Source organism: Papaver somniferum, chromosome 11 (genome assembly GCF_003573695.1).
Source record: "Papaver somniferum cultivar HN1 chromosome 11, ASM357369v1, whole genome shotgun sequence".
Taxonomy (NCBI): Eukaryota; Viridiplantae; Streptophyta; class Magnoliopsida; order Ranunculales; family Papaveraceae; genus Papaver; species Papaver somniferum.
Window position 1 is genome coordinate 26,786,026 of NC_039368.1, and position 72,089 is coordinate 26,858,114.

The following is a 72,089-nucleotide window of genomic DNA, read 5'->3' on the forward strand; positions in this document are numbered from 1 at the left end:
GTATCCGCAAGAATTTTCCCAGAAGCTAATGCAACCTCTCCATTCAACTCTTGGGGATTATAAAATTCAGGTCCATCATCAAGAGTAGGCACATCTGTTACATATGCCGATTGTCTACGGCTCCATCTAGGACATACTGAAGACAAGTGCCCGAAACCACGACAGTTATAACCTTGTACATCATCCTTTGGAGATGTTACACTTTTAGAAAAATTCTTTTTCCTGTCTATCAAGAATTTTCTAAATTGTCATGGAGTAACATCCTTAGTATCTGGTGAACCAGATTTATCCTTAGAGGATTCAGAATTGTTTGCAGCTTTAAGAAAAATCACCTCTTTTCTTGTGTGTTCATTATCAAAGATCTTTAACTTTCCAGCAAGAGTATTTCTGGAGAGTGTAGAAAGATCGTTTCCTTATTAAATGGCATGTTTCTTAGACTCGTATCTTGATGGTAGAGACCTGAGAATTTTGCGCACAATATTTTTCTCTGGAATAGTTCTTCCTAACGCAAATGAGTAGTTAACTATTTGAGAAAGTCTTTGGTTAAACTCATCAAAGGTTTCATCATCAGACATGCGAAGGTTTTCCCAGACAGAAGCTAGATTTTGAAGCCTTGCTTCTTTCTCTGCGGCATTCCCTTCTAATACGGTTTCTAAGATATCCCAAGCATCTTTATACTTATTACACGTAGTAACGTGGTGTTGAAGATCTGGGGTAATGGCGTGGATGATCGCATTTAATCCTTCGGAATTTTGCTTTGCAACAAGAATATCAAGATCATTATAATCACCAATATTATTTTCAACAGTTACACCGTCTACTGTAACTGATGGAGGATCATAGCCATTAACAATGCGAACCCATGATTGAAAATCTCGCGCTTGAATGAAAGAACGCATAACAATTTTCCACCATAAATAGTTCGTGCCATCGAAGACTGGCGGTAAGTTTATAGAGATAGCACCTCTGTCCATAGAATCAGATTGCTACAAACACAGACTTATGAGGTCTTAGTGTGTTTGCCTGCTCTGATACTAATTGAAAAAGTGGGGGTCTAACAACCACACCCAATATTTCGTTTGGCAATATGAATAGACAAACTCCAATATATTTTCAAGAGAATCAACTAGACAGTTAAACTCAATCTATAAAAAGTATATCATAGAGTTTTATATCTCTATCTGTTGATTCAATCCTCGATCAGCAAATAGGGATTTGCGAGCCCGATTGAATATAAGAGGATTAACTTAAACGGTACAAAAGACCAATGTCCAAGTGTCAATCAATTCACTCAACAACCCTAAGGCCCGATACAAGAACTAATTGATTTTAACGTACAAACTGTGATATTTCTATGATATAAATACAATATAATGCGGAAAAGAAATAACACAGACACCAGAATTTTGTTAACGAGGAAACCGCAAATGCAGAAAAACCCCAAGACCTAGTCCAGAATAAACATACACTGATTATAAGTTGTTGGTAAGCATGTAAATGCTACATTTTATACCCATATTTATAATAGCTAGGATACAATATTTTAGTTACCAATACTATTTTAGTGCTTTTGTAGAAAGTACAAGTAAATTCGATCATCCAGCAAATAAACAACAAAATGTGAGACTTAATGGTGTTTGCGACGAAAATTGCAAAATTTGGTTGGCATGGTATTTCCATATATCAGCAACCACAATGATGAAATGTGGTTGGCCTGGTATTTCCATATATCAGCAATCACAATGATGAAACGTGGTTGGCATGGTATTTCCATGTATCAGCAACCACAATGATGAAATGGGGTTGGCCTGGTATTTCCATGTATCAGCAACCACAATGATCAAATATGTTGGCCTGGTATTTCTATATATCAGCAGCACTTATTATGCTGGCCTGGTATTTCTATATATCAGCAACACTTATTATGCTGGCCTGGTATTTCTATATATCAGCAGCACTTATTATGTTGGCCTGGTATCTCCATATATATCAGCAACATGGAATTATTTCACAGCCGAGGTCACAATAAGCAGACAAGTTTTAATTTGCTTTTCAATTGATGCATGGTGAAGCGAGTCGATGTCAGCACACTAATGCTACCTAAGATTGGTCAAGAGTGACTTTATTATTGTTAACATAAGAATGGAAGAATATCACCTCCATGACCACGTGCAAATGAAGTGCAAATGAAGAAAAAGGAAAGATTAACATATCTTGTCCTTACCTAAGTTCTCTTGCTATATATATATATATATATAAAGAATCTGAAGGAATGTTTGAGACCAAATGACGTCATTTGTGAAAATACAGGTGGGCCCAGCACATGCAAGAAAATATCATACTTTTTAAATGAAATTAATTCATTTCCTTGGTGGTTTCATATACTATGGAAAGTGGAGATTTGCTGATACTTTACAATGTTTCGTCATATTATGACACGAGGCACAATATTATTGCGCGGATTGGATGTATTCATGACATGTGGCAGACTTCTATTGGGAGGTGTGACGTGGCGACGGTGAATTTCATCTGTGGGCTATATTTATGTTGTAGTTTCAAAGAAAAGCCATGGGGGGGGGGGGGGGGGGGGGTCGTAGTGCCACAACTAGAGAAGGGTTTTGAAGTTTTGTTTTCTATTCTTCATTTTTATTAGCTAGAGTTTGATTTTTTTATATTGATTTATGTTTTTTTGACAAAACCATGTCTAGCTAATCTATGTTAGGGTGAACGGATGAAGTTGTAGGTGATTTATTTTATGTTCGTGAATAAAGTTTCTACCAATTGAACTTTGTTTGTGATTATCTTTCAATGTTTCACCTTCTAGCTATATTTTTCATGTTCTATGCCATGTATAGTCCATAGTTAGATTAATATAAGAACTTATTGAACCTTTGGAATAATTTAATTATGAATTTCATTTGACTATTTATGCCATGTATATCTAGTGCTTAAGAATTCTACATTAAGGTGACAACAAACTACCATTTTGAAAATGATAATTCTTGTCAACGATTCTTAATGAAATATCTTCCGTGTACTAGTAGCTAGTTTTCTATTTTACATGAGTAAATTAGATATTTTTGTGATTGAATATAAATAAATTTCCTACAACGGATTCCCGAAACCTTAACACTTTCACAACTTTGGTTACATTTTTATTATTTTGCTATCATTTTGGCCGAATTTCTGAAAACTCTCAAAAGCATCATATTTGATTAGTTAGTTTTTTTTGGTATTGGTTCGTAGAGTATTTCACACTCCTCGTGGGAACAACCTGTACTTGCCATTGTCTACTAGTTAGACGTTGTGCACTTGCAGTATATTATTGTAGGTTTCCGAGCCTACCAAGTTTTTGGCGCCGCTGCGGGAAGTGGTTGCATAATGCACTCTGATTCATATCAATTTTTGTATATTTTTTATTTTTTGCATATAATTTTTTTTCTTTTTCTTTTAGTTCTTTTTACGCAGTTTGTTTGGATATTTTCCAGGTACCTTAGTCTGAAGTGCTACAGGCGAAAAGATGCAGTCACAAAGATTTTGCAAGTGCCACTTGGAAGATCCACTAGAGGTTTGCTTAGCTCATTTTGGGTATGATTTTGATGATGATAGTGTTATTTGTGAAGTCAATGCCTTATTAAACTCCACACCATTGCTAGACATTAATAAATGGAACCCCAAACTAGAACCTCTAGTTTTGTCCGAGTCTCGACTAGTTCCATCAGTAGAGAAAGATCCGACCTTGACCCTTGAGCCATTAAGTTCTGAATTTTTTTTCTTGATGATATTAATAATGAAACCGTTTTAGATGATAATGGGTCTATGAGTCGTGATATTATTGCTCCATCGAACTCTCGTTCCGCGGAAATTATTTCAGCTGATTTAGAACCTGATTTAGAGCGTGTTCCGCCAATAAAAACTGTCAAACAATCTAAATTTGTTGCATATGGGAATGATTTACTTATCCCATATGTGCATTATTTGAATATCACTTACAGTTTTCGATCGAGAATGAATTTACATACCGTTTTGGAGGTTTATAGTGTTCACAGGGACATATCTTCAGCTGACCGGATTAGTTGGGATGATCCTCAACTTTTCAGACTCTATATATATGATTTGATGTCTACTATGGGGTACCTACCTCACCTTGTTTGAGACTACATGCTATTGTAAAGTAGGGAAACAAATACATTTCGCTTCATGGGAGTCAACCCATCAGATTTGATCCCTCTACTCTATCTCTTATTTTTTTATTTATTTTTTATTTTTGTATTTCCCATCTTAATTTCTACGTTGGATGACTCAATTACATTGAGGACAATGTAATGTTTAAGTGTGGGGGAGTGGGTAATTATTCACATTTTTGAAGGTTTTCACTTTTCTTAAGAATAAAATAAAAAATAAAATAAAAATCAATTGCATAATATCTCTGTTTTGCTCGAGGACTAGCAAAAAAATAAGTGTGGGGGTGTTGATAATCATGTAAATGCTACATTTTATACCCATATTAATAATAGCTAGGATACAATATTTTAGTTACTAATACTATTTTAGTGCTTTTATACAAAGTACAAGTGAATTCTATCATCCAGCGAATAAACAGCAAAATGTGAGACTTAATGTTGTTTGCGACGAAAATTACAAAATGTGGTTGGCCTGGTATTTCCATATATCAGCAACCACAATGATGAAATGTGGTTGGCCTGGTATTTCCATATATCAGCATCACAATGATGAAACGTGGTTGGCCTGGTATTTCCATGTATCGGCAACCACAATGATGAAATGGGGTTGGCCTGGTATTTCAATGTATCAGGAACCACAATGATCAAATATGTTGGCATGGTATTTCTATATATCATCAACACTTATTATGTTGGCCTGGTATTTATATATATCAGCAACACTTATTATGTTGGCCTGGTATCTCCATATATATCAGCAGCATGGAATTATTTCACAGCCGAGGTCACAATGGGCAGACAAGTTTTAATTTTCTCTTCAGTTAATGCATGGTGAAGCGAGTCGACGTCAGCACACTAATGCCACCTAAGATTGGTCAAAAGTGACTTTATTATTGTTAACATAAGAATGGAAGAATATCACCTCCATGACCACGTGCAAATGAAGTGCAAATAAAGAAAAAAGAAAGATTAACATATCTTGTCCTTACATAAGTTATCTTGCTATATATATATAAAGAATCTGAAGGAATGTTTGAGACCAAATGACGTAATTTGTGCAAATACAGGTAGGCCCAAAACATGCAAGAAAATATCTTGCTTTTTAAATGAAATTAATTCATTTCCTTGGTGGTTTCATATACTATGGAAAGTGGAGATTTGTTGATACTTTACAATGTTTCGTCATATTATGACACGCGGCACAATATTATTGCGCGGATTGTATTTCATGATATGTGGCAGACTTCTACTGGGAGGTGATGTAGCGACGACGTGAATTCATCTGTGGGCTATATTTAAGTGTTATTTCAAAATGAAAATGGGGGGGGGGGGGTCGTCCATAGTGCCGCAACTAGAGAAGGGTTTTGAAGTTTTGTTTTCTATTCTTCGTTTTTATTAGCTAGAGTTTGATTTATTTATATTGATTTATGGGTTTTTTGAGAAAACCATGTCTAGATAATCCATGTTAGGGTGAACGGATGAAGTTGTAGGTGATTTATTTTATTTTCTTGAATAAAGTTTCTACTAATTGAACTTTGTTTGTGATTCTCTTTCAATGTTTCACCTTCTAGCTATATTTTTCATGTTCTATGCCACGTATAGTCCATAGTTAGATTAGTAGAAGAACTCATTGAACCTTTGGAATAATTGAATTATGAATTTCATTTGACTATTTATGCCATGTACATCTAGTGCTTAAGAATTCTACATTAAGGTGACAACAAACTACCATTTTAAAAATGATAATTCTTGTCAACGATTCTTAATGAAATATCTTCCGTGTACTAGTAGTTAGTTTGCTATTTTACATGAGTAAATTAGAGATTTTTGTGATTGAATATAAATAACTTTCCTACAATGGATTCCCGAAACCTTAACACTTTCACAACTTTGGTTACATTTTTATTATTTTGCTATCATTTTGTCCGAATTTCTGAAAACTCTAAAGCATCATATTTGATTACTTAGTTTTTTTTGGTATTAGTTCGTAGAGTATTTCACACTCCTCGTGGGAACGACCTGTACTTGCCATTGTCTACTAGTTAGACGCTGTGCACTTCCAGTATATTATTGTAGGTTTCCGAGCCTACCAAGTTTTTGGCGCCGCTGCGGGAAGTGGTTGCATAATGCACTCTGATTCGTATCAATTTTTGTATATATTTTATTTTTATTTTTTGCATATAATTTCTTTTTCTTTTTCTTTTAGTTCTTTTTACGTAGTTTGTTTGGATATTTTCCAGGTACCTTAATCTGAAGTGCTACAGGCGAAAAGATGTAGTCGCAAAGATTTTGCAAGAGCCACTTGGAAGATCCACTAGAGGTTTGCTTAGCTCGTTTTGGGTATGATTTTGATGATGATAGTGTTATTTGTGAAGTCAATGCCTTATTAGACTTCACACCATTGCTAGACATTAATAAATGGAACCCCAAACTAGAACCTCTAGTTTTGTCTGAGTCTCGACTAGTTCCATCAGTCGAGAAAGATCCGACCTTGACCCTTAAGCCATTAAGTTCTGAAATTTTTTGTCTTGATGATATTAATAATGAAACCGTTTTAGATGATAATGGGTCTATGAGTCGTGATATTATAGCTCCATCGAACTCTCGTTCCGCGGAAATTATTTCAGCTGATTTAGAACCTGATTTAGAGCGTGTTCCGCCAATAAAAACTGTCAAACAATTTGAATTTTTTGCATATGGGAATGATTTACTTATCCCATCTATGCATTATTTTATTATCACTTACAGTTTTCTATCGAGAATGAATTTACATACAGTTTTGGAAGTTTATAGTGTTTACAGGGGCATATCATCAGCTGACTAGATTAGTTGGCATGATCCTCAACTTTTCAGTCTCTATATATATGATTGGATGTCTACTATGGGGTACCAACCTCACCTTGTTTGAGACTACATGCTATTGGAAAGTAGGGAAACAAATACATTTCGCTTCATGGGATGCAACCCATCAGATTTGTTCCCTTTACCCTATCTCTTTTTTTTTTTGTATTTCCCATCTTAATTTCTATGTTGGATGACTCAATTACATTGAGGACAATGTAATGTTTAAGTGTGGGGGAGTGGGTAATTATTCATATTTTTGCAGGTTTTCACTTTTCTTAAGAATAAAATAAAATAAATAAATAAAAAATCAATTGCATAATATCTCTGTTTTGTTCGAGATCTAGCAAAAAAATAAGTGTGGGGGTGTTGATAGGCATGTAAATGCTACACTTTATACCCATATTTATAATAGTTAGGATACAGTATTTTAGTTACTAATACTATTTTAGTGCTTTTATAGAAAGTACAAGTGAATTTGATCATCCAGCGAATAAACAGCAAAATGTGAGACTTAATGGTGTTTGCGACAAAAATTACAAAATGTGGTTGGCCTGGTATTTCCATATATCAGCAACCACAATGATGAAATGTGGTTGGCCTGGTATTTCCATATATCGGTATCACAATGATGAAACGTGGTTGGCCTGATATTTCCATGTATCAGCAACCACAATGATGAAATGGGGTTGGCCTGGTATTTCAATGTATCAGCAACCACAATGATCAAATATGTTGGCCTAGTATTTCTATATATCAGCAGCACTTATTATGCTAGCCTGGTATTTCTATATATCAGCAACACTTATTATGTTGGCCTGGTATCTCCATATATATCAGCAGCATAGAATTATTGCACAGCCGAGGTCGTAATGGGCAGACAAGTTTTAATTTGCTCTTCAATTAATGCATGGTGAAGCGAGTCGACGTCAGCACTCTAATGCCACCTAAGATTGGTCAAGAGTGACTTTATTATTGTTAGCATAAGAATGGAAGGATATCACCTCCATGACCACGTGCAAATGAAGTGCAAATGAAAAAAAAGGAAAGATTAACATATCTTGTCCTTACATAAGTTCTCTTGCTATATATATATAAAGAATCTGAAGGAATGTTTGAGACCAAATGACGTCATTTGTGCAAATACAGGTGGGCCCAGCACATGCAAGAAAATGTTATGCTTTTAAATGAAATTAATTAATTTCCTTGGTGGTTTCATATACTATGGAAAGTGGAGATTTGCTGATACTTTACAATGTTTCGTCATATTATGACACGCGGCACAATATTATTGCGCGGATTGTATTTCATGATATGTAGTAGACTTCTACTGAGAGGTAGTGTGGCGACGACGTGAATTCATCTGTGGGCTATATTTATGTGTTGTTTCAAAATGAAAATGGGGGGGTCGGCCATAGTGCCGCAACTGGATAAGGGTTTTGAAGTTTTGTTTTCTATTCTTCGTTTTTATTAGCTAGAATTTGATTTATTTATATTGATTTATGGTTTTTTTGAGAAAACCATGTCTAGATAATCCATGTTAGGGTGAACGGATGAAGTTGTAGGTGATTTATTTTATGTTCTTGAATAAAGTTTCTACCAATTGAACTTTGTTTGTGATTCTCTTTCAATGTTTCACCTTCTAGCTATATTTTTCATGTTCTATGCCATGTATAGTCCATAGTTAGATTATTAGAAGAACTCATTGAACCTTTGGAATAATTGAATTATGAATTTCACTTGACTATTTATGCCATGTATATCTAGTGCTTAAGAATTCTACATTAAGGTGACAACAAACTACCATTTTGAAAATGATAATTCTTGTCAACGATTCTTAATATTGCTAGTTTGCTATTTTACATGAGTAAATTAGAGATTTTTGTGATTGAATATAAATAACTTTCCTATAACGGATTCCCGAAACCTTAACACTTTCACATCTTTGGTTACATTTTTATTATTTTCTATCATTTTGTCCGAATTTCTGAAAACTCTCTAAAGCATCATATTTGAGTAGTTAGTTTTTTTTGGTATTAATTCGTAGAGTATTTTACACTCCTAATGGAAACGACCTGTACTTGCCATTGTCTACTAGTTAGACGATGTGCACTTGCAGTATATTATTGTAGGTTTTCGAACCTACCAAGTTTTTGGCGCCGCTGCCGGGGAGTGGTTGCATAATACACTCTGATTGATATCAATTTTTGCATATATATTTTATTTTTTGCATATAATTTTATTTCTTTTTCTTTTAGTTCTTTTTACGCAGTTTGTTTGGATATTTTCCAGGTACCTTAGTCTGAAGTGCTACAGGCGAAAAGATGCAGTCACAAAGATTTTGCAAAAGCCACTTGGAAGATCCACTAGAGGTTTGCTTAGCTCATTTTGGGTATGATTTTGATGATAATAGTGTTATTTGTGAAGTCAATGCCTTATTAGACTGCACACCATTGCTAGACATTAATAAATGGAACCCCAAACTAGAACCTCTACTTTTGTCCGAGTCTTGACTAGTTCCATCAGTCGAGAAAGATCCGACCTTGACCCTTAAGCCATTAAGTTCTGAATTTTTTTGTCTTGATGATATTAATAATGAAACCGTTTTAGATGATAATGGGTCTATGAGTCGTGATATTATTGCTCCGTCGAACTCTCGTTCCGTGAAAATTATTTCAGCTGATTTAGAACCTGATTTAGAACGTGTTCCGCCAATAAAAACTGTCAAACAATCTGAATTTGTTGCGTATGGGAATGATTTACTTATCCCATCTATGCATTATTTGAATATCACTTACAGTTTTCGATCGAGAATGAATTTACATACCGTTTTGGAGGTTTATAGTGTTTACAGGGGCATATCTTCAGCTGACCGGATTAGTTGGGATGATCCTCAACTTTTCAGACTCTATATATATGATTGGATGTCTACTATGGGGTACCAACCTCACCTTGTTCGAGACTACATGCTATTGGAAAGTAGGGAAACAAATACATTTCCCTTCATGGGAGTCAACCCATCAGATTTGTTCCCTCTACTCTGTCTCTTATTTTTTTTATTTTTTTTTATTTCCCATCTTAATTTCTACGTTGGATGACTCAATTACATTGAGGACAATGTAATGTTTAAGTGTGGGGGAGTGGGTAATTATTCATATTTTTGCAGGTTTTCACTTTTCTTAAGAATAAAAAAAATAAAAAAATAAAAAAATCAATTGCCTAATATCTCTGTTTTGCTCGAGGACTAGCAAAAAAATAAGTGTGGGGGTGTTGATAAGCATTTAAATGCTACATTTTATACCCATATTTATAATAGCTAGGATACAGTATTTGAGTTACTAATACTATTTTAGTGCTTTTATAGAAAATACAAGCGAATTCGATCATCCAGCGAATAAACAGCAAAATGTGAGACTTAATTGTGTTTGCGACGAAAATTGCAAAATGTGGTTGGCCTGGTATTTCCATATATCAGCAACCACAATGATGAAATGTGGTTGGCCTGGTATTTCCATATATCGACATCACAATGATGAAACGTGGTTGGCCTGGTATTTCCATGTATCAGCAACCACAATGATGAAATGGGGTTGGCCTGGTATTTCCATGTATCAGCAACCACAATGATCAAATATGTTGGCCTGGTATTTCTATATATCAACAGCACTTATTATGCTATCCTGGTATTTCTATATATCAGCAGCAGTTATTATGTTGGCCTGGTATCTCCATATATATCAGCAGCATAGAATTATTTCACAGGCCAGGTCACAATGGTCAGACAAGTTTTAATTTGATCTTCAATTAATGCATGGTGAAGCGAGTCGACGTCAGCACACTAATGCCGCCTAAGATTGGTCAAGAGTGACTTTATTATTGTTAGCATAAGAATGGAAGAATATCACCTCCATGACCACGTGAAAATGAAGTGCAAATGAAAAAAAAGGAAAGATTAACATATCTTGTCCTTACATAAGTTATCTTTCTATATATATATAAAGGATCTGAAGGAATGTTTGAGACCAAATGACGTCATTTATGCAAATACAGGTGGGCCCAGCACATGCAAGAAAATATCATGCTTTTTAAATGAAATTAATTCATTTCCTTGGTGGTTTCATATACTATGGAAAGTGGAGATTTGCTGATACTTTACAATGTTTCGTCATATTATAACATGCGGCACAATATGATTGCGCGGATTGTATTTCATGACATGTGGCAGATTTTTACTGGGAGGTGATGTGGCGACGACGTGAATTCATCTATGGGCTATATTTATGTGTTGTTTCAAAATGAAAATGGGGGGGTCGGCCATAGTGCCGCAACTAGAGAAGGTTTTTGAAGTTTTGTTTTCTATTCTTCGTTTTTATTAGCTAGAGTTTGATTTATTTATATTGATTTATGGTTTTTTTGAGAAAACCATTTCTAGCTAATCCATGTTAGGGTGAACGGATGAAGTTGTAGGTGATTTATTTTATGTTCTTGAATAAAGTTTCTACCAATTGAACTTAATGATAATGTTTGTGATTCTCTTTCAATGTTTCACCTTCTAGCTCTATTTTTCATGTTCTATGCCATGTGTAGTCCATAATTAGATTAGTAGAAGAACTCATTGAACCTTTGGAATAATTTAATTATGAATTTCATTTGACTATTTATGCCATGTATATCTAGTGCTTAAGAATTCTACATTAAGGTGACAACAAACTACCATTGTGAAAATGATAATTCTTGTCAACGATTCTTAATGAAATATCTTCCGTGTACTAGTAGCTAGGTTTGCTATTTTACATGAGTAAATTAGAGATTTTTGTGATTGAATATAAATAGCTTTCCTACAACGGATTCCCGAAACCTTAACACTTTCACATCTTTGGTTACATTTTTATTATTTTGCTATCATTTTGTCCGAATTTCTGAAAACTCTCTAAAGCATCATATTTGAGTAGTTAGTTTTTTTTGGTATTAATTCGTAGAGTATTTTACACTCCTAATGGAAACGACAGTATATTATTGTAGGTTTTCGAACCTACCAAGTTTTTGGCGCCGCTGCCGGGGAGTGGTTGCATAATACACTCTGATTGATATCAATTTTTGCATATATATTTTATTTTTTTCATATAATTTTATTTCTTTTTCTTTTAGTTCTTTTTACGCAGTTTGTTTGGATATTTTCCAGGTACCTTAGTCTGAAGTGCTACAGGCGAAAAGATGCAGTCGCAAAGATTTTGCAAAAGCCACTTGGAAGATCCACTAGAGGTTTGCTTAGCTCATTTTGGGTATGATTTTGATGATAATAGTGTTATTTGTGAAGTCAATGCCTTATTAGACTGCACACCATTGCTAGACATTAATAAATGGAACCCCAAACTAGAACCTCTAGTTTTGTCCGAGTCTTGACTAGTTCCATCAGTCGAGAAAGATCCGACCTTGACCCTTAAGCCATTAAGTTCTGAAATTTTTTTTCTTGATGATATTAATAATGAAACCGTTTTAGATGATAATGGGTCTATGAGTCGTGATATTATTGCTCAGTTGAACTCTCGTTCCGTGGAAATTATTTCAGCTGATTTAGAACCTGATTTAGAACGTGTTCCGCCAATAAAAACTGTCAAACAATCTGAATTTGTTGCGTATGGGAATGATTTACTTATCCCATCTATGCATTATTTGAATATCACTTACAGTTTTCGATCGAGAATGAATTTACATACCGTTTTGGAGGTTTATAGTGTTTACAGGGGCATATCTTCAGCTGACCGGATTAGTTGGGATGATCCTCAAATTTTCAGACTCTATATATATGATTGGATGTCTATTATGGGGTACCAACCTCACCTTGTTCGAGACTACATGCTATTGGAAAGTAGGGAAACAAATACATTTCGCTTCATGGGAGTCAACCCATCAGATTTGTTCCCTCTACTCTGTCTCTTATTTTTTTTATTTTTTTTTTATTTCCCATCTTAATTTCTACGTTGGATGACTCAATTACATTGAGGACAATGTAATGTTTAAGTGTGGGGGAGTGGGTAATTATTCATATTTTTGCAGGTTTTCACTTTTCTTAAGAATAAAAAAAATAAAAAAATAAAAAAATCAATTGCCTAATATCTCTGTTTTGCTCGAGGACTAGCAAAAAAATAAGTGTGGGGGTGTTGATAAGCATTTAAATGCTACATTTTATACCCATATTTATAATAGCTAGGATATAGTATTTGAGTTACTAATACTATTTTAGTGATTTTATAGAAAATACAAGCGAATTCGATCATCCAGCGAATAAACAGCAAAATGTGAGACTTAATTGTGTTTGCGACAAAAATTGCAAAATGTGGTTGGCCTGGTATTTCCATATATCAGCAACCACAATGATGAAATGTGGTTGGCCTGGTATTTCCATATATCGGCATCACAATGATGAAACGTGGTTGGCCTGGTATTTCCATGTATCAGCAACCACAATGATGAAATGGGGTTGGCCTGGTATTTCAATGTATCAGCAACCACAATGATCAAATATGTTGGCCTGGTATTTCTATATATCAATAACACTTATTATGCTATCCTGGTATTTCTATATATCAGCAGCAGTTATTATGTTGGCCTGGTATCTCCATATATATCAGCAGCATAGAATTATTTCACAGCCGAGGTCACAATGGTCAGAAAAGTTTTAATTTGATCTTCAATTAATGCATGGTGAAGCGAGTCGACGTCAGCACACTAATGCCGCCTAAGATTGGTCAAGAGTGACTTTATTATTGTTAGCATAAGAATGGAAGAATATCACCTCCATGACCACGTGAAAATGAAGTGCAAATGAAAAAAAAGGAAAGATTAACATATCTTGTCCTTACATAAGTTCTCTTGCTATATATATATAAATGATCTGAAGGAATGTTTGAGACCAAATGACGTCATTTGTGCAAATACAGGTGGGCCCAGCATATGCAAGAAAATATCATGCTTTTTAAATGAAATTAATTCATTTCCTTGGTGGTTTCATATACTATGGAAAGTGGAGATTTGCTGATACTTTACAATGTTTCGTCATATTATGACACGCGGCACAATATGATTGCGCGGATTGTATTTCATGACATGTGGCAGATTTTTACTGGGAGGTGATGTGGCGACGACGTGAACTCATCTATGGGCTATATTTATGTGTTGTTTCAAAATGAAAATGGGGGGGTCGGCCATAGTGCCGCAACTAGAGAAGGGTTTTGAAGTTTGGTTTTCTATTCTTCGTTTTTATTAGCTAGAGTTTGATTTATTTATATTGATTTATGGTTTTTTTGAGAAAACCATTTCTAGCTAATCCATGTTAGGGTGAACGGATGAAGTTGTAGGTGATTTATTTTATGTTCTTGAATAAAGTTTCTACCAATTGAACTTAATGATAATGTTTGTGATTCTCTTTCAATGTTTCACCTTCTAGCTATATTTTTCATGTTCTATGCCATGTGTAGTCCATAATTAGATTAGTAGAAGAACTCATTGAACCTTTGGAATAATTTAATTATGAATTTCATTTGACTATTTATGCCATGTATATCTAGTGCTTAAGAATTCTATATTAAGGTGACAACAAACTACCATTGTGAAAATGATAATTCTTGTCAACGATTCTTAATGAAATATCTTCCGTGTACTAGTAGCTAGGTTTGCTATTTTACATGAGTAAATTAGAGATTTTTGTGATTGAATATAAATAACTTTCCTACAACGGATTCCCGAAACCTTAACACTTTCACATCTTTGGTTACATTTTTATTATTTTGCTATCATTTTTTCCGAATTTCTTAAAACTCTCAAAAGCATCATATTTGATTACTTAGTTTTTTTTGGTATTAGTTCGTAGAGTATTTCACACTCCTAGTGGGAACGACCTGTACTTGCCATTGTCTACTAGTTAGACGTTGTGCACTTGCAGTATACTATTGTAGGTTTCCGAGCCTACCAGCTGTTACGCCAATTTCCTACTACCTATTCGGACTAGATATAATACCTTCTTCAGCACTTGTAGAACTCCTAGTAGAATACCGATTCTCTTTAAAAATTCTTCACACAAATCTTCTAGCAGAACCCGAAGCTCTCTTTAGAAGATACCACAACAGGATTGATACGATTGGATATTTTGTTTTCACAAAATACCAGTTTGATTTCTCTTTAGATATGAATCAAGGATTTGGAAATCTTGTGTTTATTTTATAAAAACAATTACTAGGTAAAAGTAATATCAAAACAAACTTGTAGATTAGGGATTATTATACTCTTCAAAAATAGGAAGAGAAACCTAATAACTCTACAACAAGAACAACTAGAATAAATCTAAAGATATCTTGTTTAAAACTTCTCAAGGATTTTACGAGATGCCTTTATAGAATTTTTTCTTTCTAGTCTCCGATTTCGACTAACAAGTGTTGGTATACGATCGGAAACTGAAATCTATCAAAACCCAGGGTTTATGATCAACAACTCTTGAATGGTTTTATATCAGAAGAGAAAACCTTAGAATAGACAAGAGGTGAAAAACCTGGATTACAAGTTGTATTATCAATCACGAAGATTTAATTCAACTTGTCTTTGTGATCCCCAATACAAAGACCTTATCTCACTCTTGTTCACGAAGAACATAAGACATGGAAACAACCTGCAAAGCTTACGCTTATTTTCCAAAATGGATGAAAAACGTGTAAACTCACGAACCCTTTATTTATAATGAACAATAGCTTTGAAGCTAAGAAAAACTATTTTCCTTTTTCAAGACTCTCATAAATATGGGAGTCTTTCCTAAGTTACAAATATTATGCATAAATAAATAATTAATTAATTAACAAATATTTATTAATGTGAATAAATCACATTCTAACTTAGGCAGGAATTAAAAGTTATCACAAACACTTTAATATGGTAATCAAATATGTTTGGAATAATAGTCATCTTGCCTAGACAAGGAAACATAACCAACTTGACCAAAAATAGCTTTTAGGCACGAATTGGGCCCAAGTCCATGAACTACTACAAACAGCCCATGGATTGTTTCCTACTAACGAACTTTAATAAATCACTCACAACTTCATCGTTATAACTCGGAATTGAGTGATTCTTGGCTCGTTGGATTCGCAATCTCATTCACTATAACATTAGATTATTTATAAGGATAAAGGTTATTATCTCCAAGTTCATGAATCAAATAACCTCAAGTATATATACATAAATGTACGTTTACTGTCATCAGAATTGTTCCATAGAGTGAGCATATAAAGGTAGAATTGAACAAGAATCAAATGAAATCAATCACATACCTTTGTTGATGAAGTACTTGTTGATGTCTTCTTGTAGTCTTCAATCTTCATCCTTTAAGGATGACTTCGATTCAACTTCTTAGACCTAATCTAGTTCGAAACCATCTTTAGTACGCTAAATCAAGAATGCATTTTGGAAAATAAAATTGACAACTAAATTGATATACCAACGCTGGTGGGTTCAAGCGAGCAGTGATCTAACACCATCAATCATGAAGACAGTCACTTTGAAATGGGAGAAAACTTGTTCTCCTTTAGCTAAAGGTGGTTTGGGTATCAAGCAGTTAGAAGTCATAAATAAGTCAGTTTTAATGAAGCTGTGTTGGAAAATACAAAATGGAAATGATGAATGGGTTAAATTCTTTCAAGGAAATTTAAAGACAAAAATGGGAATTGGATTCAGTATTACAAAAAATCCTCAATTTGGCCAAGAATTAAGTGGGTTGTTGCTGATGTTTTTGAGCACACTAGGTGGCTAGTAGGATATGGAACTAATATTTCAGTTTGGAATAATATTTGGATAAAAGATAAACCTTTAAAAGATATCTTTCCTGAGAATAGTACTATGTTACAAAACCCAACAATGATGGTGGCAGATTTGATCAGAGATGGAGAGTGGCAGATACCAGCAAATTTTCTTGAATTTTTCACAACTTCAGAATTACCAGTTATAGACAACAAATGAGATATGAGGATATGGAGTGGAACATCTTCTGGTAAGTTAACTGTAGCTTCTGCTTCTGATTGTATAAGGAAAAAATTTCATCTTGTGCATTGGGAAAAAACTGTATGGCACAAGAGCATTCACCCAAATGTGTCTAGCAATGTATGGAAGATAATGAGAGGAGTTTTTCCATATGATGAAAAATGAAGAAGAAAACATTCCAATTAGCATCAAGATGTTCATTCTGTAAGAAGAATGAGGAAAATTTGGAGCACATTCTTTGGTATTGTGACTTTAGTGAAATAATTTGGAGCTGGCTTGGAGGAATTTTTCAGTTCACTAGTCCCAAATCTTTTGAAGATATTCTCAAATTTATAAAACACAAGAGTCCAGTTGTAAAAGATCTGTGGAGAGTAATAGCTCTTGTTGACTTGAAAGAGATTTGGTTTTTGAGAAACAGAATTTTTTATGGAGAGGAGCAACCAAATCTGAGTGCTCTTAAACAGAGAATTATTCACTTTACAATGTGATGTTAAAATGACTGGTAATATGTGGAATTCTTCTTATGACATGCAACTTTTGAAGTTCTTTGATTTGAACTGTAGAAGAGTGAAGACAACAAGGATTACTGAAATCTACTTCTACCTTCCTAATCCTCTATATATTATAATATGTTGTGATGGAGCTTCAAGGGGAAATCCAGGTGAAGCAGGTTATAGGTTTATATGCAGACAGGGGACTGGAGAATATATGTTTGCTATGTTAGGAGGACTGGGTCTTGCTACAAATTTAATGGCAGAAATTTTTGTAATCTTATGTGCTGGAGAATGGGAAATCAACAACAACTTCCTTAAAGTTTGTTTTCAAACAAATTCTAAAGCATCAATAGCAGCATTCCAGTCAGGAGAAGTACCTTGGTGGGATTGTACTAGATGGAACAAGATTAAAAGCTCTCTTCAAGACTGGTACTTTTCTCATAGCTACAGGGAGATTAACTTCTCAGCTGACTTAATGGCAAAAAAAGGTACATGATTGGCCAAAGGAGAAAAGAGAAGTTACAATACAAGACCTGACTTTATAAGAACAATGAAAGTACCAGATAAACCTTACTACATATTTGACTAAAACACAAGAATTCTAGTTTACTTTTAGCTTATTCATGGACCATATTTTAAAACGGGTTTTTTCTGTATTGTTTTGACATTCGTTTTTGGTTAATAAAATTTGAATATTACCAAGCAAAATATATATATATATCAAACCAGGTTTATATATAAATTTCCGAAACAAAATATTTTTTATTTTTTAAGGAAACAACATGATTTCGGAAATTAGAAAACTTAATATCTCAAGAAGTTATTGACCCACATATGAGATTTTGGGAACCAATTAGGTCCACAAAATATGAATAGAGTATCCGCAGTGATACCAATCCATTTGACAAAAACATAACATAAGGGTCATAGGCTATGTTCAGAATTTTAGTAATAAAAGTATGAACACTTTGAATTGTGTCATACTACAAAGGACAGTGAGGATAATAAGGTCAATAATGTTGTGGATTTTGAATGAAGTGACACGTAGGACAATGAGGGTGATGATGAAAATGACAAAGACTATAGAGATGGAGATAATAAAATCCACTTTGTTTCCCTAATGTTCCTTTCTTTTTACCTCTACCGCGGAAGAGAATGAAACCCAATTTGTTTATAATCAAAGGTGAACATCCAAAGAGATCAACCCCGAGATATTATCCTACTATCAAACTTAAGCTGCCAATCCTCTATTTTTCAAAACAACATTAAAAGTCAACATAACTATTCTTTCCTCTAATTTTTATAAGAAATCCACGTAAGCACCACCTAATACTGATTGCAAATGGGTACAAAAAAGTGTGCATAATATATCATTTTTGTATAGATTAACAATAAGTATATACTTGTTATGACTCTTGACGATCAGCAACATGTTACCTATACCTTGTGATGGTGATGTTTTTGAACAACAATGAATTTTAGTGTTTTAAGATTAGCGAAGAGAAGAAAAATAATTGTATTTTCCAAAAAATTATCAGCGAATAAGGTAAAAAAGACGCTTTTACCATCCCAAAAATATTAAAAAAGGAAGTCAACACAAAAACAAACATAATATTGTACCATTTTAGGATGATAATTTATTATGGGCCCGTAATATCATCCTAATGATGAGCCTTGAAGGGAGTGAAGTCTCACAATTTTTCGCTTTTCTAACTCGGGGTACCCCATGGCTAAAACTAGTAGCCGCGTGGGTTAACAGTTCAATACAAAGTTGGTGAGTAAAAAGGAAACCAGTTCCCAAAGGGATTTTTCTTCGTCTTCCTCCGATGCTTCCCCTTCGGACCTATACTCTCTTTCTTCATTTCCGAAGGAGGAGCAGGTCCTTTCCTAATTCTTCAAATTGCTGAGCTTTAAAAAATTATTTATTCCTTCATCTCTTTCTCATCTCAGATTTCTTTTTCTAATTACATATATATCTCCTGCTGTCTAACAACTTCTCCTTCTCTGTTCAAAACTAGGTTCTTAGAAACCCTAATATTTGCAATGAATAGACGGACCAATAAGCCTAATGATTTCCCTTTCGATTCACGAAACAAGTTCATGAATGTACTTACTTAAACAAATGTAAAAGATTGTTTCTTAGGATGAAACCTTTACCATAACCCATACACATAATGATAACAATATATACAAGATTATGTCGATGTCATATCTACGAAGTTCAAAAGATATATAAGCGTTATACTTCGTCGTCTAATTCCCTAATACTATGATCATACTATTATGATCATGTCACATCACCAGAGTATCATACAATATGTATATTATATACAGCTTCACAGTTATGTTTTCAATATCCACGACTTAAAAGATATGTTAGGAATGAAACAAGCTCAAGTCAGTATTACTAACCTCAAGTGGAAGGATGATGTAGTTGTTGTAGTTCGTTACTTCTTCGCATTCTTCAGGTCTTCAGAGTAATACTTGTATGTCTCAACATTCCTAGACTTTATAGTCTAACCTAAACAAAGTTGACTATAGTATTAAATCAAGCGACTCTAGATGAGTTTTGATACTAAAATATGACAACCAAACTTGACATACCAATGCTTAGTGAGTTCAACCGAGCTATTCTCTAATACATAGTTTCCTAGGATCAAATCACACCTAATCCCACACATAGTCAAATAACAAAATACATAAATTATCTTGATGTTATATTTACGAAGTTCAAAATATAAGCGTTATACTTCGTAATTCGATATAATTCCATGATACTTTCATCATAATGCCATGACCAAGTCTAATCACTATAATGTTATAAATATCGCTTCGTATGTTATGTTTTCAATATAAAGCGACTTGAAAGATACGTTAGGAATGGAAATAATTCAAGTCAGTATAACTAACCTCAATTGGAAGGATGATGTCTCTGTTGTAGTCGTTATGTCATCACATTCTCCGGGTCTCTAGAATAGTACTTGCAAGTCTCAACATTTCTAAACTTTCTAGTCTAACCTAAACGAAGTTGAATCTAGTAATTAATCAAGCGACTCTATATGGGTTTTAATACTAAAATATGACAACCAAACTTGACCTAACAACGCTTGGTGGGTCAACCAAGCAATGCTCTAATTAACCAAATAAGTAGCTCTTGGTCACATAATATTCATGGATTTGCTGCTTTTAAATTAAAGAAAAAACTAGATACTACTATAAGAGATCTATTCAAGTGTAATGGAGAAACTTTTGACAATATTTATGATAATATTATTTGTCTTCAAAATAAACTAACCTTGTTGCTGCAGTCAAATACCAATGAAGACATTACTCCTCAAGTTCAACAAATTGATCAGGAAATTAATGAATGGCATGCACGTGAATAAGAATTTTACATACAACATTCAAGAGATACAATATTTCATTAAGTTGATCAAAACACCAAATATTTTCATCAACAAACCAACAGGAGCAAAACAAGAAATCATATTGAATCTCTACTCAAACCAAATGGTAGTTGGTGTTCTGGAAGGAAAGATCTTGAAGATTTGCTCACGTCACACTTCACCTACATAATGAGTACATCTGATCCAGTACACAATGGATATTTCTTTAGCATGACACCGAACTGCATCACTGAAGCTAAAAATGCTATTCCCACTCGTATTCCAAATGAAGCTGAAATTTTTGCTGCTTTCCAAAGCAGGCAACCATGGAAAGCACCTAGACATGTTAGATTTCCACCAGGATTTTTTCAAACACAATGGAGTACCATAAAAACTGATGTTATCCAGATGTTTCAAAGTTTCTTTGCAAGTGGAAGAATTCTCCGGAAAACGAACAACACCAATTTATGTTTGATTACAAATATCCAACTGCCACAAGCTTCTGGTGATTATAAACCAATAGATATGTGTAATACCACATACAAGATCATCACAAAGATTATGCCATTGCGTCTCAAACCATTAATAGACAAGTTAATATCACTAATGCATGCAGCCTACCTTCCAGAGAGGTAAATAGGCGATAACATCATTCTTGCTCATGAATTGATCTATTGCATGAAGAGAAAAGAATAAGAAGAAGTTTTATGGCTTTGAAGTTGGACATGTCAAAGACGTTTGATCGTGTATAGTGGTTTTTTTTAAACAACATCATGAAGAGATTTGGATTTGCAGATCATTTTTGTAATCTTATACATGAATACATCAGCAATTCTGAGATACATGTTATGTTAAATGGGTCTCCATATAAGGAATTCAAAACAACATGAGGAATACGACAGGGTGATCCAATTTTACCCTATTTATTCTTACTCACCATGGAAGTGTTCACTACAACTTTAGCTAAAGTTGAGATGGAAAATAATATACAAGGAATAAAAATAACAAAGAATGCTCCCCAAGTATCACATCTTTTATTCGCAGATGATTTCTTGTTGTTTGTGAAAGCTGATCTCCACAATGTCAATAATCTTCTGTAAATCATCAACGACTTCATCGCAGTCTCAGGTCAACAAATTAATTTATAGAAATCTGCAGTTTTCTTCTCGAAGAACCTGCACTCAAGGCACTGCAAAATCTTATTAAGAAGGCTGAAGATGAAAAAAATCTCTTCATGAGAAATATCTTGGCATTCCCTTGTTTTTTAACAAAGGAAGAAAAACATTTTCTCGTCACTTGCTGAAGGGATGAAAACAAGACCGTTGAAATGGAATGACAAGTTCTTGACACAGTCTGGAAGATCAATAATGGTTAAGCATGTCCTAAATGCTATGCCTTCACATCAAATGAGAGTCCTCGAGGTTCCTAAATCAACTATAAAAGAAATGGACAGAGTGCAGAGAAGATTCTGGTGAGAAAAAAAGGATGAAAAAGGTATTTGTTTGATTTCTTGGACCAAAGTTAATAGTCATAAGCCTTTGGAAGGTATGGGTTTTAGAACTTAAAATGTTTTAATTGGGCGTTGCTGGCTAAATCAGTATGAAGGATTTTCCACAATTCTCACCAGTTATCGGCTAAAGCTCGGAAGGAAAAATATTTTCCATTTTATATGCTTAAAAAAGGAAAACCTCAACATGGGCATGGAGAAGCATTTACAATGAAGTAGACTTCGTGCAAAAAGACAGTTTCATACTTCTAGGTGATGACAAAAAGATACTTACCTGGAAAGATAACTGGACTATATGAAAAAAAAAGCACCACCAGTTTCAACTGCAGACTTTAAAATGGATATAAAATATAGTAATATGTATGATCTTATTGATCATAAGCATGGAAAGTAACTATAATTCAGAAGATTTTCTCACCTGAGGATGTCACTAATGTACTCAATATGAGGATAATTGGAAACCCTCAATATAAAATAATATGGACACTCACTCGAGGATGATTGTTTACAGTCAAGTCTGCATATAACAAATTAGTGGATATCAAAAATATACATGAACTATTTATGATGCTGAAATGGCTAAGATATGGAAGCAACTGTGAGGGTGAAACACTTTACCAAGAATCAAGACTTTCCTAGTGGAAGTGCATCAATAATAATATTCCTTTAAGTGAGTTTTTAGGAAGAGTTATGCATTATGGTGAAGAGAATTGTTGTCCTTGTCATCGGGTGGCTGAAACCACTAGACATATTTTATGGGATTTCCCTTTTGCCCAAGTTTTCTGGATGTCTATGACTGGATCTAAGAGAAGCATGGATGCTACTTACACTAGTGTGGATAAGTGGATAATGAGTTGGTTTACAAGTGAATTTAATAAACTCGATGAGGACAGGATAGTTTAAACAACAAATGCGAGTTGGGAAATATGGAACGCACGTTGCAGATGTGTTTTTCAGGGCCAAAAACCAAACCTAGTTGAATTAATTCGTAGCATACACTATCTTAACAGTATGACATGGCCAGTGATGACAAAAACACATAGTAGTGGCAACAACAGTAGTGTAGCCATTGTTACTCAGACCACATGGACATCTCCTAACGTATTAACTTATTCTATATGTTGTGATGCTTTTTTTAAAACTATCAAAAAATCATACAGGTCTGGGACTAATCTTGCATAATTCTGCAGGTGAATTTGAACAAGGACGATGCATCTATGAGCATGGACACTTAGACGCGGAGCATGCACATATAAAGGGGATGTTGCAGACGATACTGTGGGCAGAAGAACTCAATGTGCAGAGAGTACGATTTGAGCTTGATGCACAAAATATAGCAACAACAACAAATGGAGATTACCAAAAAACCAGATGGGAATAAGAACCTCTTACATTAGACATGTTAGAGCATTTTAGCAAACACCCATTATGAATTCACAAGCTTACAAATAGGAAATTTAATAAACCAGTTGACCTAGTTTTAAGATTACCAGAAGTTGGATTCTACATCTGCCAAACTTCAAGCTGATAGTTTCTAATAAATTTCTTCTTTGCATTAGAAGAAAAAAAGGAGAAAAAAAAAAGAAAAGAGAAAGGTGATTTAGCCATTAAAATAGATGTAGTCAAAACAAAATCAACCTAATGTACCATTTTAGGGTGATAATTTTTATGATGGACCTGTAATATCATCCTAAATTCCTAACGATGAGCCTTGAAGGGAGAGAGGGCTCACAAATTTTCGCTTTTCTAACTCGGGATACCCCATGGCTAAAACCAGTAGCCGCGTGGGTCGACGGTTCAATACAGAGTTAGTGAGTAAAAAGGAAACCAGTTCCCAAAGGGATTTTTCTTCATCTTCCTCCGCCGCTTCCCCTTCGGACCTACACTCTTCTTCTTCTTTTCCGAAGGAGGAGCAGGTCCTTTCCTGGTTCTTCGAACTGCTGAGCTTTAAAAGCTTATTTATTCCTTCATCTCTTTCTCATCTCAGGTTTCTTTTTCTAATTACATATATATCTCCTGCTGTCAACAACTTCTCTTTCTCTGTTCAAAACTAGTTTCCTAGAAACCCTAAAAGTTTCAATAAGATTTATTTTCATATTTCATTGGAAAAAGCTCAGATTTTGTTCTTTCAATGTCAGATTCTAAGGTAATGTGTTTTTTTTTATATATAAATTTGATGATTAACTCTCTATTGTTAAACTGCTTAGAAGAATTGGATTATATATATATATATTTTAATGATTTTTCAAGTTAAACTGAAAGGTTAAAGCCTTAAAGGTTGCTCCTTTTAACTTAGGTTGACGGATGATTCTTGTGTTATAGCCGGCATAAATGTTCTTTCTCCGGTAGTATTGTATGATTGGGTTAAGTTGAGTTTGCTTAGGAATGGTGGACTAAGTTCACATCACCCGCATACCCAAATTTCCTTCTAGTGAGACATTTCTATACCAGTTAGGGTGAATAGTTAGATCTTCAACTGCAGACTTGGTTTTATTGCCTGTGTTTTGTATTTTATGTATGCTTGGATCCTGCACAATTTGAAAATTCATGGAATAATGTGGTAAAGTTACCTTACAGAAATAAAGTTTAAGTGTATTCGAATAAAGTAAGCCAACATTCTGAAGTTCTTCAGACTATTAAATACTAAAGGTTGACACAATTAAATGAATTGTTATCTTCATGGAGGTTGCTCAATGATGTTGGTTACGCCACTCTATATGATAGAGTAACCCATTGATTTTAGTTTGGATCTGGATCCAATTGCCTTGCCCTATTACTGTTATCATAGCTTCAGCTGTGAGGCAGTTGCCATTTTCAATTGCTGTATCATAATTTGGTCAGTGCATGAGTTGGATATTCGCAAGAGGCGCAATCTCTTCAACGTGTTGGTGCTACTTTTCTTTTGCCCATCCATTAATTTTCTTCTTAGTTTGAATTTTGATAAAGGTTATAGCTTACAGAGTTGCCTCTTAAACTTTCCTTATTTTCTAACTACAAAAGCAATCTCACTTAGAAAATCAGGTATCCAATCCGAATAAGATTGTTGTCTAAACTACTTATTGGTAACTGCACTGCTGATTTGTTGAGTTTGTATTGAAAAGTAATTTAAACATTGTTGCTATGTATTGGATCTAGCAGGATCCTGTCATTGTATATATGTATATGGTTTTGTTTTGCCTACTAATATTTTGATTATTTCGTTATGATTAAAGGAGGTATTTGTTTTTGGGTCATTCACCAAAGAGGATGTCAGTTTGTTCAAAACCCAACCATCCACTAGTCAGCCTATGGAAAAGAAAGAACTTCAGTTTGTCTCTTTAGATGCAGCAACTATAAGCTCCGTGGGTTGCTTTAAGGTTGAACACAAGCAGGATGATATTCCTAAAGAGGTAAAAAATGTCAATTCACCAAACCCTACGAGAAAGGAAAATCCACTCAAGACTGTAAATACAACAAACAAGCAGCGTAGAGTGTCCGCAAGTATTGCTGAGAATGGGAATGTTACATCTTCGTCCAGTTGTTCTCCACTTGTCAACGGGGTAGTAGAGAGAACTAGTGCAGACATAAGTTCATTATGTATATCCCAAACTACAGAATGTGCGCAGGAGCAATTAATTTCAGACCTTGAGTATGGAATAGAAACTGTTACCTCTTTCCCAGAGGGGATAAGTGCCGTCGACTCATCAGAAGGTTTGTCATCAAAAGAGCATACTTTTAAGGTGGTATCGAATGGGCCAGGTGCATCTTTTAAAGCGTTATTACCTCGAGGTTTAGTCAACTCAGGGAACCTATGCTTTCTCAATGCATCACTTCAGGCTCTTCTCTCCTGTTCTCCATTTGTTCAGCTTCTGCAGGAACTAAGAGCTTACGATATTCCAAAGGTTTGTATCCTCTATTTTATTATTTTTATTTATTTATCATATTGAGCATAGTACTAAGCATCCTTGTATTGAGAATTTTTTTCGGTATCTATCGATAGGTGGAATGCTGTATAAGTTTCTTTAGATTTATAATCTCATTTATGTGATCCTTATTATAATTTTCTTTTTTTGCCAGATTGGATATCCTACATTACATGCGTTTATTGAGTTTATCTCCCATTTTGATACTGCTGATACAAGCTCAAAGAAATCCCAAATGGTGGTAACTCAGACTGAAATGCCTTTCGTCCCCGCTATGTTTGAGCCGGTTTTGAAAAATTTCACTCCCGATGTACCAAATAGTGCGTCAGGAAGGCCAAGGTTGGTATTAATTTGCATTGTCTCGTCTCTTCCATTCTTGTATTCTTCTGTTGCCTCTCCTTATAATTGGTCGCGTACAAGAGATTGTGTTGTTCATAATTATTTATATTCGAGCTCGATCCATCCATTGCATTTGTGTTTTTTGTGGCTTTGATTAATTTTGCCTTCATATACTATGAGCATGTGAAATTAATCTAGGGGCCTCTTGTAAGTACACATCAGGCATTTAGACATAACTGATGTAGACAATCATGACTATCTTAATTTTTGGACCTTTGATTTGTGAGTTAAAATCAAGCTAGCTGTCGAGTCCTTGGCAAGGGGCAAGACCACTTTGCTGACTTGAATTGCTGGACTATACCCATGCCTAGGTATGGCAAGATTTTCAGAGACATCTCCGTAGAGTCTCCGTAGCTGACTTTAGGTGGGCAGAATGATAGTAAGAATGGTGATAAACATTGTGTTTTTCCAACAAGAATGAATCCCCTGGATCTAGTAGGTTTGGTTTCCAGTCTAAGCATAGAGGAGAATGGTGTTCAAAAATATAAATCAGAGTAATGAAGATTGTGGTCTATTATAGATGTCCTGCCAAACCCATGTCAGTTTTTGTGCGAGTTATTCAGGTGTACTACTGGAAGGAAATTCTTTAATTTCTCCTTGAGAAGCGAAAGAAGAAGTTGAGAAAATCTTTTACTATTATGTATAAGGAGAGTTCATGTAATGCGACATGCAATTTTGAATTTCATGATTCTATATTTAACGACATTTTGTTAGTAAATATTGGTACTGAAACTCCTTTTCTTTTACAGACAAGAAGATGCTCAGGAGTTTCTCTGTTTTGTGATGGATCAAATGCATGATGAAGTGCTCAAGCGTTTTGGTCAGGTTTCAAATACAGGTGGGGGAAATTTCTCTACCACTTCTCCTTCAGAAGATGAAGGGTGGGAGACTGTGGGTCCAAAGAACAAATCTGCAGTTACAAGAACACAAAGTTTAGTTCCATCTAAAATAAGTGAAATATTTGGGGGACAGCTGAGAAGCGTTGTGAAATCTAAAGGTAAGGGATTTCTTACTAGTTTAGTTGCACCTATATAAGAAACATATTTCAATGTTAGGCACAATGAGTTGGCGAAGGCCAAAACACAGACATGGTCCATACATCATTATATGTTTAATTTTTTAATTATGAACAAATGAACTGATAGTTGTTGTAGGTTTTAAATTCTTGCATAGAGATTGAAAGAAATGATCTTATACTCGTAGCTATGTTCGAAACACCATTATGTTCAACTGCACACAAGGTATACCTGCACTATCTAACGATATCATGTGCAAGTACCTGTTAGTTTGTCTGTGAGGTTGGACATGGTAAGAAAACTAGAAAGTGGGTGGTGTCCTTGTTAGAGAGCTGTATCTCATATGCATACAACATGTAACCTATCCGAGATGCTTTAATTAGTTATTAGTGTATCTTTGATTAGTGTTCGATTATTTCTTAAATTATCTCTACGTCGGCCGTTCTTGTCTTCGTATTTCATAGTAAATTGTCATTCCCTTTAGTCTTGTTCAGCTGTTTTTTCTTTTTCATGCATGTGTGTTCCTTTTTTTTTGTTTAACTATTGTTAATTGGTTAAATTATTGTCTGAATAGTTCTGACTGATTCGGCAATTGAATAAAATGATTTTTTTTTTAATTATCAAGTGTTATGTTGTTTGGTAAATACTTGCATTTCTGTTTTGCTGGAACCATGAAATTCCTTGTTTACCTCTCTTCGGTCAAATGCAGGCAACAAGGACTCTGCTACGATTCAGCCTTTCCTCTTGCTTCACCTTGATATTTTTTCGGGATCTGTTCGTACTGTTGAGGATGCACTTCGGCTGTTTTCTTCTCCTGAAACATTGGAAGGGTACAAAACATCTGCAGCTGGCAAGGTAATCTCCATTGACCTAATTGGAGTACTTCAAATGCAGTCACAATTAGACTAACAATTTCTTGCAGCAAGTGTATGGGCTTGGTTGGTAGAATTTATTTTGAATTTCCAATTCTTGTGTATTCTTTTTTGTTTCTCTATTATTTTGTCAGTTCAATTCTTCTTATGTATCAAACATTAATGGTCCGTGAACCCTAATAAGGTCTTGGTCATCAAAAGACAGATCCAACATATCTTACGAGGTCATGTCGTAACATATACTGATAATCTGGGAGTGTACACTTGCAGGCTGCGTCCGTGAGTGCGAGCAAGTCAATAAAGATACAAGCAACTTCCAAGATAATGATATTACATCTTATGCGGTTTAGTTATGGAAGCCGCGGAAGCACCAAACTCCATAAGCCTGTGCGTTTTCCACTGGAACTAGTCCTGGGCCGTGAGTTGCTTGCTTCTTCGTCATCCGAGGTCAGCTTCTGGTGTATTACCTGTCATTACTCTTTCACGTTTTGTAACATTTGATAAACGTCGAAGTATCAGTAATTTGGTGCGAGTCTGTTTGGTTATTCAATCTAATTTCCTTACGTCTATTCAAATCCAAACATCAGTAAAACCAATGGACTATATTTCGCAAAGAAAGTTCCATATTAGGGAATCTTGCTATAAAACTCTATACCTCTTCTGGTTTGAATTCAATAATGAACAGAAGAATAGGCATACAGATCATCCAGTCACCTGACCTTTCAGCTACTTTCATAATGTCAATACCAGTCTACACATGGGTTGATTGTTTTCTAATTCTGGTGACCCAAGTTCTCAGGTTCCTGGTCCAACTAATGAGGAGTATATGAAGGCATAACAAGATTTTTACTCTTACACAATTGACATTTAATTTTCCTAGAAAATACAACCCCAACATTGGATTCACAGTGTTGCCCTTAGTGGTATGCAGCTGAAATGAGGTGTAGCGATATCTTGAGCATGACTAGAGTTTGAGCTACCACATTATTTTGATTAATGTTTCAGTCCTTTTGAGTGGTTGACCCTTGGGTGCGTGTATTGAAATATTTGGTTTAAATGTTCCATCAAAATACTCTTAGGATTGGTTTGCATGTCATTAGGCTGCTGAAACTTGATGTGTCACTAAATGCAGAAGTTGCCTATCATTGGACATCTGTTTTAATATACTAACTGTTACAGGGTCGAAGGTATGAGCTCTTTGCAACAATAACTCATCATGGAAAGGAGCCGTCGAAGGGCCATTACACTGCCGATACTCGCTGTTCAGATGGAAAATGGTTGAGGTACGATGATGCTTCTGTAACTGCGGTGGCTGTAAACAAAGTGTTGCATGATCAGGCCTATCTCCTATTCTACAAACAAGTATAGGTAATTCAATTATTATCCTCTACCACCATTGTGTAAAAAGATCAGCGACAATATGTGTGAGAGCCTACGCATTGTAACAATCAGAAGTCTTCTGCATCAGAACAATCAGAAGTCTTCTTGGTCTTCATCTCCTACATAGAAGAGTGCTATTACATGGAGTTCTCTCCCTGTGAGAGTTTTATTATTTCAAGGGGTTCCTGAAGGAGATGAAGAATCTTAAGTTTCTGAACCAAGACTGTCGTTTTATAGTTGACCCCCCCCCCCCCCCCCCCCCCCCTTCTCTTTGTTGGTAAAAATGGAATGTACGAGTTTAGTTTGACAAGGGCAGAAGCTGGTTCCGTTGGTGTGTTAAACCAGTGTGCGCATATTTCGACCAAGCTCAGAGGGTTACGATGCTTGTTAACATGACATCGACGAAGTTGTTTGCAAGGGGCCTATGAAGGGGTTAACTGAGGCTCTCGTCCATTTTGTACTGATTTAGATATTAGCCCAATTTTGCTCGTTATTAGCCCATGTACTATGTAACATCGCCTTATTTTCAGCCCATTTGGTTCCCTTAAAAACAAGAATCCTGTTTCAAGGTATACTTTTTTTTTTTTTGGGTGCAAAAATTAATGGTGCAAAATCAGGACCATAGGCAAAAAGTCCCATCACCCTTTATCCACCCTTGTCATTGCTACCCTTACATATTTAGTATTAATGATTATAATTAATTAGTAATGTACCAAGCTAAGTTGTATATTAGTTGAAAAATAAGTTTTTTGTGAGAGAGTTGGGTTTTTTCAGAGAGGAGGGATTTTTGTGATTCAAAATGAAAATGGATGATATACATCACTGAACTCCTCCTCTCTTCTCTCCCACTCCTTCTCCAACAAAACCATCAAAAACAACCCTTCTTTGCTAAGATCTAGTCCTCCATTTTTGGACTAGATCTGAGCAGATTTCTTCTTTATCTTTCTAGATTAGTTTAGTTTTTATTATGTTTTCTACTTATCTACACCATTTTGGGGGTTTTACCTACCCTTTTGAAGTTTATCTTCGTTTTAATGGCGATTTTGGGTTATTGGGTTAGGTTCTAAGATCAATAGTGATGCTCTCCAACGACGAAATCTCCATCTTCGTTGTCTCCGGCGACGAACTCTTCATCGGAATCTGCATCATCAACTTATCTGGCGACGAAATCTTCATCGGTGGTCTTTTTGACGACGGAAGCTTCATCACTATTTACAAGAGATTTGAGCAAATCACTCCTACTTTGGGAGCATTTCTTTCTAAAGAAGAAAATCAAACTAAATGGTTGGAATTTAATTTCGTGAAAAACCATCCTTCTTCCGATCTAATTGGATCTTATTCATACGTGTATTTGTTTTATTCTGGTAATCCTTCTCTTTCTCTTATCGGATTTCTCGGTATTGTACTCTTACGGTATGTTCTTGTTACTTTGTATTCTCTTATTTTCTATCTTAAACTCATTGTAACCTTGAAATCCCATTAATGAAAAGGTTCCTTGTTTGTCAAAATAAAATAAAATGAAAATGGATGATTCAAATGATTCGGAAGAATCTTCATCTTGTAAAAACAATGAAACACACATCAACTACAACCGTGATACGGATTTGTTTTTTTTTTTTGGATTATGTGAATGATTTTATTCAAGGGAAAATTGTTGTTTGGTCGTTCTTTAGGTGGTCCCAAAACTATTTGGTCCAGCAGGAAAACGGGTTTTCCCAGTTTGGTCCATAATTATTTGAAAATATAAAATTGACAACAATACCCTTTCATACTATTTTAACATTAATGTTTGTAACTTTTCTATTTCTGTAATTATTTGAGTTCATGCTCTCGGATGAACTCTAAACTTCCTACTTATTTTCTTTTGGGAGTTTATTCTGTTTGATGAACTATCAGGTGTTTGATAATGCTTTTTATAAATTCGAGTTCATTCTTAAAAATGAACACATGAAGAAAAATCATTATTATGAACAAAAGACAGAGTTCATTCTTTCGATTGAACAACCAATCAACATTCATTATTATGAGGAAAAATCAGAGTTCATTCGTCAAAATGAACACCCAATCAAAGTTCATTATTATGAACAAAAATCAGAGTTCATTCGTCAAAATGAACACCTATCAAAAACAAACTAATTCAAACCTATGGCAGAGTTCATTCTTTAAAATGAACACACAACAAAAATCCATAAACAATAGAGTTCATTATGTCGAATGAACACCTAATAATTCAAGATCTAAAACAGACTTTAACATGAACACACAACAAAAACCAGAGTTCAATTTTTCGAATGAACACCTAATAAAAAGATTTAAAAATAGAGTTCATTATTTATATTTTCATCGTCTTCATCATCATCTTCATAAGAAAAAAAAAGAAGAAAAAAAGGAGAGAAAGTAGATCTGAGAAGAGAGGAGAGAGAAAACAAATCTGAAAAATTATTCCATTCTCTCTTAATAATTGAGTATATATATGCTTCCAAAAGGGTATTTCTGCCACTACTAAAAGACAATATATATTTTAAAAAATGACCAAATAGACAGTTGACTAGGACCAAACTAACTCTATTATATTATTTCTAGGATTAAATGGTAATTTCTACTTTAGTCTAACTCCACCACAACCTAAAACTCAAGATGATGGTTTTTATGAGCCAAATCCAGATGATGAATACATTGAAGAACCTTCTGCTAATAATACACAAGGATACTACTATATGATGTTTAATATTTCTTTCTTTCTTTTTAGCTTCAATTCTCCAAAAAATTGAATTCTTACAAATTATTTCAGAGTTCAGTCTTAGTTCGGCTGTTCTATTAGAGCTGAACTTTGAGCGGAAAAAACGGTCAAGCGTTATTTTTAAAGCCGAACCCATGTCTTTTGAGAAGTCCTATTGGTTCAGCTTATTCGAACTCTTTTAATAGCCAAACCCGTTATTTATTTTGTGTTACTCTTATTCGACTTACAGTGTAATGTTTGGCTAACATGTTCTTAGCCGAACTTGGCAGTGTAGCTTAAATAGAAAACCTAAGTTAAAAATTTGGCCGTAAATATTCATTCCCGATATTGGCTCGGATATGTTAAAGGTTCGACTTCTAAAGTAGATTTATTATGAGCCAAAACTAACATTGCTCTGATATTTTCCAAGGTTCAGTTCTGGTTCCAAATTTTTGAATTAACCGAACTCTAAGTTTTCTTTTTTTGAGTCATCTAACCATGTTATATTCTTGTAGACTGTAATTTCTGAACCTCTACCAATGCACGATCAACCTTCGGCTGTTAACACCATTTTCGAAGACAATAGAGATCACTTCTAAAATGACTTGGTAGGTAACAAATTGAGTGATGTCTTACTCTATATGTTAAAAGTATATATTCTAGAAGTTTACTAAGTATATATGTGACCATGTATTCCCATAGATATGGATTGAAAATAATTTTTTTTGTGTGGACTAGGTGTAGGTCACGAAGGAGATAAAGTTGAATCTAGAAGGCTCTGATGACTAAATCGGCGATTAACTCGGCGACTGAATTGGCAAACTGGGTTTCAATCTTTCTTCGAATCTTATCTCTCATCTTACGAACTCAATGCTCTGTAATGTCTTAACAGGGATTTTTGTTTAGTCTACATCTTTATTTAAAGTGATTTCTCTTTAATTTTGTTGTTTTCCTCTTCAATCTGAAATATTTTTCACTGTTTCCTTTATTTCTTTTTTCAAGGTGTCGTATGGTCATGTTTAGCAGGTATCGTTAGTTGACTTCTGATCTTTCTCTCTGATAAAGGTTCTCATACAAAGGTTGTTTCCCTATCCAAAGGTTGTTTCTCATCCAAATGTTGTTCTGGAGAATTCAAAGTGATAAGGATGCATTTGTTACATTCCGACATGGCAAAAGACAAAGTGTTCAGGAGGAATGCTTTATGGTCCGACTTTACAAGCAGGATTTATAAACTTTTTTACAGAGATCAAGACCAACACAATATGATGAATCATCAACTTTCTTTCATGAGAAGTGGCACTATACCTCTGCAATGCTCGACACGTATTCAACATAAGTTCTATAAGTTCTATTCAAATATAGGAGGCTTCAAGATTAAATTATACCAACACTGGCTTTACTACTTGTTTATCTTCCTAGTCCTATTTTGTTTCACCATGTCAACTAGAAAATCCATAGGAGAAGTACCTGAGCTCATAGAACGAATCAAAAATACCAATTTGGAAGAAGATGATCAAACTAGAAGATTCATTAGATATCCTTATATTAAGTTACAACCATCTATTAAGAAATGGGATGTTAGCCTCATTAGCAAAATAATCTGTGAATTTTTATGGGGGATGATAAAGTGGAGCAGGAGATTACAATGGCTTGGGGTCATGGTCATTTTTAAATGAGGAGGCATGATACTAATATGTTTATCTTTAAGTTTCATGATTGGCATAGTTATAACACAGTATTGGAAGAGGGCACATGGAGTGTTGATGGTTATTTAGTTATCTTCAGAGAGTAGAATACATCACCTATTCCAGAAAAAATTGATTTTTCAACTCAGCAGTTTTGGATCGACATCAAAAAGCTACCACCATAATTTCTTAATGTTGAAGTTGAAAATCAAATTGCAAGCATCCTTGGTAATCCTCTCAAGCTCATTCCAGAAGATGGTAATCCTACTGATACCAATGTTGTAAGTGTTCTTATCGAGTTTAATATTTACAATCCTATGTTAAGAGGCTTAATGACAGAGAATGCAGCAAAAGTAACCCAATGGATTCCGATATATTTTCAAAGACAACCTAAAAAACTATGTCCTGCATGTCTCATTCTAGCTCATGACGAAAATGAATGCTCAGATAAAGCAGTAAATGTGCAAACTATTGCTAGTTATATCTTCAAATTTGGAGAAGATTTTGGTGACGTTATTGATCCCCGGGCTAACAATCCTAAATATAATCAGGGTGAAAAGATACTTATTTCTCTTAAGAAGACTATGAGTAAAAAGAGGTTGGAAAAGAAGCCATTTCAAATTTTAAAAGATGGTTTTCATGTTTCAACGATTTATACTGGATCATATCAAGGGGTTGAATCTTCTACAGCAAGACGTTACAAACGCACTAGAAATAGATCAGCTGCAAGAAGCTATGCCAATGCTCCACTTAACAAAAATCCAGATCAAGAACAAATTTCGAGTGGATATCAGCAAGAGGAGTATATGCAATCAGTCTACTATGGGAATGAACATCAAATGCATCCAAGTATTTATAGGCCAATTACTCAACAAGGCGAATGGGACAACCTTATGGAACAATACTATGGGAATCTTTCAACAGAGCAGGAAGATCAGGTTTTTCCTTACACTTATCTTTTTCTTATCAATTTTCATACAGTAGTTTTCCCACTGTTGAATACCCTTCTTGTCGCTTTAAAATGAAGCCTATTATTGGGGTATCACATTCCAGTAGAGGGGCTTCACCTAATATGACAATAACGGGTCATCCATAAGTAATTTCAAAAACTCCTTATCTAAAATAATTTTATTATGACTAAACAACCCTTATGTGGTTATTGCTAATAATCTAATTAATTAATAATTAAATTGATAAGATTTTTTATATAATTAGTGATAAAAAATCATATTAAGTGATTTTGAGCGGTTTACGGTTGGGTTTTTCCTTCGTAGTCAAACGTAAGACAAATTTACGGATAAGTGATAATGAACTCCTAACGGTAACTAGGTAAAATTAGGAAAATCCAATTTTAAACCAGTTATGGATGGGTTTTTTTTGGTTGAAACCCAACTGTAGATCAGTTATGGATGTTTTTTTTGTCGAACCCAACTGTAAAACAGTTACGGCTGGGTTTTTTGTGACCGAACCTAACTGTAAATCAGTTACGACTAGGTTTTTTTTGTCGAACCCTATTGTAAAAAATTTACGGTTGGGTGTTCTTGAGGAAAACCCAACTGTAACTGGTTCTGAAACCTTTTTTTTTCTTCTACGGTTTCAATCAATTTCACAATTTCAGATGCAATTGGTTTGTTGATTACCATCACTTCTATCAATATGCTTATTCCGCACCTTTAATAGATTATTTAATCGACGATTATAAGTTTTTCGAACCGTTGATTGAATGAAGATGGTGAAATGATTTTGATTGACAAAAAAGGAGGGAATGATTTATGGTTGATAAAGGAGAGGAAGTTAAGAAGAAAAGGATGAGGAGGAGGAGCAGATCTTTGAATGAGAATTAGGTTTTGATTTTAGTTTTGGTTTTAGTTTTTAGGTTTTGATTTTAGTTGAAGGTTATTTTACACATTTAGTTTTATTTTAGACATTTAGACATTAGGGAATAAGAATACTAGAAATCATTTACAAGATTGCATTCATCAATATAGCCCTGACATTATATTTCTTTTAGAAACTAGACAACAAAATAAAAATGCACATTTATTATTGCAAATCATGCATTATCCAAATATTTGGTGTCATAATACTAAGTTTAAGGCTGGAGGACTTGCAGTCCTATGGAAAAATGGTTTTAAAATAGAACTTATGCATTTTACAGATTATATGGTCAATTTCATTCTACATAATGGTCCAGAAAATCAACAATGGGTGCTAACTTGTTTGTATAGTTCTTGTTATCAAGAAGAAACAAAAAAATAATGGCAGATTATATCTGATATGGGAAAACACATGGATTTGCCTTGGATCATCATATGGGATTTAAATGTCACTCTGTCTTGTCATGATCGAAACTCTTTTTATACTCATACATATTATACACTAGAGATCATTCAGGATACTATTCATATATGTGGTCTTCAAGAAACTCCTTTTACTGGTCACCCATTTACTTGGTCCAACAAACGTAAAAACTTTTAATTGGTTCAAACCAGATTAGATGGAGATCTTGCATCCACCCATTGGAATTTATTATTTCCTGATGCCATTATCAATCATCTTATTTCTTTGGGATCAGATCATGCTCTCATCTTATTATTATCCATTAAACCTCAATCCATCAGAGCTTATAAACCTTTTAGATTGTATGAGACATGGACTAAACATGAGAATTTTAAGGATCTGATTCAATAGGAATGGGGAAAGGTTCATTTTGGTTCTTCGGCTATGTAGTTTACTAAGAAACTTCAGTAGGTTCAGAGACGTATAATTACATGGAAGAAACACCATTTTGGTAATATTGATGATCATATTAAAACAGTGCAACAACAAATTAAAGAAGCACATACTTATTCAAGCACATCCCAAGACAATATTATTGATCTGCAAAAAACTCTTCAGCATTGGTACAACGACAAAGTGGATATCAGTCACCAACATTCAAGAGATAAGCTGCTTCGTAGTCAGAACAAAAATACAAAAGTTTTTCATGCTCAAGCTAATTACAGAAGGAGACAGAACCAAATTGATTCTATCAGGGATGAGAAGGGTTAATGGTATTCTTCAAGAAAAGACATTCAAAAGCTTCTCATACAACTTTTCAGTTCCATCAAAAGACTCAAACATATTTAATTTTATCAATCCATGTATATCTTTGGAAGAAAATTAAGCGCTTATACAGATTCCATCTAGAGAAGAAATACGACAGGTTGTTCACCAGATCAATACTTGGGCAGCCCCAGGCCCGGACGGATTTCAAGCAGGATTTTATCAAGTTTGTTGGGATGAATTGGCTGATAGGTTGGTGTCCATGGTACAAGAATTCTTTCAATCTGGTAAAATGCTTCCAAAAATTAATTTCACTTATCAAGTTTTAATACCAAAGAAATTATGTGTAGAAACTCCATCAGATTTTCGACCCATTAGTCTTTGCAACATTTCATATAAAATTATTTCGAAGATTTTGGCTAACCGATTAAAGAAGTTGCTTAACAAGATTATTTATCCATGGCAAGCTGCATATGTTCCAGGTCGAAACATTCTTGATAATACTATCATATAACATGGAGTCATTGATTATATTAAAAGAACTAAAAAATTTCCAGGGCCAGTAGCGATTAAATTGGATATGGCGGAGGGTTTTGATCATATGGAATGGGGATTTATCATCAAAATTATGCAATGTCTCGGTTTTCATGATAAATGGTGTTCACTCATACATTAATGTATCAGCACTGCATCTATTTCAATATTTTTCAATGGTTCTCCTACTCCCCCTTTTATGCCAACAAGTTCGCCAAGGTGATGCTCTTTCTCCATATATATTTATCATGTGCATGGAAGATTTTAGTAGAATTTTGCAGGCAGCTGAAGTCCAGGGGTTAATCAAGCCATTAAAGCCATCCATAAGAGGTTCAAGTATTTCTCATCTTTTTTTCGCAGATGACTGCATTTTATTCACAGTGGATTCAACCAGCTTAATTAATAACATGATGCAGATTATTTCTCAATTATGTATGGTTTCGGGGCAGATGGTTAGTCAAAATAAATCCAGTATTCATTTTAGCAATAATTTGAGTGATGTAGCTAAGGTGTATCTTTCAGAAATGGTTCAGATGCCAAGAATGCCACTGACAGAGAAATATTTGGGCATTCCTCTGTTTGTATGCCATAACAAGAATGCTTGCTTTGCAGAAACTGTGAATAAAATGGATAGCAGACTACAATCATGGCAGGGTAAATTAGTTAACCAAGCAGGTACAAGCACTCAGATTCAAGCTGTCACAGGAACCATGGCACAATATCAGATGAGATGTATGCACATCTCAGATAAATCAGTCAAAAAAATGGAGTCTTTGCAACGTAACTACTGGTGGAATAAGCACTCTAATCAAGGTGGATACTTTTTTGGTTGGAATGAATTAAGTAAACCTAAAAGAATTGGAGGGTTGGGTTTTAAAATTTTGAGATTATTTAATGAAGCTTTGCTTACTAAGTTGGCTTGGCGAATGTTGACTAAAAAAGAAGCTAAATGGGTGCAACTTCTCCAAGCGAGATATTTTCATAATGCTGATCCTCTGTATGCAAGATTAAGAAGAAGGTACTTGGATATGGAATAGAATTCAAAGAGGATTAAATTGGATTAGAAGATATCATATTTGGGAAGTCGGATATGGGTCACAAATTAATATCAAGGTCAATGGTTTGGCAGAGTTTCTAATAAGCATTATCAACATCAGCCTCTCAATGTTCCAAGATCTCAAGCTACAATGGCTGAATATATTGATCATTCAACAAGAAGCTGGAGGATTGATAAGCTACATCAAATTTGTTCTCCTGATCAACTTCAGCATATTCAAAATATCATTATCCCTCAGCAGCCAGCTTCAGATCAGCTTAGATGGTCTCTCACAAGAAATGGTGGTGGAAAGATTTCAAAAAATAGCTAATCCTGAGAATTTTATATGTGTTCAGTACTCTAATTGAATTGAAACGACCAAACATCTTCTCTTTCAATGTTCTTTTTCTTCAGAGGTTTGGTCTGCTATCTCAATTGCAATTCTTCAAGATGCTAACAATTATGAAGATATTAATCAATGGATTCAATCTTGGACGGGTAAAAGATCGTTACTTTCTATGAAAATAAGAAATCTCAGGAATTTAACAGTGATAATAATGTGGTTCTTACGGAAAATTAGATGCTTGAAGTTGTTTGAGGGAAAAATTCAGTATCCTGTAGTCATTATTCGACAAATCTTTCAATTCTGCTATTCTCATCGCATATGCATCCATAATAGTTGCGGTTCACATAGTTATGCTAGCACTCATATAATCATCAAACTTACAAACTTTTGGACTCCACCTCCATATGATTGGTTAAAATTAAACTTTGATGCTTCAACTCTTCCAGATTCTAACTTTGCTAGTTTCTCTCTTGTGTTACGAAATCTTCTAGGAGATTTCTTGGAAGTCGTGGCCTAGACAAGGAATGTAAGAGATATCGATCAAGCAGAAGTTTTGGTTGTGCTGAGGGTGTTGCAATGGATTAATATTAAAGGATTATGTAGAATTCAAGTAGAAGGTGATAATAAATCAGTTATGGAGGCTGTTAAAAAGCAACATAATGAATATATTAGATGGGAATATCAACTTGTGATGTCTGAAAGTATCAGCCTTTCTCAAGCTTTAGTGGATGTTCATTTTAGGTTTGTTAATAGAAGTTGTAACAAGGCAGCGGATGCTTTAGCTAAGTTTGCTCGTTCAAATAATTGCACCAATCATTGGGATAATGAATCCACCAGAATGCATACTACATTTTCTTCAGCAGAAGGTTGTTTTTCAGGAGGATTAATGCTTTTGGCTGGTGCTTGTAGGCTTTTTAGTCTTTTAGTTTTTGTCTTAGTGAACCTAAGTTTGTTCTTGTTTTTTAGTTAGTTTGTAGTCCTTGGCTATGTTCTTAAGTCTCAATGGATGTTAAGTTTATTTATTTTTAGTTTGGTCTTTGTAGTCTTTGTCCTTGTTCTGTATCTATAAGTTTGTATCAGTGTTTGGTTTAATATAAATTACTTAATTCAAAAAAGAAAAGAGAAAAAAGAGTAGGATCAGCTTGGAAAACTCAAAAGCAGCTAGCTAAACTTCCATTTTATGTTTAATAGAGTTATATTCAGCAATATAGAATCCACTATGTTCCTAGTTGAACCTAAGATAAAAACCAAAATTTACTTTTACGGAAAGTTAGGCTAGATAATTAGAAAGTTCGACCAGAATTTTTTTTTCCTTCTTCCGAATAGCCTCATTGCTAATCCAACCACCATCCCAACAACAATTGGTGAAAATGGGGATCCTACCTTCCCTGGTGGGAATCAATCTCCCTACCTCCCGCCCGCTCACCAATATGGGTTTTATCAAAGAGGATACACAAAGAGAACTAGCCTCGGCTTTGTTTTTCACAAATGATAATGGCACCCCAGATGGTCAACTAGGGTCGAAAACAAATAATTTTAATACTTTCTTAAGGCTTTATTAAGCATGAAGGAGAAGAGAAGGTGAAAATTAAGGCTTTTCTTAAATGTAGTCCACACTTTTATTAACTATAGCGCAAAATGTTTAAGCTAAAATGAAAAACCAAAATTGCCAAACATGTCTTAATCTTTTTTACTAATAAACTTACTTCTTCCCCAAATTCAAAATATAACCCCTAACTGTTTCTTTTTTAGATCCAAACTAAATTACACCTCAATTTATTTCTAATTGTTCTCTCATTATTCTTTCAAATTGCCCAATTATAAACCTTAATTTTTACTTTTCCCCCAAAACAAATTAAACCAAACTTTTCACTTTTTCTCTAAAATGATGTTATTTTTCCTAAATCATGATTACTGTAATATCGATTGAGGTTATATGTTCTAGTTATTCCCTTAAAATTCTCCACAACAATATCAATTGAACACCGAAATGAAATCAACTAAGGTTTGATTCTTTTCCAAAAAAATCAATTTTCTAAAATTCCATAAGCGCTATTATTCTGTAAAAATATTCTAAGTTGATGTTCTTTTCTCCAATCATGATTACATGAGTACTCTTAGAAGTCATCAATTATGCCATAAATCTTACATAACTTTAACGAGGAATTATAAAAATTATATAATTAACTTTATTTTATTTTTTTTCATTTAGGGATTTGATAATTTATTTTGGGTTGTATAATTTTATGGATTATGTTAACAATTATAAGAATCTGTTTAGCTAGATTAATGATTTTTTTGATGTGGGTTATAGTTAATAAAAACATGGCCTATATTTAAGAGAAGTCAAAATTAATTATGAAATATTTGGTTTCCTATGCTAACTTTAGAGTTTAGAACAGTATCAGCTACCATGCAATGATGTTCCCCCTGGTGTAAAAGCCCAAGAAGGCAACCAATACCTCCTAGTATACATACAAACTCTAAGCAGAGAATAAAATCATTAAGGGAGAAAGAATATCATAAATAGAGAAGAAAAACATTTCGTCTTTATGGTTACACTTAGATTGGATCACTTGTCTGTCTAAAGCTGATATTTGCTCCAATAAGAGGTTCAATATTACCATCGAGAACAGAATTCAAGTCGGGCAATTGAATTCCAGTTTTTACATCTTGAACCAACTTGTATGGATGAAAGACATATCTTCTTGCCTCTTGACTTAATATATCACTGACACTATCTCTCTTTATATTCTTTAAACTGGATACACGCTGTTCTGTTGCAATCACAAGAAGCTTCGCTTTCAAACGATTTAGGGCCTTGATTTTATTCCCAAAATGGCTCCTTTCATCTGTGAACATACATATTCTTTATTTTGATTAGTAAAAGAGCAAAAATACATTTCTTCCTCTTTTTGTTTTTGTTTTTCTGAAAGGACGAAATAGGAGTGATCAATTTTAATCATAAGAGAATAGGGGCAAAGAACAAATACAGAAACAAATGTCCATATAGCATCTATTCGACAGATCAATTGCACCACTGTGCTTTTCATAAGTGAATAGGGCCTCAAGGGTTACCTACTTAAATTTTGCAGTGTTTACAAATCATACACACTGTAAGTATTTTACTAAGGCAACATACCCATAGCAATGCATAAATTTAAACCTAGCAGTGTGTATAAAATATAAATACTCTATCTACCAGGATACTTGACGAGAAACATTTCCTATAACTTGTTCCCCAAAGATAAAAAAGAAAAAGGGTGTTTCAGAATCTCAAACCCTTGAGGCCAAATTTTCCTATAATTTTTTACCTGTAAAAGAGCAATAGGAACAGTTGAGACTAAAATCGGGTGTTCTACGGCTATCCCACACCCACAGAAAGTCTAACATGGAGAGAACTTTCTTTCCTCCAACTAACCATCCCAAATCTACCAAAGAGAGAACACCAATAATGTTACTTAGTCATGAGCCACTGCTCTCTTTTTTCTTAAACTCTATCCATCTTGGCTTCTCCTCCTAATAACAATATTGGAAGTTGTGCTGGTTGTATTTCCCAATTTTGTGTGATGGCAGTGATGCATTTATTCTCGGATTATATATGGGATAGTTTATATTCATGATAAAAAAGAAACTAGAGAATACGAATAATACCTGATGACTGGACCTCAATGCCAGTTGGAATATGTCGAACACTAACTGCAGGTTCACTTCTACAAAGTAATTGCTCTTCTCCATGAGGTGAAAGTGATGAAAACACCATATCATTATCATCTAATTGTAGGTCCGGAGTTGTTTCAAGAAATAGAGGAATAATATCCACAGTTGCTAAGTTAGTCTGCAAGATTGGATTGGAAAGATTTCATCAGTAAACTATGAACTACGAAGAGAACAACAACTAGTATCTTGAGCAAGTTCTTTTTTTTATTAAGCTTGAAATGCATTAAACAAATATTCCATTTCACTTATTTTCCTTGCAATGAAGTATCTACTATATTTTTCAGTTATATTTCTATTGCACCAAATATCCTTCTTCAAAAGTGACCATGGCCCCTCTTTATAAGGCTTCTACACTTCGTATTACTTATTGTCATTAAAATACCATATCAGATAAGCAACACTTGGTTTTTGATTTCCACTTTTGTTTTACAAGAAATTGTGAACATCTAATCACCGTATATGAATAAAATTACATTCATGTTCCCCGCTAATAACATAATTGATTAAATAACAGATGCATTTTAGATCACATGTCCAGTCAGGGACATGTGAATCATCCATATAACCTAGGTATGGTTGTACTTTTAACATGACAGCTTTTCTCGACAGGCTATAAAACCACTGGCGTTAAGGTTAAATAGAACTTATGTTGTGAGGAATTAAAGGGAAATGACAAAAGGTGCATTCACATCATAAAAGGAAAACAGGAAAATTAAAATATAGTGTAAACGATAGAGCTAGTCGCCATGTTTACCGGTGTCCACTTTCAGCAAAAGATGAGAATTTGCTTGGACAGGACAACTAAAATAATTTCCCTTCGTCAATAAGTTATATGACTTATAGTTGGAAATTCAAAATGGATGTTTCAAATGCTTTCTCTTTTTCCAGATTTTTCTTTCGTGACATGCATTTAGCAAGTCATGAGAGATTTCAGGAGAACTATTTGGTTGTATGAATGGAGAACTACTACAAACCTCAGGGTCATTGTGTGAACCTTTAATCATATAGTGGACACCTCTCTCTCCAGAAAGATAACCATAAGCATATTCAGATTCAAACTCAAGGGTTACTATCTTGAAACCGCCATCTTTAGAGGGATATTTCTCAACTATCCTCCCTTCGTAACCTTGCTTAGCACCCCATTTTCTATACATGCTTAGAAGCTGTTCCGCCCAAACCTGGATATGGAAGTGTGTCAGAGAAACAGTGGGAAAGAAACATAGAAGCAGAAGAATAAAATATATGCTGAGAATCGGTTAAAGGTCTATCTGGACACATTAAAGAAATGCCAGAAACAATACTCCAGCAAGTTGTTCATTGTTAATACATGGACTAGAAGTTGTTCACACGTGACGTGGGCCGATTTGATTTTCAAAAAACAATATCAATCACCCCCGACAAAGAATTGAGTTCCTTCATACCCCAAAATTAACCAAAGAAGCTCCTAGCAGAACCCAGCCAGAAAAGCAGAATGGGTACTGAAAAGCCCACACCCCATAAGCTTAAATGTTAAGTAAGGTATGAGCTAGCCATTAAATCCTAACCAATCAGATGATATGCCACACATAGAACTTGGGCCAGAAGAAAACTGTTCCAATACTTGCTGCTGGAGTAAGAACCAGATAACTCCTTACTAATAGACTTTAACACAGATAATAACTGAACTAACCAGAAAGTATTGGATAGTTTTGGTTTGTGCTGGGAAGGGAAAACAAATTTCGAATGACTCTTAAATGACTAGCAAGGAAATACCCTTAAAGAAGACCTAACAGTAAAACAAGAAACCCAAAACCATCCCGATTGAGTTGATCTCAACTTCCCGAGAAGTGTTGTATTTTGTCATGTGTGCCAACCAGGTGCACGGTTTTGCTAGTGAAAGCTAAACTTTACTGAAAGCAGGTAAGATAAATAAAACTAATTTATGCTTAAGAGAGTCACAGATTCTTATAATAAGCATCATCAGTGTTAAATGGAATGTGGAATTTGAAACAGAAGGGCAAGCAATGGTTTCAAACCTCAGGGTTGACACCTCTAGATCCAGCTCTTATAATCACGCAAGCACCCTCCATGTCATATGGTCCACTAAGAAGTTTGGACATCTCATACCGATCCAAAAACTTGCTAACATCAACGGAGGCACTGTATGCTTGCTTGAAAAGCCTGTAGTTTATAGCGTCCATGTCAGCTAATTGGGTGATCAGTTTAGCTTCTTCAGCCTGCAAGAATAATTTCAATTGTTAGCGATCTTTACACTCATCGAAACACCAGTTGAAGAAAAGTAAGTTTCACATAAGCATATAAAGACGCCTAAACATTCCAAATAAGAGTATAGAACTAGCCGAAACTATCCAAACACGACATTTGATACCAAGAGAGACATAAAATCTAAATTTGGTAGGCTGTGCATCAAAGATTGTCTCGCCATCCTAAAATAACTATTAGAACAAGGTAAGCAGAACATCACCTTATATCGTAAATCTTTAAGAGCATCAACTGATCTAGTTGTATCTCCTAACTCATTAAGAATTTCATTTGATTTGGCAACATTATCCCAGAGGTCATATTCACGAAGCATCTCTTCCTGTTGAATTTGTCTGGTTTCTTCCATTTCTAGTGCAGGTATCAACATCTCAGCACGAAGAACAGCGTCATCAATCTTTTTCTTTAAGGAAAATAAACCTGAGAGAATCAAGACAGCAGAGAAATTAAACTCCACCCCACAAACAAACATCACTGGTTTAAGTTACTAAAACAAAATTACAATTAAAAAAATAATCAAATCTATTTTAAGAAAAAAAAATCTCTGAATTTACAGAGAAAAGGAGATGATAGAGAGGGTAAAGAGTGACAAACCAAGTTCCGTGTAGGCTTTATTTTTATCCTCCATGGATTGAGAAGCTCGAATTGTTAAAGAGATAAGGTGCGACTGTAACCGGGTTATTCTTAAACAATTAGTGCTACTATAACCCCATTTTTTACCAAAAGTATCCGAAGAACACCCTTTAGCCAATAAAACTGGTGACTCAGTTTTTATTTTTGCCATTAAAGAAGCCCCTCAAACTGGCACAACAGAAGAATTGAGAGCCTTCTTCCTTCCCTCCTTGGTTTGCACTGCGAAATACAACACTTCTCTTCTGCTGCTGCGTAGAATGATATAATCAGGACACTTTGGAAAACAGTAATCCCCATTTCAAGCGCCTGGCTATATCATCGTTATAGGTGAAATGGTAAAATGCTAAAACCCTTGTTGTTTGATTTTCTATTTTTTGGCAGTAGGATAAACCCTTTGTTTGATGGTATACAGTTATACACCACTCAAATTGAAGTACCGGACACCACACATGTCTATTACGTATTTGGCAATTGCTATTTCTGCCCCATTTATATCGTTGAAAGTGGAACCGATACAAAGTTACGAATCCAATTGTCCTAAACTAGCTTTTTGTCTATCCCCAAAGATATATAATGAGCTTTTGACCTCTGTGATTACATCTTGGCCTTGACCATCTTTGCCATTACCCTTCAATTTCTCTTCTCCCATATTGTCCAGGTAATTGCATTTAAGGAGCTAATAACCCACTTGAAAAAGTCACTTTGAAGCGAAATCATCGTTGGGTTTTTTTCTCTTGGGACATATATGGTCACTCCCACCTGCTGTATTTAGTTCCATAAAATTTTAACCTTTACTTCGGGGAACAAAAAAAAAACAGAATCAAGGAATACAAAACATTAAAAATGGAAGAAATATCCAAAACATGAAGTACTAATAAATACATACATACTTTTGGTTCTTTCTGTTAATCCATATTGAGCAGACTCTAGACTTAACATGATATATATAGACACTTCTACTTCCTAGAAATCAAACAAAAAAGCATCATGCATGAGCAACTACCAGATATGTACATGTATACGCATGAAATTCACCGCAGTTTCTTGCAACAATTAAAGAGACTCTGCAAATTGAGGAGACTCGAAATCAAGCTCTTGTTTCATGACACAGGTCATAAACCACTCGCTACTGTAGGACATTAACCCTTTCTTTGCAGCTACCATTGCATCTTCCATGTCCTCTTCACACGTAACAAAGATAGCTTTCGATGGATTTTTCACTTCTGTTAATCGAAGGAGAACCTGATAAATCGCATAAAATTTTAGACCACATTAGATAATTACTAATGTTAATATGACAGGATGTCAAGTACAAACATCTTCATGCAATAATTTGGCATCTGATTAATACTGATAATATGAAGAGGTACTATAATGCCTTTGTATTGCATCCTTTGAACTCATAAACTAAGGGCAATGACTATGTGGAACTACTCAACTATTTGCTCAAATAAGGTTATACTGAAGAGGTCCCTCTTTCTTTGACAGTACAAAATTTGTACCCTGAAGGAAAGATAGAAATGACGTACTAGCACAGGAGGACCTATACACGAAGTGACCTGTACTCCAGGATCGAAATACATATATAATGTCTGACACTTAAAAGTTTCAATGCCACATTTAAAATTGCAAAATACAAATAATTAAGATGTTCTGTGATTCACAATGAGAATCGTCCTTAATCTTAGGCAGGCCCCTGAGAAGACTAGATCCGAGAACTAAGAAATTGGTGAAATTATGATCACTTACTTGTCCGCCAGCAGACTTGACAATGGCCGACAGGGTGCTCACTGGAGGTTCAACATGTTTGGCAAAGCAGACTTCATAACCTTCAAGCAGACCTCCGGGATTGGCTTTTACTCTAAGAACAGCATCTTTCAGTTCAGATTTGTATTTCAACAAATAATCTTCGTCTTGTAATATGAATGGAAGTTCACCTGGAAAATAAGGGGATGATAAGGCGCTAAATTCAGAATGCTTAGCAAAATACTATGGTAGGCGGAATAAAATGTCTGCTGTATCACTGTCCTCAGAAATAAGGACCCCATGGAGATGATATGAGGGTCTAATGATGACCTCCTCACCATGTTCACCATTGGTTTTGAGTGATTATGAATTCACAATCCTCTGAAAGTTCTAAACTCATTAAAAGCTGGTTACAATTTTACGGCAAAAATGGTGCCAAGTCATCCTTAATGAAATCAGCCAGTGAGTCATTTCCAAGAGGGACTACAAGTGATCAGGCTAATGAAAGGACATTCTAATCACTAAAACTGATCCCTCCTAGTTCTCGTTATGCTATATGCATGTTTTAACTCACCAACAAATTTGCCTTCCCTGAAGCATGCTTTCAACCAACTAGTTGAGATTATCCAAGCTCTGCATGATCAGCAACGTTTATAGATTAATGGGGTAATAGGTAAAATTTGTAAGCATGACAGAGGTCATATAATAGAATGACAAGAATAAACAACATGTCTCAATATTAACTGCAAGTGAAAAAAAAATCACATGGACGTGTTGCCAAGAATAAGCAACAAGACCCAATATATAACACCTTTGTGGTTAATCTAGTGATTTGCCGTAGTGTCATCATTTTATCTACATGGTGTAAAGTCACTCTCAATGATATGACTAGTCTTCATATCAGATGGTAGATCAGCTCCTCAGCAATAATATACAGTTGCTATGCCAATGATTACCTATGGATTCCCGGACAAACTATGTATCTTACAGAGACAATGCGAAATGCATAATTTCTCCATGGGTTGAGCGAGAATCTGACTACGGCAAAGAATGTTGTTGCTAAAATAATGGAGCTACATAGGGTTGCATAAGCTGGTGTTCTTACATGCTTAGTTTTTTCTGCACATTGACTTGCGAATCTGTTTCGTAAGTAGGGAGAATCATCAATCTTACAGACATCTTTGAAGCACACTAGTCTCACTAAAAACGTTTGTTGTTGAATCTTCATCATCGTCTCTCAGATTTCTTGTCTAAGAGTAACTACACTTCGTTAACTATGGTCAAACTGAGCCACTGAAGAATGAAATAGAGGAAAAGAAACTACACACATCACAGTAAGAAAATTGGCTATGAAAACCAAAGACGCAAAGACCTTATCCAAACTATGTGACGCACCTCACTGGAAATGGAGGTATGATGCATTAACTCAAAGTAAAATAAAATTAATTAAAATGGACCCTCCTTTATTCATCTATCTCAGAGATCAAGGAATGAACATTCAACTAACCCAGAGCACAGAGCTGTGCAGAAATTCAGCGTTCTTCTTGCCTTCCCAGTAACAACATGTGTGGTATAACTTCCATCTGAGACAACAGCACCACCAAGATCTTGAATTATCTGTTATTAACACGAACATCAGTTTGCAGAATCACAGGGGCACAAATGAGACCATACATACAGGACTACATATTACCAACAAACTATCCTCCTATAAGCTTATCACCACAAAATACACCATATGATGCTCGTAATAATCCAATTTGGCACAGGATACATTCCATAAGAACATAGTCTATTGATGAACTCCACTAAAAATATGTCATTTTGTACATGGTATTTTCCCAACTTAATTGTTGCAAGTCTGGCACCATATGCAACGGCTCGTGTGTGATCTCCCTAAGAAGCAATAGTTTTTTAGTTTAGCTTCTATGTAAAACATGCAGTTTTTTGAAACATACGAAATAATCAAATAATTGAGAACCTTCATCTTTTCCGCGAGTACGCTTAGATTCCACTGCAGGATAGTCTAGGATGACAAATGGCTAGAAAATACTATTCATCAATTGATAAAGGTTTGACGTATTAACAAACAACTCGCCTTGGTCAGAAATGATTTCTTAACATCATCAGCAATGTTCATTAGCATGACTATGACATTCTCCAGTTAGAAGTTCATGTCCACGACCTTCATCTATTAAAATATTAGCCAATCTACTCTCTGCAGCATGAATTACTTGACAACTGTTGAGCATTGGAAGATTTTTTAGACTACAAGATTTGTCTCCTGAAGAACCTAATGAGCCAGAAATATAAGCTCGATCACATTCCAGACTGAGATCACAAGTGAAATCTACATGGCAGTCACTACAATGCCCCCCCTTTACTTTTTTAGACTTTAACGATGACAGTGAAGCTTCCCATGCCCTTCTTTTAACACCTTGCCCAGAACAAGAACAGTGCTTTTTATCTGCATTTTCTGCTAATCTTACGAGATTAATTTCCCTGTTACTTTCCACTCCATTAAGAGAACTGGAGTTTTCACAATCCTCTGCTGAACCACTTCTAGGGGAAGAGCCTGCAAAAAATCGAAAAAGGTGGTGCAATTGCATGTAAGAAACCAAAAACATTCTTTTCGAGAATGAGATTATCTAACACATCCCAAATGTTAATTATTCCAAATATGATACAGGGTAAGCATGTGAACAAAAAGAGAGGAGAAAAGAATAACTAAAAGTCAACCTACCAATGAACTTATTACTGTTTGTTGTGCCTCCACCGTTAACCAGTAATTTGGGGTTAGGGTTTTCACTCTGGGGAAGGGTTAGATCAGGTAATGCCACTTCCAGGGAAGAACCTTTTGAAATATTATTACATTCTCCAGTACCCTGCATTTCTTGACGTTGAATGGATACAGATGCTGCTGAGTTCACATGACCTTTTAATAGAGAGCACAGTTTTGGATCATTTGAAGGGTTTGTCGAAGTGCTGATATCTTTATTGAGATGAGAAACCATGAGGGTGGAACCCCCTGGAAAGCACAAAGCCCTCCGAATGTTAGCTTTCATTCGAAGTCCGGAAACTTTACCCTTGTTGTCTACTTCAGCAGTCGGCACAAACCCCTGCATTGCAATTAGTTATCAATGAAAAACCAGCATACTAATGTACAGAAGTAACTTGTTTCAAAAGCAAGTTACAATTGAACTGCTTAATTTATTGTTTAATCTGAGAAGTCGGTTAGGGCAAGCAAATATAACCAAATTAAAGAAAGATTTAAGGTAGAGATGCCATAGTAACACGTGTTCAGAAGAAAAAAGTTCAATCCGGACCCTTCTCCCCTTCCTGACTCCATGGCTTACTTTCAAAACTAAAGACTTCCAACAGATGTTCAACATTAGGAATTTAATTGGACTATTTTCTCGCTTGGAGAAATTTCAGTCATATATTCAGTAAGTTAGCAATGTAAACACAGCATATCAATTAAATTGCACAAAGAGACCTGAACAGAAAAGTAGATACATTTAGTACAAGTTTACAACATTTCAAGCTGCATGTAGTGTACCTGTTTAAGCCAAAATCCTTTGGATTCCTGATCACCCCAGCAAAATACTGTACGAATTCCGATGCTTTGGAGCCTCTTTTTCAACTCAGAGTACAAGAGCTTACCAATCCCCTGAAAGTTCTAAGGTCCATAAATAACTTGAGGAATAATAAGCTTGTAGATGTGTACACATTTCGCACATAAGATTGCATAAACAAATGAGAAAAAGATCTTTAAGAAAGCCAAATAGATCCAATAATCTGGTGCTCGAACAGTATTAAGGTAAAAAAAATCGCACAGAAAATATATCTTAGTACCAATGGAGATCATAAATTCTACCAATATAGCATAAGCAAAGCTTAGCTTGGGCATTAATGAATTACCAACAATAATTCTAAGCTTTAAAACTTCTCTTTCAGTGATTTTATAGCAAGAACATGAGTGCCTCGGATGGGGTCCATACAAAGCAGCCCACACAATGTTATCCAAGGCACCAATGGGAACCCATCCCTTTTCTGTTGACTGAATGGCACTATTAAAAGACCTAAACACTGCAACAAGTTACACCCATACAGGATGGCAACTATGTTTGCTGGCCAGGTTAACCCAAGACTTCCAGGTCTAGAATGTAAGCCCAGCTGATAAGTGAACCAGTCGGTTAGGCAGTTCAGGCCAGACAGGTCATTCATGAGAATTACTTCACCACCACACCAAATCGCCCAACGATAACGTTTAGAGTAAAAACCAAAAGGGGTAACCTATGATTTGATGTTTTGCACCAAATATCACTTGGTAACTACAATAAAGCACAGCTGAAACCTACTAGCTAATAGCTGAAAAATGTCACCCAAACCCCCAGCTAAGTGAATAATCAACTTCACATGGCATACAAAAAGTAAACAGATGGGAGATAGAAAGTAGGGTACAAGTACCATTGTACCACACTGTTCAAAAATTGAATTAGGGTACCCATACCATATGCCTTTCTATCAGAAAATTTCAAGGGTGAAAATTCATTTGGTTATTCAAGGGATATATAAACTTTCACTTCTTAACCTCTCAAAATACTGTATATAGCTAGGCAATAAAGGCTTGTTGGCGACAACAAAAATGGAGAGTAACAGATCTTATTGGAAAACACCACAAACCTTCTTTTGATAATTTGAACAGACAGCAGCAAGAGGAACCTCAGCATATTGCGTGTCTGCAGGAATTATTTGGTAAGTTACTGCAGCAATCACCTAATAAAGCAAATGATGAGGAGCAATTAGAAACAAAACCTTTTCTATCGTGACACGGAATAACTTATGATTCAGGGATAAAATAACTGTGTTGCAAACAGTCTTCCGCTTCGAATTCACACATCTTAGCAATTAGGTGTAAGAATTTTTGAAAAACTTGCTAATTTGTTCTAATACACATGCAGAGGTCAAATACGATGCAAAAACCAATAACCTGATGTTAGCAAGTACAACCCTTTATAGAGGTAAGATAAATCTGGTCAACCATAAGACAGTACACCAATTAGCGATGACGCTTGCATAAAAGCTGTACGTTGATGTTGGATTGATGTACAGGTTATTTTTATGCTTTGGTAGAATTTTGGTAAAGATACACACTTGATGACTCAGACACTCATAACCCACCAATATTCTTAACTTGGCCATGGCAACTAGTGCTTTCTCTCAGAAACAAAAACATGCAAACCAAAAGCTTGGGTTCAGTGCAGCTACTTCATCTATAGGAGCAGTGAGGAGAATCTTTCTACAGCGCCCCTACTGAGTAAAGAAGTGCTTAAGAATTATGATTGCCGCCAACACATACTAGATTGCATGAGAACAAAAGATGTCAGCATGCAGAAGTTCGGGAATATGTACCAAATAGTACGCAGACGACACAAACCAACAAGAATCGGAAGAAACTTACAGTTCGAGATGCATCTCTGTCCTTTGATTTCAACAACAGGGTGCAATATTTCCTACAATGACGAGAACATGGATATTAATCGACTACATCTTCTGCATGGAAATAATATCACCCTATTACACTAAACATCAGGCGAGCTCACAACAAAATCCATATCTCTAAGACTTGGTAAGTCTGAAATTTAAAGTGAATTCTTACCCAGTGGACACACATTTTTCAAGGAACTGTGATTTCCTTCCAGTATTTGCAGCATAATTCATCGCAGGTAGCTCTTTGGCATAGATACTTAGTACTTCCTGCAAAGCCAGCAACAGTTTATCAAACTACATATTGCAATCTTTTAGAACAGAAGTATTTAAATAGATACATCAACCACCAAGAAATGAACTACAGTTTTGGTGTAACTTAACAAAATGACCGCTTAAAGCATTCTTGTCAGAAAACTGAATTCCCAAACTTAATTTGATGTGAATGTGGGTGGAATTGCAAAACACCAAACTCAAGACGAGCTTTGATGTGAATGTGGCTACCCATGTGGATTTAAATTAAAGCATCCGTACAATTCTGTATTAATATCTATTGAGCCAAGCTCCTCCATAGGATGCGCCTTTGGAAGCCGACAGTTAACTTGAACCCAAGTGTCTCGGCAAATGCAACCAACAGACGACAATGTCAAATTACAAAGTTTAGCTTGATGCTTGAGTTTTGCTGAATTGAGCAGCAACCTCATTTACACTGAACATATAATACGTTACTTATGTTTTACTACAGGATCATCCTAAGTATAGCTCATCTAACACAAACAGCATACAATACAACGACCCACACAACTGTGATGTTCACAGACAATAACTCGGCAGTCTATTTGATCTTGTTTTCCCATTTCATTTCTAGTTAGACCTACACCTATTGATAGCTCGTGTATCTCAAAAGAATCAGTTGGAGCACAGCTTTAGATGGGTTCTCAATCGATAATGAGAAACACCAAAATGAATTCTTTTTATTCATGTACATTAGGGTTACAGGCTACATTATAGGAAAGAATCTTCTAAGGTTAATAACAGAATATATGCAAATATACTCAAGAATGGAAAGCTCTAACAGTGTGCACATCATGTGCACATACGTAAAACAGCGTGTGCACATACTCAAACAGTTGTCCTAACAGAATCCATAACACTCCATAACACATTTTTTCCTTTCCGCTGAATTTTTTAGATCCTTTACAGCTTCACCACATAAAAACTCTTCTTTCTAAATATGAATCACCTGGGCTTTTTTGTGTATATGCCCATATGATTTTATTAGCGTTCTAATTCTTCCCATTTTAAGGAAAAAAGTCTAACCGTTCACATCACACGCAAATGGATACATAGATCTAGAGAGAGAGGCTGAGAGGGCGTACCTGAAGCAGCGATTTGCTACGGCTATCAATATGTTTTGGATTAATAACCAAGAATTGATCTCCAAAAGTGGAATCACCAGCTTCTGCAACTGAAAAAACTCCAATAAAAGAGTCAAATCACACATATTTCATATTTGTAAGATTACGTGATTAAAACTAACAGATGGAAAACAAGGTCACCTTGTATTTTGATGTTCCCGCCATGTGGTAATGAAATTTGAACATTAGTGTGATTCGATGATTCGCAAATGAAATCACTTCCTTGAACATCGACAGTACAGTTTCCTGCAAGAGAGAAATTAATAAATAAGGATTGAGAAAATCATAAACTTTTTTAGGGTTTGTGGAAGTCGTACCTATGGAGAAGGGAGAGGGAAACGAAACGGTTCCCGCCATCTTCTGAAATGAGAATTGGGAAAGTTTTTTTCTTTTGCTTGGTCGGAGACTAGGCATTTATAGCATGTTCCAGATGTTTCATTCCCAGTCATTTGACTCTGACCAATTTCCAGATAGTTTCTCAGAAGAATATCGAATTTTTGATGAACAAATAAAGAGGACGGATCCGCACTTCTACTTTTACACTACCTCACATTTTGAGCGTCTTTTTTCCTAAAATATTCTACACCGTAGCTGATTTTAAACTAATATTTTAGACATATGTTATTTTTGCAAAACTCTATATATCTACTAAAAATGAGTATATTTTGAAATATCAACCTCATAATCTATCGATCTTAATTTTAATGGTCGGAACTCTGTTAATTTTCGACAGCTAATTTTCAAAGTAGCAGATTTTGGTGTTACACGTTTCGTAATGTGCTCATTTTTAGTAGGAGCCTAGATTTATATAGGAGAAACATATCTCCAAAATATTAACTTCAAATCCGTTACCGTTTATGATTTTTTAGGAAAAAAAAACACCCAAAATATGAGATAGTGTGAAAATAGAAACGTGAGTGGATCCTCCGCTTTGAAAAAAATAGATACTATCACTTTTTCAATTTAGCTTAGTAACCATGTTTTACAAGCGAAGGTAGTATATAAGAGGAAGGATACAATCGACTTATATTCTCAAACTTTGGACCTCTTTTTTATATTAAAAAACTTAAACGGTATCAAATTTAGAGTTTCTCTTGCAAAGCTCTACATACATACAAAAAACGAGCATATTTTGAAATATCAAATTTTGCAATCCATCGATCTTAATTTTAACGGTTAAAAAATTGTTAATTTTCAACGGTTGATTTTCAAAGTAAATTGTTTTTTTAATGGTTTGGAAGTTGGAACGGTGGTTTTGGACTATATCCTTAACTCCTTAAGGAATTATTTCTGGCAATTACGGAGTTTGAACCCCTACCTCCGCAATTGGGGAACATGCCAACCATCAAAACCATTTGATGGCTGACATTTTTAAGTAGTAGATGGTGGTGTTGTTTTTGGATGTGCTCATTTTTTGTAGGAACGTAAAATTTTATAAGAGGAATTTATCCCCAAAATATTAGCTCTGAATATTTATTAGAAAAAGACGTCCAGAGTGTGAGATAATATGAAAATAGAAATGTGAGTTGATCATCCCTTTGTTAAATAAGTATACAATGGATGCCCATCACACTTGCACTCTTCTTACTCCGATTACTATGGGGATGGTGCATATCGAATGTTTTTGCCACATTCACACCTACTGGTTGCATGTTAAAGCGGAAAAAATAACTAGCAATTGCCACTAAGCCGGGTGCGATGTAGACTCTACCGAGCGACAAAATCTCTATCGCACGGAGATCAAAATAGCGCTCGCTGATCATTACAACGCCGGAGATGATGAGACTAAGTGGTAATCATCCAAAGGCTAGTACTCAATCCTTTATAACATTCAATCTTCTCGTACTATTCAACTTATACCATCTCTACGCCGACTTCATCGACATGGTTAATGCTCGCTTCACTCGGGAAGAAGATGTTTGCTTAATTTGATCCTGGATTTTAGTTGCAACCAATAGATGTTTCAATTTAACCACTTTTAATTTAAAGGAGAGTGTGTTTCAAAGGTTTATGGCATTATCCGGTAATGAAAATTCAAGAAAACTATATAAGAGTCTTCAAAATAGATTTTCCTTTATCAATAAGGATGTGCGAAATTTTGTGGATGATTAGGGGGATAATCCTGGATTTCCCATCGACGAACTAGTGAATATTTAAATAGATTTTTTCTTTTTTAACGACTCGGTTTTATTTAACTATAATCATATTAACTTATTGTTTATATGTTTTTTCAGAAAATTAAAGTTCATTCCAAGTCTGTTGATGCCAACAAAATAGGGATTAAGCATGATCAGTTCTTTGGAATCTGTAAGATTCATGTGCTAGGATTTATTTTTGATTAAACGTTATGTAAACTATTGTTACGTGGTGTCGTTGTGTTTTTTTAATTAAATATTTAGTTTAATAAAAACTTAATGAAATGTAGAACCAATTAGGATTTGAACATTAATTTTAAGATGAACCCAATTGACTACCGGGATACGAAAATGTGTCGGTTTTCTGTGGTAAAGGTCGGTAAGGAAGATATTCATCACCAAGTGGCATGTTACCACCCCAAATTTTACGAATGCATAACAACATTTGGCTTGTAAATCGCGTAAAACCAACAACTTCATCACAAGCCTTTTAGACCAAATTTTCAGCTTGTTCCCAATCTGGACCATCCCTTGTCAAATCTAACCAATCATCATAAGAAATCTCTCCACTTGGATAGGGATTGACGGCTTTCGCCTTTCTTCCTAGAAATTGAAGAAGGTGTCTTTCGCCATAATACCAAACACCCTTTATAAAAATAGGACTGCATAACACAATTCGCTTAAGGATTAGTTGTAATAACATATTATGGGCTTCCACAGTTTCACACTTAGCGATTGATAGATACGGCGTGAAAGCAATGTTATTACTTATTCTACATAACTATTGAATCCTATTAGCAAAGGAACCATGTTGATCATCTTCAATCCGACTTGTCGTCCAATTATCGATATTGTACTTTTGTATGACTGCAAAAAAAATCGATGCTATTTTGAAAATAAAGTTCATAAATACAAAAGTAAGTATACCACCAAAAATAATAATATTGGGTTAGTACATTGACAATTTTAAAATTTGTAATAATAGTATGTAAATTATGAAATTAGTATATAATAGAGATAGGATACGCTCGCACTTATATTCTCAAACTTTGGACCTCTTTTTTCTATTAAAACTTAAACGTTATCAGAGATTTAGAGTTAATATGCTGGGTTTATGTTTCTTTTGCAAAGCTATACATTTATACCAAAAACGAGCATATTCTAAAATATCAAATTTTGCAATCCATCAATCTTAATTTTAACGGTTAAAAATTCGTTAATTTTTAACGGTTGATTTTCAAAGTAAAGTTTTTTTACGGTTTGGAGCAGTGGTCTTGGACTACATCCTTAACTCCTTAAGAAATTATTTATGGCAATTACGGGGTTCGAACCCCTACATCTGCAGTGGGGTGAACATGCCAACCATCAGACAACTTGATGGTTGCATTTTCAAAGTAGTAGATGGTAGTGTTTTATGTTTTTAGATGTGCTCATTTTTTGTAGGAACATAGAACTTTAGAAGAGGAATGTATCCCCAAAATATTAGCTCTAAATATGCTACGTTTTTATTTAAAAAAACGTCCAGGGTGTGAGATAATGTGTAAGTAGAATGTAAGTTGATCCTCCCTCTATTATAAATATAAGTATGCAACGGATGCCCATCACACTTGCACTCCTCTTAGGCAAATTTCCATGAGTATGGTATATATTTGATGTTTTAAACATTCACACCCACCATGGGCATGTTAAAGCGTAAAAAACAACTACCGCTTAGCCAGGTGCGATGTAGACTCTACCAAGCGACAAAATCTCCATCGCACAGTGATCAAAATAGCGCTCGCTGGTCATTACAACGCCGACGATGATGAGACTATTGTTTGGCGCTAATTAGTAATCATCCAAAGGCTAGTAACCAATCCATTCAATATTATCATATTATTCAACTTATACCATCTCTACACCGACTTCACCGACATGGCTAGTTCCCGCTTCATTCGATAAGAAGATGTTTCTCTAATTCGGTCATGGATTTTAGTTGCAAGCAATGGAGATTTAAATTTAACCACTTTTAATTTATAAGACAATATGTTTTAGAGGTTTATGGTGTTAGCCAGTAATGAAAATTCAAGAAGAACAAATAAGAGCCTTCAAAATAGATTTTACCTTATCAATAAGGATGTGCAAAATTTTGTGGATGATAAGGGGATCATCCTGGATTTTCCATCGATGAATAGTGAATATCTAAATAGCTTTTTTATTTTTTAATGACTCGGTTTTGTTTAACTATAATCAAATTAACTTATTATTTATCTATTTTTTCAGAAAATTTGAGCTCATTCCAAGTGTGTTGACGCCCACAGAAGCGGGTTTAAGCATGATCAATGCTATGAACTCTGTAAGATTCATGTGAAATGATTTAATTTTGATTAAGCGTTATATAGTATCATCATGATTTTTTAATTAAATATTTAGTCTAATAAAAACTTAATGAAATGTAGAACCAGTTAGAATTTGAACATTAATTTTAAGATGAACCCAGTTGACTACTAGAATATGAAAATGTGTCAGTCTTCTGTGGTGGAGATCGGGAAGGAATATATTCATCATCAATTGACATCTAACCTAAAGTTGGGAATACACTCGACCTAAATTTTACAAATGCATAACAACATTTGGCTTGTAAATCGTGTTAAACCAAGAAATGTAATCAACTTCATCACGAGCCTCCTAGACCAAATCTTCAGCTTGTTCCCAATTTGGACCATCCATTGTCAAATTCAACCAATCATCATAAGAAATACCTCCACTTGGATAGAGGTTGATGGTTTTCGCCTTTCTTCCTAGCAACTGAAGAAGGTGACTTTCTCCATAATACCAAATACCCTTTTTAGAAATAGGACTGCATAACACAATTCGCTTAAGGATTAGCGGTAATATATTATGGGCTTCCACAGTTTCATACTCAAGGAATGATAGATACGGCGTGACAACAATGTTGTTACTTGTTCTACACAACTTCTGAATCCTTTGAACAAAGTAACCATGTTGACCATCTTCAATCTGACATGTCGTCCAATTATCGACATTGTACTTCTGTACGACTGGACAAAATCGGTGCTATTGTGAAAATAAAGTTCACAAACACAAAAGTAAGTATACCACCAAAAATAACAATGTTGGTTTAGTACATTGACAATTTTAAATTTTATAATGATAGTAAATAAATGATGAAAATATATTGTGGTTCTTACCTCCAACACTTCAAAAAATTGCTCAGGATTCTTCGTAATATGAGCATTCACCAAGGGTTATGTAAAGTTCTGATAAAATTGTTGACCCCCAGTCATATGTTGGTGGCCGCTCTAAATTTTCTAACGATTCGAGAAAAACAAGTAATGTCATTTATTTAGCGTTTGGAAATAGATCATACTATATTCGGAATTCATATCTCTTTAATTTCCCAGTAATTAAAGCATATCTCTCGTCAAGAGTACAAAACACAGTTTGGCTAAGTTTGCCTGCGTAAGTGGCGGTTCAGATTTGTCCTTAAAAAAATAAATCAATGCCTGTAATTGATCCCTTGTAATTTAATACCCACTTAATTAATTTTTGTTAGGGCCATCAAAATTCAGGCCCGAGATGTTTTGTAATCCCTCTCTCAAAGAGAAACGATTCCTTTCTTCAACACCATTTTTCTTATTTTTCCTCTTCCTCCCTCTCTTACAGTGAAGCAGTCATGGAGAAGTGGGTTATACACTAATCAAAACTTCTGTTAATGTTGTTGAAGGTAATATCATTTCATCTATACTACTGGGTTTCTTTAAAATCATATGATTGTGGATTTTTTCAAAGAATATAAATTCGTTTAGAGTTTTCTTCATTTTCTTCCCAATAGAAATAAACTATTTTCAATCTTTTTAGTGAATCATCAAAACCGTTTTTTGCTTCTACTCAAATCTCATTCTTATCAACTTTTGTCATATCTTTAACATCAAATCATTGTTTGGTCAAGGAATTTCATCGAGCCCTTAAAATTCACTGGATGAAATCATATATGGGAAACAGGTTTGAATCCCCAAATTTGTTTGGATTTGTTGGATTTTTGTTTATTTTTTTGTCATCAAGAGAATTTGAGGGTTTCATTATAAAAGTATAACTAACTTGGTGTCGATAGGGTTGTCTTCAGTTACAGATTTACAAAACAGCAGAATCGATGTGATTTTTAGATATGCACAAAGAACTATATAGGGTTTAATTTGGAATTTTTCATTTCGCAAATCGAAGCAACAACATTTTAGGTTTGTTTCTATTAATAGTTTGAATTCAATCATACATGTCTTTTCATGTCGAGTTTCAATTGCTTGTTCTTTAAACAATTTTCAGTTGGTTGTTCTTCAAACTCATGTCTTTTAACATGCTGCTCATGTTTTTGAGTTCTTAATGATTTGGTTACAATTCAAACCATTTAGAATGTTTGAAGCAATGACAAGGTTTCTTAGCTCCATTGGAGATCACATCCCACTGATGAGTATTACCATGTCCCTTTTGTTAATTTTGGTTGCACAATTTACATGTGAAAAGACGAGGGTACCCAAATACACCACAATCTTTTATTTTGATCACAACCTATACAAGACCCACTGTGTATAAACCTCCTGGAGATACAATCACTCAAGGAATATTTCAACACAATGTCCACTTGAAATAGGGTTAGTCCAGATTTTCCTAACAATGTGAGAATATCAAAGTCAAGTGGAGAACTCCAATACACTTTGTGTGATCGTCTATGGATATGAAATCGAGACAATACAACAACAAAGTGTTCACTTGATAATAGTAAAACCTTATAAGATAAATAGCAAGTGCCTAGTTAACATACAAGTATAATTACTTTAATTATAATATAAAAACAATTATAATGCGGAAATAAAGTAAAGCACCCACCAGAATTTTGTTAACGAGGAAAACTACAATCTTGTAGAAAAACCCCGGAACCTAGTCCAGATTTGAATACTCGATGAATTAATACGCTACAAAAAGTAAACCTGCAACTTCGTGTAGACACTACTAAGTAAACTAAAATCCTAGTTACTCAGCTTCAGCAGTATTCTTTGATTGCACCTAGTTTGTTTATTTGTGTAGACACTTCAGTAGAACCGAAGTTCTCAATAGATATTTGATACCCAATATCCTAGCAGAACAGACGTTCTCTTTAGGACTAGATCTAGTATATCTTCTTAATGATTCACAACAACTTCTTATTCAAATATTCAAAGTCTTCAATCTTCTAATTAATCTTCAAAGTAACAACCTGCAAAAACAAAATTAATTCCTTATTGATTTGTCGCATGGAACGGAGTCTGTTAACAATGGCAAATCAATGCATCTATCTTACGGATCTAGAAAAACTTGGATCCGTAGAAACGTTAAATACTTGATCTAGTTTGAGTGAGCCTTATATCAAAAGAGAAGGTTCTCAAGAATAAACAAACTAGGTGCAGTCAAAGATTCAACAACCGTTAGTCAATCAAATCAATAATCAAAAACTAAATTAACAATGCAATTATCTAGTTTCCTACCAACGATACTAATAGAGCTTCTCAATCCCAAAGAAGTCTTTAAATTTAGCGTCCGTAAGAAATTTCTCTTAATTAGGTTATTATCCTCTCCGAATAGGCGGCTTCACGAGTAGCAGCACAACTGAGATAGTTCTTGTTGTACGATGGATTAGTTTGCTAGAAATGCAAACTTCAAGTATTTATAGACAAGGAAGTTTGGACACCAAGGAATTCCCATAACCGAAAAAATTCTCAAGATATTCACTAAAGCACAAATTCGGTTTCCATAATTCCTGGAAATGCTCTGTCCAAAATATTGACCGAAAATCTCTTTGGAAAATCTTTAACTAGTAAATGCACACTACCAATCCTTATTCTCCTTTAGCTATTAAGGAATAACTTTAAACAATTAAAGATAAACATTATTGCCTGTGTTCAAAGTGTGTCGACAACCTTACTTTGTAAGTCCTCTTTCATACTTACAACCTTGAAACTGATTTGCCACACTTCCAAACAAGTTTAGAATTGGTTCATCTGACTTTCAAGAACTATGTGATTGATCAAGAACACTCAATCACAAATCATGGGTTTAACGGTTCTACCAAAAAAAGTTTCGGTTCTACCTCCATGTGAGTACCGTGCATAGTCACACTAGCTTTCTAAAATTCGGTTGACTAGGTACTAGGATCGGTTCCCCACATATATATGGTATCTAACTTATATGTGTTGCACATGTCCATAGGATCAGTTCCCCTTTGCCTAAAAACGTGTTGCACATATCCATAGGATCGGTTCCCCTTTCTTCTATAAACTTGCTGCATCTCATACAAGGATCGATTCCCCTTTGTGATGTGTTGCACCTCTTACTAGGATCGGTTCACCTTTACCCAGATTCGGTCAACCACAAAATCACAAACTCGATCATACCATCTCAGGTGATTACTTAAGATCGATTTCACTAATAAAGTCATACCAATACATAAGTCAGGCCTTTGTGAATAGTTTTACGAAGAACATAAACAAGTCAACAACGGTTATACTAAATCACACATATTGGTTGTTCACAAGATATGCAATGAATAACAATACCAATAACGCCTGGCGATTTCCTTTTTGATTCATAAACAAGTTTATGAACTTACTTCCTTAAAACACATGTAAAACATTGTTTCCTATGATGAAATCCTCACCTCATACCCATGCATGATCACAATAACATTTAAATGATTATGTCGATGTCTTTTCTACAGAGTTTAATGGTTAAGCAATAAACTTCGTATTGTATTCCTTAACTCTTTGATCATATTAATATAGCTTCGCATGTTATGTTTTCAATCTAAAAGATTTGAAAGACACAAGATAGAAATGGAACAAGTCAAGTTGTAGTTACTAACCTCAAGCTGAAAGAAAATGTCTTTGTTGTCTTCAATCCATCTTCAGATCTTTGTGAGTAACTGGAGCACAATACTTCTATCATTTCTAATATAACCTATCGAAGTTGATTGTAGTTTACATATTAGGCGACTCGAGTTTTGTAACTAAATATGACAACCAATCTTGACATACCAACGCTTGGTGGGTTCAACCGAGCAATGCTCTAATAATCTCCTCCTTTATCAATTTAGTGGCAAAACTATATTACATATGGAGATAAACGAATTACAAACATAACTCATTCTACATAAGCTAAATTCACATTTCAACAACACAATAACCTGGAGATATTCAAAAATAAATGTCGTTGTTGACATTATAATAACAAAGCTAATACTCCCCCTAAAGGTAAGATAGGTAGATTTTATCAATCCGCACGTATTTTTTATTTCCTTTGTAATGATATGTTATTCCTTCTTAGTCTATGCTTTCACTCTTTCGTTAGATAAACATTTAAGTACCAACGTCCTTTTCCTTTAGTGATACCAATCAATATAAAATCAATGCCAGTATCACTTGTTTACTCCATATATTTCTCCCCCTTTTTGTCACAAAATGAAAAAGAAACGAAAAAATAAAGGACAAACCGAAAAGGATCTTACAAATCTCAAAATAGACTTGCAACATATAGAGTTAAGCACGGGGGTCCCACACACCATTTCTGATAACCAATATCAAAACCGAAACTACAAAGTAATTTGTTTTGATATGTTATCAAGGAAATAATTTCCTGAAGCAATTTTCCCTAATAGTTTAGCAAACCAAAAATGTAAGCACCTTAGTTCCTTTGCTAAACCGATTGTACAAATACAACCGCTTCGTTCGATAAGACCAAAATAAAGATAAATCTATTTTTCTCATCGGGATCTAATTATCCATATAACTTAGACCTTTAAGTTTTAAATAATACAAGTACTAGGTTAGTTAACTAGCATTTCTTGTTAAGGCATTCGAATAGACTTGAATAACCGAAACCTCCACTTTGATAAGTCTAACTAAGATCAGAATTAACTTAGTTTCTCTTATCCGGAATCGAATTGGACTAAACAATTCATCCCGTAAAAAAATTCTTTCGTTAAGCCATAAACAATTCATACAAACCAAATAAATCAAATTTCATAATTGAAACAACATAGACATTAAAGCACCGCAATTGCACCGAAATTTTGTAAGCCTAAACAATTGATACCAAACAAAAAAAGCAAGATAACAATAGTTTTTCTTAACTGGACACAATTGAATCACACACACACACATCCATATATAAATAATGGAATAAAACATTAATTGTACCGAAATTTTGTTAAGCAAAAGCAATAGATGTATGAAATAAAAATCAGGCTTTTCTTAAACAGGAAAACAATTAACTAACAAGATTGTTACCTCAAATTTCGCATCCACTTCTCCAATATGTTTGCATCTTCTTCCAGGGAGAATTGATATCGAAATATCATCATGTTGTTATCCTTATGCAAAACAAAAGAATAACAACAACCAACCTTTACCAGAGAAAGGCTGAAAACCGGTTTTTAACTATTACGTGCCAATAGTAATAAGCTAATACCAAAAACTCATATGTATACTATATACACAACTTATGAAAAATAAATTGATAATAGTATAATCGTGACTCACATATGGGATTAATTGTAATCATCCTTTTATGATTATTTGATTAAGCAACCCAAAAGGTTAGATATGAAATTCGCTAAATCAAAAGTCACAAAATCATAAAAAGGTAATCGATATGAGACCTAATTATCTCATATAACGATGGCAACATGAAGCTACATTCATTTGATCAAGAACGTTTAGCACAATATTCTGAATGTCATGAGTATTGAAACTTATCATTCGAGTGTCATCATTGTGACTATCCTTTGATACCTTCCTGGTTGTCTTTAGAGAAGACTTTGGACTCCATTTAAAAATGGGTTTTACAGGAGAAGCTTTGTTCTTTCTGTTATTTCCTCCTGAAATCCAAGATGAATCTCTTGAGGAAACAATAAGGTAACTGAAATGTGGAAAACTCTGAGAGTTAGCCTTTCTCCAATTTGGAATATCAGATCTGATCTTTACAAAGTTATCTCTCCTTTTATTGTTTGAGTGATAATGAGAAAACTTTGGAGAAGCCTGTCCAACAAACTTCGAACTATCATTACAATAATTCTTTTGCACATTTTTAGGACAATGATGTCCTGATTTAGTACGGGAAGCATTATTGAGTTCAGCCAATTTTGCGGAAACGTGTGCATCTATGGCTTTCTCATTCCTTTTACGGAATATGCACCCCCTTTCCAAGTGTCCTTTATTTCCACAATAAGAGCAGTGCTTAGTAACACACAAAACATGAGGTTTAGTGTTACCTTGTTGTGGATTCTATTTCATTGGAGTTTGACGGATTTTACGTTTTCCGTCTTTTGCTGAAGATGAAGGTGTTGCAGATTTTTCTTTTATGGAAGAGCAATCTTTTGTTGCACCTTTTGAAGCAATTTCTTCAACAGAGTCTTTAGGTTTTACAAACTTTGTCTCTTGTTTAGTATGCAAAGTTTGCTTACCTTTGTAGCCCAATCCTCGCTGTCACGAGGAACTCTAGTTGACTTCAACATTGAGTCAAGTTGTTTTGTGCTACTATCGAACATTTTCAAGTCCGCTTTTAGACCCATATTCTCTTTTTCCAATGTTTTTTAATTTTTCGAGAGCATTATCCAGGTCAACCTTAAATTTATCAATTTGAACTTTATAATCTAAGGAAATTTAAGATTCGGTATAATTACTTACCTAAGTGTTTTTTAGGTTTTCCAACTCTGCATGTAGTTTCCTTTCTCGATCATGACTTTCTTAGATTTGCTCTCTGTAACTTCTCATGGCTCCAAGTAATCTCGCTCATTGCTGATAATATCTATATCCTTATACAGATCGTCATGTTCCTTTTTCAATCTTTCATTCTCTTCACGAAGATCACAGTCGAGTGCCTTTGGTTATGGAGCTTCTCGATCATCACCTTTTTGTTTTCTGTATTCTTCCAAGATTTCAAGATAAGTTTGACCATTGTTTACACGTTCTATATCTTTTTATAGAATATAAAGTTCCCTTTTAAGACTTTCATTCTCTTTGCAAAGTTTATCACATTCAAGTGCCTTTGACTCTACAGTTACTTCAATATCCTTTTCAGGTGTGCGTTCAACAGTTGCATGAAAAGCTTTGTTCTCTTGATCCTTGGAACAATTAAAGCTATCACAATTATTTTGTTCTCTATTCTCTACACATTTCTGTGATTTTTCAGAAGGATAAGAACTCCTTTTCTTTTGCCTTAATAACTTTCTAAATTGTCGTGCAGTCGTACCAACACTACAATTTTCAGTTTTTGTATCCGAAGAACAAGTCTTAGTTACATCTTTAAGGGTAATACCCTCTTTATTCTTGAATTAGTATTCAAGGTAAAAGATCTTTAATTTACCAACTAGAGCGCTTCTAGATAGTGTGGAAAGATCATTTGCTTCCATGATGGCATGCTTTTTAGATTCGTATCTTGTTGGTAAAGACCTTAGAGTTTTACACACAATCTTTATCTGGAATAGTTTTTCCTAAAGCGTAAAAGGCATTCACTATTTCAGAAAGTTTTTGATCAAACTCATCAAAGGTATCTTCTCCATCCATAAAAAGGTTTTCCCATTTAGAAGATAGGTTTTGAAGCGTAGCTTCTTTTCCAGAGGAATTCCCTTCAAATACGATATTAAGAATATCCCAGGCCTCCTTTGATGTTTTACACCTGGTTACATGATGATGAAGGTCTCGAGTTATAACATGGATAATGGCGTTCAATCCATATGAATTTTGCTTTGAAAGTAGTTTTTCTTCATTATTTAATTCATTCAATTCCTTTAGTCTAAACTCACTAGTTGAGTTGTTGACCAGTACTTTTGGGTGTTCATACCCATCAATAACTAAAACACAAGTGTTAAAGTCATGAGATTGAAGAAAAGACTATGTAACCATTTTCCACCATAGATAGTTTGAGCCATCAAATCTAGGTACGTTAACTGAATCAACCATTTGATTCAAAACTTATAGGTTGGATCATGCCAAACACAGATTGTTAGATCTTTTTGTGTTTTCCCGCTCTGATACCAATTGAAAAGACGAGGGTACCCAAATACACCACAATCTTTTATTTTGATCACAACCTATACAAAACCCACTGTGTATAAACCTCTTGGAGATACAATCACTCAAGGAATATTTCAACACAGTGTCCACTTGAAATAGGGTTAGTCCGGATTGGCCTAAGAATGTGAGAATATCAAAGTCAAGTGGAGAAATCCAATACACTTTGTGTGATCGTCTATGGATATGAAATCCAGATAATACAACAACAAAATGTTCACTTGATAATAGTAAAACCTTATAAGATAAATATCAAGTGCCTAGTTAACATACAAGTGTAATTACTTTAATTATAATATAAAAACAATTATAATGTGGAAATAAAGTAAACCACACACCAGAATTTTGTTAACGAGGAAAACTACAATCTTGTGGAAAAACCCCGGGACCTAGTCCAAATTTGAATACTCAATGAATTAAGACGCTACAAAAAGTAAACCTGCAACTTCGTGTAGACACTACTAAGTAAACTAAAATCCTAGTTACTCAGCTTCAGCAGTATTCTTTGATTGCACTTAGTTTTTTTATTCGTGCAGACACTTCAACAGAACCGAAGTTCTCAATAGATATTTGATACCCAATATCCTAGCAGAACATACGTTCTATTTATGACTAGATCTAGTATATCTTCTTAATGATTCACAACAAGTTCTTCTTCAAATATTCAAAGTCTTCAATCTTCTAATTAATCTTCAAAGTAACAACATGCAAAAACAGACTTAATTCCTTATTGATTTGTCGCACAGAACGGAGTCTGTTAACAGTGGCAAATCAATGCATATATCTTATGGACCTAGAAAAACTTGGATCCGTAGAAACGTTAAATACTTGATCTAGTTTGAGTGAGCCTTAAATCAGAAGAGAAGGTTCTCAAGAATAAACAAACTAGGTGCAATCAAAGATTCAACAACCGTTAGTCAATCAATTCAATAATCGAAAACTAAAATAACAATGCAATTATCTAGTTTCCTAACAACGGTACTAATAGAGCTTCTCATCCCAAAGAAGTCTTTAAATTGAGCGTCCGTAAGAGATTTCGCCTAATTAGGTTACTCTCCTCTCCGAATAGGCGGTTTCACCAGTAGCAGCACAACTGAGATAATTCTTGTTGTACGAAGGATTAGTTTGCTAGAAATGCAAACTTCAAGTATTTATAGACAAGGAAGTTTGGACACTAAGGAATTTATGAAACCGAAAATATTGTCAAGATGTTCATTAAAGCACAAATTTGGATTCCATAATTCCTGGAAATGCTCTGTCCAAAATATTGACCGAAAATCTCTTTGGAAAATCTTTAACTAGTAAATGCACATTACTAATCCTTATTTTCCTAAAATAAAATTAAGACCTTAATTAAAAGATTCTTAACCTATTTATGTTTCGATCCTGGGATTTTCTTCCTTTAGATATTAAGGAATAACTTTGAACAATTAAAGATAAACATTATTGCCCGTGTTCAGAGTTACTGTGCATAGTCACACTAGCTTTCTAAAATTCGGTTTACTAGGTACTAGGATTGGTTCCCACATGTGTATGGTATCTAACTTATATGTGTTGCACATGTCCATAGGATCAGTTCCTTTTTCCCAAAAAAAACGTGTTACACATGTCCATAGGATCGGTTCCCTTTTCTGCTATAAACTTGTTTCACCTCATACAAGGATCTATTCCCCTTTGTGATGTGTTGTACCTCGTACTAGGATAGGTTCCCCTTTACCCAGATTCGGTCAACCACAAAATCACAAACTCGATCATACCATCTCGGGTGATTACTTAAGATCGGTCACACTAATAAAAGTCATAACAATACATAAGTCAGGCCTATGTGAATAGTTTTACCAAGAATATAAAAAAGTCATGAGTGGTTATACTGAATCACACATATTGGTTGTTTACAAGATATGCAATGAATAACAATACCAATAACGCCTGGCAATTTCCTATTCGATTCATAAACAAGTTTATGAACTTACTTCCTTAAAACACATGTAAAATATTGTTTCCTAGTATGAAATCCTCACCTCATACCCATACATAATCACAATAGCATTCAAGCGATTATGTCGATGTCTTGTCTACAAATTTTAATGGTTAAGCAATAAGCCTCGTATTGTATTCCTTAAGTCTTTGATCATATTAATATAGCTTCGCGTGTTATGTTTTCAATCTAAAAGATTTGAAAGACACATATACAAAAGGAACAAGTCAAGTCGTAGTTACTAACCTCAAGCTGAAGGAAAATGTCTTTGTTGTCTTCAATCCATTTTCAGATATTTGTGAGTAACTAGAGCACAATACTTCTATCATTTATAGTTTAACCTATCGAAGTTGACTGTAGTTTACATATTAAGCGACTCGAGGTTTGGAACTAAATATGACAACCAATCTTGACATACAAACGCTTGGTGGGTTCAACCGAGCAGTGCTCTAACAACATGTTCTTATGACATGGTTTTTAGTTGTTTCGTATTTTTATTTTTCTGGTGTGCTCTCTTATTTCTCGGTTGGTGTTATAAGGTTGTTAGTGGAGTTATAAGTAGTATGGGTGTTTTTATGTAAGCAATTGAACCTGATGCAGTTGATTAGTGGAAAGAAGGGAAAGAAAAATATATAGTAAATCATTCTTGTTAAAGCATTGCTCTGTCGAACTCGCATGCGTTGCTATCTCAAGCATGTTTGTCAATGTTAGTGATCAAAACTATAAGTCTTGATTTCTAGTATACTATAGCTAAGTCTCGGACTAGGATAGAAAGTGTAGATGAGCTCAAGGACTTCATGGCGATTCATCATACAAGAAGAAGAACTACTCAAGGAACCGGTGGAACTTCTCGACAAAAAGGTATGTGAAGACTTGAACTTATATGTCACTCAAAAGTCTATCTACTCTGTGTCCTACTTCTTGAGACAATAAGTCGTATGTTATATATATAGACTTAGATTATACACATTTGGTATTTCAGTCGAGTATACCTTGCCTATCTATATCTCGAAATATGTGTTGGTAAGCGTTTCGCTTCGACCATGTTTATCTTTACCTAGTGACGAAAGTCATGATATGTTTCAATCACGAAAATTTCTTTGACGAGAAATGGTGTAACAACTGTATAATGTCCTCTAAGAATGTTTCAATGGTTGGAATAAGAGTTTAGATTACATAACCAATGATGGACATAATTATTATTGTGGAAACACATATGTGCATAAGTCCTATTCCTTGAACCCAAGTTTGCGAACTTTGTTAATCAAGAGAAACCAGAAGAATGGCTTGTTGCCAAGTCCGTGAACTCATTCCGCGAACTGCCGAACTTCTCATCCCAAGAAATTCTGATGGAGTTGACAAACTTGTTACGTGAGTACCAGTCCGCGAACCCAGTCTGCGAACCGGCGGAAAGTCTTTGACGAGATTTCCTACTGGAGTTTGTAAACTCTGTACGGTTGCTTAAGTCCGCGAACCTAGTGTGCGAACTTCAGAAGGTTATATATCCGAAGATGATTTCTGAACTTAAACTTATAAAGACTAAGGAATGCAATTTGCAAACCGTGGCTATAAAGTTCATGAACCGATTTAAGTGAATCAAATCATCTTTGCTTCAATTGTATCTTGTGTAATACATAAGATTTCCTTGCAATTGAAAAAATCTCTAACCAGTTAATTTGAGTCACTTGAACTAGTTATAGTGAAGAAGAATATGGTTGGTATGAAATGCTCATATGGCTAACCTTTTGGTTAACTATTGTTGAACCAACAATGTACACGTTTGGGTACGGTTAACAAACCTAGAAGCGTACATTTCATTTGTGTATAAAAAGCTAAGTTTTCGATCTAACAGTTGAGAAATATTAGCTTGTATCTAATTCAGGTTTTCATCTAACGGTGGATATTGTTTGCTTTGTGACCAAGGAGAAACCCTGATTTGAAAGACTATATAAGCGGACATCTAGCAACTCTGCAAAACTAATCCCCACACCTTACGTGTGATACTAGTTTGCGTGCTAGAGTCGTTTCTCCTTTAACCTTTGGTTTTCTTCTTTTAAAACCAGGTTAACGACTTAAAGACTTCATTGGGATTGTGAAGCCAGACCGATACTACTTTTATCATAGTTGTGTGATCTGATCTTGCATCTTCTATCGTACGAGTACAATAAGATTGATTGGCTTGAGATTAATATCTCCGATAGGCAAGATATAAAAAGTAGTCACAAACATCTTCGTCTCATTG

General features: G+C 34.7%; 3 protein-coding genes and 1 pseudogene across 5 annotated transcripts; 2 read left to right on the forward strand and 2 right to left on the reverse strand.

The window, feature by feature from the left end:
- Positions 1-17,543: 17,543 nt before the first annotated feature.
- Positions 17,544-18,038, forward strand: LOC113324240. Its single transcript, XM_026572559.1, has one exon. The coding sequence runs from the start codon at positions 17,544-17,546 to the stop codon at positions 18,036-18,038; it is 495 nt and encodes a 164-aa protein (XP_026428344.1).
- Positions 18,039-23,751: 5,713 nt separating this feature from the next.
- Positions 23,752-31,082, forward strand: LOC113322079 (ubiquitin carboxyl-terminal hydrolase 24-like). 3 transcript variants are annotated; one of them, XM_026570098.1, is made up of 8 exons: positions 23,752-24,581; positions 25,648-26,316; positions 26,492-26,676; positions 27,486-27,733; positions 28,462-28,607; positions 28,895-29,071; positions 29,804-29,992; positions 31,065-31,081. In XM_026570098.1, the coding sequence occupies exons 1-7, from the start codon at positions 24,567-24,569 to the stop codon at positions 29,990-29,992; spliced, it is 1,629 nt and encodes a 542-aa protein (XP_026425883.1). In that variant the 5' UTR covers positions 23,752-24,566; the 3' UTR covers positions 31,065-31,081. The 3 variants fall into 3 exon arrangements, 2 of the variants coding, with proteins under 2 accessions (XP_026425883.1, XP_026425882.1); XM_026570097.1 differs by lacking the exon at positions 31,065-31,081 and adding an exon at positions 30,184-30,591; XR_003346953.1 differs by having other exon boundaries at positions 23,754-24,581; positions 29,804-30,573; positions 31,065-31,082.
- Positions 31,083-41,806: 10,724 nt separating this feature from the next.
- On the reverse strand, positions 41,807-46,400 carry LOC113323363 (peptide chain release factor PrfB3, chloroplastic-like). The gene is made up of 6 exons (XM_026571655.1): positions 45,943-46,400; positions 45,554-45,768; positions 45,105-45,305; positions 44,064-44,267; positions 43,024-43,207; positions 41,807-42,221 (listed from the first exon to the last, which is right to left on the reverse strand). The coding sequence occupies exons 1-6, from the start codon at positions 46,130-46,132 to the stop codon at positions 41,932-41,934; spliced, it is 1,284 nt and encodes a 427-aa protein (XP_026427440.1). The 5' UTR covers positions 46,133-46,400; the 3' UTR covers positions 41,807-41,931.
- Positions 46,401-46,801: 401 nt separating this feature from the next.
- On the reverse strand, positions 46,802-55,128 carry LOC113320738 (annotated as a pseudogene).
- Positions 55,129-72,089: the final 16,961 nt, after the last annotated feature.

Coding starts and splice junctions, on each gene's coding strand:
- LOC113324240 (XM_026572559.1), top strand. CDS start 17,544: ATGACTGGTAATATGTGGAATTCTTCTTATGACATGCAACTTTTGAAG.
- LOC113322079 (XM_026570098.1), top strand. Junction 26,317..26,491: donor GAGCTTACGATATTCCAAAG/GTTTGTATCCTC, acceptor TTTTTTTGCCAG/ATTGGATATCCTACATTACA. Junction 26,677..27,485: donor AGTGCGTCAGGAAGGCCAAG/GTTGGTATTAAT, acceptor TTTCTTTTACAG/ACAAGAAGATGCTCAGGAGT.
- LOC113323363 (XM_026571655.1), bottom strand. CDS start 46,132: ATGGCAAAAATAAAAACTGAGTCACCAGTTTTATTGGCTAAAGGGTGT. Junction 45,306..45,553: donor TTAAAGATTTACGATATAAG/GTGATGTTCTGC, acceptor TTATTCTTGCAG/GCTGAAGAAGCTAAACTGAT. Junction 42,222..43,023: donor CATTGAGGTCCAGTCATCAG/GTATTATTCGTA, acceptor GTATGTTCACAG/ATGAAAGGAGCCATTTTGGG.